The sequence below is a fragment of the Panthera tigris genome, chromosome X, assembly GCF_018350195.1.
Source record: "Panthera tigris isolate Pti1 chromosome X, P.tigris_Pti1_mat1.1, whole genome shotgun sequence".
Taxonomy (NCBI): domain Eukaryota; kingdom Metazoa; phylum Chordata; class Mammalia; order Carnivora; family Felidae; genus Panthera; species Panthera tigris.
In genome coordinates, this window is record NC_056677.1 from 12,322,762 (window position 1) to 12,394,850 (window position 72,089).

General features: G+C 39.0%; 1 pseudogene; it reads left to right on the plus strand.

Moving 5' to 3' along the window:
* The first annotated feature begins 31,374 nt into the window (after positions 1-31,374).
* LOC122235642 lies at positions 31,375-31,511 on the plus strand (annotated as a pseudogene).
* The last annotated feature ends 40,578 nt before the right edge of the window (positions 31,512-72,089 follow it).

A 72,089-nucleotide genomic window follows, 5' to 3' on the forward strand; every position in this document is an offset into this window, starting at 1 on the left:
CAAAGAAGAATCTAGATAGGACACTCAATAAGAAGAAATCACATATATTTGTAGTAACGATAAATATAAGTGGTTCGACACTCCTCTTTAAAGATAGTGCTTCTTAGATTAAATAAACCCCAAATCTAACCATATTCTGTTTATAGGAGATGCACATAAAACCTAAAGACACAGAAAGGTGGAATGCAAAAGGATAGAAAATGAAAAACTAAGGGACTATTTGTTGAACAAATTACTAAAGTTTCTGGATGGCAGAAACTTTTTCTCCTCTTATTAATAGACTTCATTTTTTAGAGCAATTGTAGATTTACAGCAAAAGTGAGTACAAAGAGTTCCCACGTATCCCCTCCCTCCCAGCCTCCCCCACCACAGTGGTACATTTGTGATAATCAGTGAACCAACATTGACACATAATTATCACTCAAAGTCCAAAGTTTTTATTTGTAGTCACTTGGTGTGGTACATTCTATAGGTTTTAACAAATGTATCATGTCAAGTATCCATCATTCCAGTATCATACAGAAGAATAGTTTCACTTCCCTAAAAATCCCCTGTGCTCCACCTATTCATTGAGACTGTGTCTTATATTTATCTTTTTTTATTTGCTATAGGGCCATGCTTAGGTGTTTGAACGTCTGTGCTTGGATTTAACTGTCTTACCAAGTCTGTTCTCCTATTCATCTCTTCTGATTATTCATGATAATCAGAGAAAATGAAAACTTTTTGGCAGTTCCAAATACTAGATCTTTAATGAAAATGCCACCACTACCAAGTACCTGATGCTTTTGCAGACACTTCAGAAAATGGTATTTCTTGCATAAACAGGAAATAAACCTCTTCAATTTTATCTTCTAGAACTAGGGATGCTTAGCTCAGCTCTATGGAAAATGGACATGTTATTTATAGTAATAAAATAATTTGTTCTGTGAAGGATTATCAAATAATCTTAATTTTTCTGAGTTTGTACTTATTATTAAAAGGACAGGGGCGCCTGGGTGGCTCGGTCGGTTAAGCATCCAACTTCGGCTCAGGTCATGATCTCACGGTCCGTGAGTTCAAGCCCCGCGTCGGGCTCTGTGCTGACAGCTCGGAGCCTGGAGCCTGCTTCGGATTCTGTGTCTCCCTCTCTCTCTCTCTCTACCCCTCCCTCACTCACACTTTGTCTGTCTGTCTCTCTCTCTCTCAAAAATAAATAAACATTAAAAAATTAAAAATAAAATAAAATAAAAGGACAGTACCCTATGTGACAATCATAAAAAAATCCTTGGACAGAAAGAACATCATCCATCAAATTAATGATTCATCAATTGATTTTAATAAGAGAGTTCTAAGATATTTATAGACTCAAACTACACTAAAATCCTCTGTATTCTTTTTCTTTTTTTTTTAAATATGAAATTTATTGTCAAATTGGTTTCCATGCAACACCCAGTGCTCATCCAAACAGGTGCCCTCCTCAATACCCATCACCCACCCTCCCATCCCTCCACTCCCCATCAACCCTCAGTTTGTTCTCAGTTTTTAAGAGTCTCTTATGTTTTGGCTCCCTCCCTCTCTAACCTCTTTTTTTTTTTCCTTCCCCTCCTCCATGGTCTTCTGTTAAGTTTCTCAGGATCCACATAAGAGTGAAAACATATGGTATCTGTCTTTCTCTGTATGGCTTATTTCACTTAGCATAACACTCTCCAGTTCTATCCACGTTGCTACAAAAGGCCATATTTCATTCTTTCTCATTGCCACGTAGTATTCCATTGTGTATATAAATCACAATTTCTTTATCCATTCATCAGTTGATGGACATTTAGGCTCTTTCCATAATTTGGCAATTGTTGAAAGCGCCTCTCTAAACATTGGGGTACAATTGCCCCTATGCATCAGCACTCCTGTATCCCTTGGGTAAATTCCTAGCAGTGCTATTGCTGGGTCGTGGGGTAGATCTATTTTTAATTTTTTGAGGAACCTCCACACTGTTTTCCAGAGTGGCTGCACCAGTTTGCATTCCCACCAACAGTGCAAGAGGTTTCCCGTTTCTCCACATCCTCTCCGGCATCTATAGTCTCCTGATTTGTTCATTTTAGCCACTCTGGCATAAGGTGATATCTGAGTGTGGTTTTGATTTGTATTTCCCTGATGAGGAGCGACATTGAGCATCTTTTCATGTGTCTGTTGGCCATCTGGATGTCTTCTTTAGAGAAGTGTCTATTCATGTTTTCTGCCCATTTCTTCACTGGATTATTTGTTTTTCGGGTATGGAGTTTGGTGAGATCTTTATAGATTTTGGATACTAGCCCTTTGTCTGATATGTCATTTGCAAATATCTTTTCCCATTCCATTGGTTGCCTTTTAGTTTTGTTGATTGTTTCCTTTGCAGTGCAGAAGCTTTTTATCTTGATGAGGTCCCAGTAGTTCATTTTTGCTTTTAATTCCCTTGCCTTTGGGGATGTGTTGAGTAAGAAATTGCTGCGGCTGAGGTCAGAGAGGTTTTTTCCTGCTTTGTCCTCTAGGGTTTTGATGGTTTCCTGTCTCACATTCAAGTCCTTTATCCATTTTGAGTTTGTTTTTGTAAATGGTGTAAGAAAGTGGTCTAGTTTCATCCTTCTGCGTATTGCTGTCCAGTTCTCCCAGCACCATTTGTTAAAGAGACTTTTTTTCCATTGGATGTTCTTTCCTGCTTTGTCAAAGATTAGTTGGCCATAGTTTTGTGGGTCGAATTCTGGAGTTTCTATTCTATTCCATTGGTCTATGTGTCTGTTTTTGTGCCAATACCATGCTGTCTTGATGATGACAGCTTTGTAGTAGAGGCTAAAGTCTGGGATTGTGATGCCTCCCGCTTTGGTCTTATTCAAAATTACTTTGGCTATTCGGGGCCTTTTGTGGTTCCATACAAATTTTAGGATTGCTTGTTCTAGTTTCGAGAAGAATGCTGGTGCAATTTTGATTGGGATTGCATTGAATGTGTAGATTTCTTTGGGTAGTGTTGACATTTTAACAATATTTATTCTTCCAATCCATGAGAATGGAATGTTTTTCCATTTCTTTGTATCTTCTTCAATTTCCTTCATAAGCTTTCTATAGTTTTCAGCATACAGATCTTTTACATCTTTGGTTAGGTTTATTCCTAGGTATTTTATGGTACTTGGTGCAGTTATGAATGGGATCAGTTTCTTTATTTGTCTTTCTGTTGCTTCATTATTAGTGTGTAAGAATGCAACTGATTTCTGTGCATTGATTTTGTATCCTGCAACTTTGCTGAATTCATGTACCAGTTCTAGCAGACTTTTGGTGGAGTCTGTCGGGTTTGCCATGTATAATATCATGTCATCTGCAAAAAGTGAAAGCTTGACTTCATCTTTACCAATTTTGATGCCTTTGATTTCCTTTGGTTGTCTGATTGCTGATGCTAGCACTTCCAACACTATGTTAAACAACAGCGGTGAGAGTGGACATCCTTGTCGTGTTCCTGATCTCAGGGAGAAAGCTCTCAGTTTTTCCCCATTGAGGATAATATTAGCTGTGGCTTTGAAGGTGTTTAAGCATGTTCCTTCTATCCCGACTTTCTCGAGGGTTTTTATTAAGAAAGGATGCTGAATTTTGCGAAATGCTTTTTCTGCATCGATTGACAGGATCATATGGTTCTTCTCTTTTCTTTTATTAATGTGATGTATCACATTGATTGATTTACGAATGTTGAACCTGCCCTGAAGCCCAGGAATGAATCTCACTTGATCATGGTGAATAATTCTTTTTGTATGCTGTTGAATTTGATTTGCTAGTATCTTATTGAGAATTTTTGCATCCATATTCATCAGGGATATTGGCCTGTAGTTCTCTTTTTTTACTGGGTCTCTGTTGGCTTAGGAATCAAAGTAGTGCTGGCTTCATAGAATGAGTCTGGAAGTTTTCCTTCCCTTTCTATTTTTTGGAAAAGCTTGAGAAGGATAGGTATTATCTCTGTCTTAAATGTCTGGTAGAGTTCCCCAGAGAAGCCATCTGGTCCAGGACTCTTATTTGTTGGGAGATTTTTGATAACTGATTCAATTTCTTCGCTGGTTATGGGTCTGTTCAAGTTTTCTATTTCTTCCTGTTTGAGATTGCTTAGTTTGTGATTAATTGTTTTATATATTTGGGTGCTTCTGAATTCAGTGCATAGACATTTATAATTGTTAGCTCTTCCTGATGGATAGACCCTGTACTTGTTATATAATGCCCTTCATCATCTCTTGTTACAGCCTTTAATTTAAAGTCTAGTTTTTCTGATATAAGTATGGCTACTCCAGCTTTATTTTCGCTTCCAGTAGCATGATAGATAGTTCTCCATCCCCTCACTTTCAATCTGAAGGTATCCTCAGGTATAAAATGAGTCTTTTGTAGACAGCAAATAGATGGGTCTTGTTTTTTTTTATCCATTCTGATACCCTATGTCTTTTGGTTGGAGCATTTAGTCCATTTACATTCAGTATTATTATAGAAAGATATGGGTTTAGAGTCATTGTGGTGTCTGTAGGTTTCATGCTTGTAGTGATGTCTCTGGTACTTTGTGGTCCTTGCAACATTTCACTCACAGAATCCCCCTTAGGATCTCTGGTAGGGCTGGTTTAGTGGTGATGAATTCCTTCAGTTTTTGTTTGCTTGGGAAGACCTTTATCTCTCCTTCTATTCTGAATGACAGACTTGCTGAATAAAGGATTCTCGGCTGCATACTTTTTTTCTGTTCATCACATTGAAGATTTCTTGCCATTCCTTTCTGGCCTGCCAAGTTTCAGTAGATAGATCTGCCACTAGTCTTATCAGTCTCCCTTTATATGTTAGAGTGTGTTTATCCCTAGCTGCTTTCAGAATTTTCTCTTTATCCTTGTATTTTGCCAGTTTCACTATGATATGTCGTGCAGAAGATCGACACAAGTTACATCTGAAGGGAGTTCTCTGTGCCTCTTGGATTTCAATGCCTTTTTCCTTCCCCAGATCAGGGAAGTTCTCACCTACGATTTGTTCAAGTATACCTTCAGCCCCTTTCTCTCTCTCTTCCTCTTCTGGAATTCCTATTATACGGATATTGTTCCATTTAATTTCATCACTTAGTTCTCTAATTCTCCCCACATACTCCTGGATTTTTTTTATCTTTCTCTCAGCTTCCTCTTTTTCCATAATTTTATCTTCTAATTCACCTATTTTCTCCTCTGCCTCTTCAATCCGAGCTGTGGTCACCTCCATTTTATTTTGCAGCTCATTTATAGCATTTTTTAGCTCCTCCTGATGGTTTCTTAGTCCCTTGATCTCTGTAGCAATAGATTCTCTGCTGTCCTGTATACTTTTTTCAAGCCCAATGATTAATTTTATGACTATTATTTTAACTTCATTTTCTGTTATATTGTTTAAATCGTTTTTGATCAGTTCGTTAGCTGTTGCTACTTCCTGGAGTTTCTTTTGAGGGGAATTCTTCCCTTTCGTCATTTTGGATAGTCCCTGGGGTGGCGTGGAACTGCAGGGCTCTTCCCCTGTGCTGTCTGGAGTAACTTGCATTGGTGGGTGGGGCCGCAGTCAGACCTGATGTCTGTCCCCAGCCCACTGCTGGGGCCACAGTCAGACTTGTGTGTACCTTATCTTCCCCTCTCCCAGAGGCAGGACTCACCATGGAGTGGGGTGCCTCTGTCTGGGCTACTTACATACTGCCAGGCTTGTGGTGCTGCTTCAATGGGATCTGGCATATTAGCCGGGGTGGATCCGCAAGGTGCACAGGGGCGGAAGGGGCAGGCTTAGCTGGCTTTGCCTTCAGTGGTCCACTTCGGGAGGGGCCCTGTGGCACCGGGAGGGAGGCAGACCCGTCGGAGGGATGGATCTGCAGAAGCACAGCGTTGGGTGTTTGTGCGGTGCAAGCAAGTTCGGTGACAGGAACTGGTTCCCTTTGGGATTTTGGCTAGGGGATGGGAGAGAGAGATGGCGCTGGCCAGCACCTTTGTTCCCCTCCAAGCTGAGCTCTGTCTTCCGGGGCTCAACACCTCTCCCTCCCAGTGTCCTCTCGCCCTCCCGGTCTCCGAGAGCAGAGCTGTTGACTTATAACATTCTGGATGTTAAGTCCCACTGGCTGTCAGAACACACTCCTTCCGGCCCCTCCACTTTTGCAAGCCAGACTCCGGGGCTCTGCCTTGCCAGGTGGCCGCCCCTCCACTGCCCCGGCTCCCTCCCACCAGTCTGTAGAGCACAGCGCCTCTCTGCCCTTCCTACCCTCTTCCGTGGGCCTCTCGTCTATGCTTGCCTCTGGAGAGTCTGTTCTGCTAGTCTTCTGGTGGTTTTCTGGGTTATTTAGGCAGATGTGGGTGGAATCTAAGTGATCAGCAGGACAAGGTGAGCCCAGTATCCTCCTACGCCACCATCTTCTCCTGTATTCTTTTTCTGTTATGCAAAATAAGTTACTCCAAAACTTAATGACTTAAGACAACGAACATTAATTATCTCATAGTTTCTGTGGGTTGAAAATTTGAGAGCATCTTAGCTGTGCAGTTCCAGCTGGGGACCTAGCTTAAGATTTCAGTCAAAGTGTCAGCTGGGGCTGCAGTCATCTAAGGGCTTGACCATGACTAGAGGGTTCACTTGCAAGATGGTGCACACACATTGCTTTTGGCAGGAGGCCTCAGTTCCTTGCCACATGGGCCTCTCTAGTTGCTGCTTGAGTGTCATGATGCATGGCAGCTGGCTTCCCTCAGAGTGAGTGATCTAAGAGAGAGCAAGACAGAAGCTACAATGTCTTTATGACCCAGACTTTCAATGTCACACTCTATCATTTTTATAATATCTTATTGATTATATAGGTCAGCCCTATTCAGTGTGAGAGGGAACTATCCAAGGGCATGAACTAAGAGACAGGGATTACTAGGGGATCATTTTGAAGATTGGTGATCATGTTCTCAGATATAGACATCAAACTAGTATTTGGAAAGGATAGAAGCAACATTTTTAGGAAATAATTTAGAATTTCATCCCTACTTTCATTTTTTTCTATGTTACATAATGACATTTTTAATTTAAATCAACATTTTGACTTTTCCTTAATTCCTACCGTTTCTAGTTTTATTAAGCCTGAAATTCTTGAAAGTTAAGGAAGCTGGTGACATTTAGAGGTTTTTCCACTCTTATTGTGTAGCAATATTGAGGATTTAATTGTCACTCTGGTGTGAATATCTCGATGTATGTATATATCATTTGAAGTGAAAACTGTCTTCCACCCCTACAACAATTATCTTCATTTTATGTGTAGCTTTTCCTAAAGTCAGAGGTAATCTCTTTTGTCAACATTTTAGCCGTTTTCATGCAATTGAGGCCACGTTAAATATAAGGAAAATGGTTTTTTTTTTACCTTCTTGTCATCTTCTGATCTGAAAATTTCTGAAAAATGTCCTCTAACTTCCATGAAATTAATGCCTTTAACATTTTTCCATCCATACTAGAACCATAGTAGGAAGTGCTTTTGTAACATTTTTAAGGGAATGGTATATGAAAACCTGCCTATAATTGGCTAAATGGAGACATTAAAGAATGAAATACCTCAGCCCTTTCCAAAGGGCTGCTTCCACGGGACGATATGAGCTTTGAAAAGTGGATGCGACTTTATGAAATTGGGGGCTTACGATGCATTAAAATCTAGAAAGTCTGCACTTCATTTCAAATTGAGGTTTTAAAAGGAGTACTCTTACAGCTGCGTTATTTTCATAAAACTTCAGGGATAATTATTTTGAAACCACCGTCATCCTGGGTTTAAATGAAAATCACAAAAACTTGATTTAAAACTTTAGAACTTGAAGCACGAAAGTTGCTAGAGTCTATTTCATATCATTTTTAAGGAGATTTGAAATAAATGAATAGCTGACACTGCCACCAAACCTCACTGCAGATAATCTTGCATGGGTCTCTTGTCTCTTAACCTTGGAGAATTCCAAGTCCTTAGGGGCCTGCACAGGCCCGTTTTTACTTTGTCTGGAATCTTCGTGGCTACACACTCTTCTGGGTTAGAGAACAAAGGAGAGGGCATTGTTTTCAGAAGGTTTTAGTTGTTTGTACATTTTGTGTCTCACCAGTGTGTGAGTTCATCCCTAGACTCCTGATTTGGAACCCACCAATTGCCAGACTGGCAGGATCTTCTTGTACTTGCCTAAAATCAGGCTGGTGGGATGAAACATAGCCCACAGGAAATCAGAGCTGATGTCTTTGAACTTGCTGTCTTTCTAACTGCAATGTTCTCCTACCTCTGACCCAAAGCTCAGCTGCTCTGCTCAGATCCCATGAGGGAAACCCTTGCCTGCTGATCTCCATTACCTTCCTTGGGATTTTGGCTGGACTATTAGAAATACATCTCTGTCTCTCCCTCTCTCTCTCTGTCTCTCTCTCTGATGATAGGGCTACAGGGTAGGATTTGGTCTCAGAGCTCTTGGTGGTCATCTTTGTCACCACTTGGGGAGAACTGTTAGAAAATAAAACCAACTGGGGCACCTGAGTGGCTCAGTCGGTTAAATGTCTGGCTCTTAATTTCGGTTCAGGTTATGATCTCACAGATGGTTCGTGGGTTCGAGCCCCATGTCAGGCTCCAAGCTGGCAGTACAGAGCCTGCTTGGAATTCTCTCTCCGGCTCTCTCTGCCCCTCCCTCTCTCATGCACACTGTCTCTCAAAATAAGTAAACTTTAAAGTTTAAAACAAAACAAAAAAAGAAAATCAACACAGCAGAAGAAAGGGGCAAGAAATGGAAAGAGACTCTTCTGGGCTCCTGCCAGGTGACTGTTAGATTTGTCAATGAAATAAGCCCCAAGATTCCCTCTTCTTGTGCTTAAGTATATTTGAGCTGAATTTAGATCACTTGAGACCAAAAAGAATCCTTATTACAGCAGCAATTATGAGATGAAAGTATTGCTTATAAAAACAAATGTTATCTCTTGAGGGAAGAATTTGATTATGTTTTTCATTGAACAGTGGCCAAGAAAAAACAAAATAAATCCTTAGTATGGCTTTTTGAGTTGCTATAAAAAGAATACAAATGACATTATACCTAAAAAGTGGAGTAAGCAAAGGCTACTGGTAATATAAAGAGGTTTGGATTGGCTCAATGGCTGAATGAAGATCGAGGGGAAAGCTAGTGGTTTTAGTCCACAAGTGCTTCGAGGCAAAACTAAATAGGAGAGATACTTTCTTCTTGTCAAGAGAATTTTAAGACAGCCATCTGGAGAAATGAGAGCAGTGGATAAGACAAGGACCTGTTGCCTGGTCAGTTTTAGGATGCGAATTGTAGGGTGGGGATTGGTAGGAGTAAAGGGCATTTGTCCTATGACTTTGTCCTAGATGTTTTTGTCTTATAACTTGAGACACCAAATCTCAAGACCCTGTGACCTAGCAAGCCAGATAGAGATATTAAGAATCAGACTGAAATAGGAGGAAATTTTGAGTTCTGAGCCTGATTTTTCCTTTTGTCTCATGGAGCAACATGTCCTTATTTATAGTCTCTCTTCACATGCTAGAGCCAGTGATGTGGTGAAGCCCTCGGGACAAACGTAGAGAAAGCATCCGTGTGTGTGTGTGTGTGTGTGTGTGTGTGTGTGTGTGTGTTGTATTTTATGCAGGGGACAAGAACTGTCTATAGTGTACTTTAATTATTATTCCCTTTGACTGTTGGGGAGCACTTTGGTGAATCGAGGGAGAGAGGGAGAAGCTGGTTTCTGGGATCATATTGTAGACACTGGACAGTGTTTCACAGAAGCAGCAGAGAAAGAAGGACGTGGTGGGTTCACTGCCTAGGAGATAAAAATACTCAAAATCTGAATTTCAAGAATCCACAACTGTTACTTGCCCCACCCATGTTTCACCTCTGCAGCAAACACTGACAAGTATCTCCTCCTAGTTCCACTTCTATCTATAAAATAGCACTTTTTGTGACATTACCCACCCCACCACCCCCACCACTCCCACCATCCCCATCCCCCCCACCCCCCGCTTCAAAGCTACCCTGATACTTAGGGAAGAGAGAAGAGATGGAAGGAAAGATGATGAAGATAAAATTCAAGGCACTCCTCCTCCAGGCCCTTAAATGAAAAGGAAATGTTTTAGCCAGGCTTTCAAATAACAGAGGCTTTGCTGGCTAATTTGGGCAAAACAGGGAGTAGGACCATCCTCGAGGAAAAAGAAGGTGAAAAGAGTCTTGAAGCCTAAGTACATTTCAGAGCACCCAGTGCTGCTTGAGAGTGAATGTCAAGCAAGGGCTTCCGATTCTCTGGTTGGCAAATTCTCACTCCTGTCTCACTCTTTGACCATGTTTCCTAGCATTGGAATGTTCAGAGTCACATTGGCTGCTGTAATATGAAATTAGAGCAATATATGACTGGCGCCATTTCTGATTCCCAGCCTAAACCTGTGCTTTTTGCACCCAAGAGAAACAATGGATCCATAGACCAGAGTGTGTTTTGCTACAAAAACATTCATCAGTGTTTGAGCCCCACCTCAGGATGTAACTTGAATCACACTGGAAAATTATGTATTGGAAAATATGTGTCTAATAAATCCAGTGTCATTCAGAGAAAGAAGACCTGTTATTAGGCTGAGGCACTGGCCCGCTATTCATTTTCCCGGTCAAGACCTCCAGGCATGGCAATTTAAAGTTTAGCTCTGAAACAAACAGCTCTCTCGCCTTGGAAACCTCTTTCTCCCCACTGTTGCTAGGTCCTCCAGCTCTGTGCAAGCACCGTGCGTAATAGCTTCTTGTGAGGAAATGACATTTAGAGCTCTCAATCTGTTAGCATAATACCCACATTTTAAAAATCCTATGTTAGTGAGGCCCTCTCTTCCTTTAAGTCTAAATTTTTCTGCTTCCAAGTTTGAAAATATGTTCAAGGAGCAATTTAAAATTGACACTGGCATTTGTGTGGTGATATTCTATTTAACAGTGTTGATTTTCCACGTTGAAAATAGCTTCTTTAATGAGCAAAATATAATATTAAAAAATAGCTGTGAATGAAGGGTTTTCTTGCCATAGCTCATTTCCCCAAAGCATTCCTTTCCAAGTAGGTTACTGTGGATGAAAGTAGATAATTATTTATTGAGTGGGCTGTTCTGCATTTTGGCTTTCTTTCTAGTGCCTGGCACATAGTAGATGCTCAATAAATAACTGCTTAATGTTTAAATGAATTAATTAGTGCCTGATGAATCAGACCTGCCTCGTTCTTTTATACTGAACTCCAGATCAATATACCAGTGTTGTACTTTTTGGGGAAAAAAAAACTTGATTATCTTGAAGGAATATTAACATTGCCATGTGTGTGCTTTTAATTTTTAAAATTATTTTATTGTGAAATTTTTCAAACATACTGCAAAGTTGAAAGAATTTTATGGTGATTATTTGCATACCATCACCTAGTTCCTCCCACTTATAGTTTACTGTATTTGTTTTACCACCTGTATCAAATCATCTTATCTGTTGATGTGTTAAAATTGAAAACATCTGTATGCTCCCTCCATGTCCTGCAGCATTCATGCTACCAATTAGAGTTAAGTATCTGCCTGAAGTTTTCCTTTTGATGTAAAATTTACATGCAATGAAATGCACAAGTCTTAAGTGTACATCCCTGACGTTTTTTGTTTGTTTGTAGTGTTTATTTACTTATTTATTTTTAATTTTATTTTTAATTTTTTAAAACTTACATCCAAATTAGTTAGCATAAAGTGAAACAATGATTTCAGGAGTAGATTCCTTAGTGCCCCTTACCCATTTAGCCCATTCCCCCTCCCACACTCCCTCCAGCAACCCTCAGTTTGTTCTCCATATTTATGAGTCTCTTGTTTTGTCCCCCTCCCTGTTTGTATATTATTTTTGTTTCCCTTCCCTTATGTTTATCTGTTCTGTGTCTTAAAGTCCTCATATGAGTGAAGTCCTATGATTTTTGTCTTTCTCTGACTGACTCATTTCACTTAGCATAATACCCTCCAGTTCCATCCACGTAGTTGCAAATGGCAATATTTCATTCTTTTTGATTGCCAAGTAATATTCCATTGTATGTATACCACATCTTCTTTATCCATTCATCCGTCGATGGCCATTTGGGCTCTTTCCATACTTTGGCTATTGTGGATAGTGCTGCTATAAACATGGGGGTGCATGTGTCCCTTTGAAACAGCACACCTGTATCCTGTGGATAAATGCCTAGTAGTGCAATTGCTGGGTCATAGAGTAGTTCTAGTTTTAGTTTTTTGAGGAACCTCTATACTGTTTTCCAGAGTGGCTGCACCATCTTGCATTGCCACCAACAATGCAAAAGAGATCCTCTTTCTCCTCATCCTCACCAACATCTGTTGTTGCCTGAGTTGTTAATGTTAGCCATTCTGACAGGTGTAAGGTGGTATCTCATTGTGGTTTTGGTTTGTATTTCCCTGATGATGAGTGATGTGGAGCATTTTTTCATGTGTCGGTTGGCCATCTGAATGTCTTCCTTGGAGAATTGTCTATTCATGTGTTTTGCCCATTTCTTCACTGGATTATTTGTTTTTTGGGTATTGAGTGTGATAAGTTCTTTATAGATTTTGGATACTAACCCTTTATCTGAGATGTCATTTGCAAATATCTTCTCCCATTCTGTTGCTTGCCTTTTAGTTTTGCTGATTGTTTCCTTTGCTGTGCAGAAGCTTTTTATTTTGATGAGGTCCCAAAAGTTCATTTTTGCTTTTGTTTCCCTTGCCTCTGGAGGCGTGTTGAGTAAGAAGTTGCTGCGGCCGAGGTCAAAGAGGTTTTTGCCTGCTTTCTCCTTGAGGATTTTGATGGCTTCCTGTCTTACAATTGAGGTCTTTCATCCATTTTGAGTTTATTTTTGTGTATGGTGTAAGAAAGTGGTCCAGGTTCATTCTTCTGCATGTCGCTGTCCAGCTTTCCCAGCACCACTTGCTGAAGAGACTGTCTTTATCCCACTGGATATTCTTTCTTGCTTTGTCAAAGGTTAGTTGGCCATACGTTTGTGGGTCCATTTCTGGGTTCTCTATTCTGTTCCATTGATCTGAGCGTCTGTTCTTGTGCCACTACCATACTGTCTTGATGATTACAGCTTTGTTGTATAGCTTGAAGTCTGGGATTGTGATGCCTCCTGCTTTGGTTTTCTTTTTCAAGACTGCTTTGGCTATTCGGGGTCTTTTCTGGTTCCATACAAATTTTAGGATTATTTGAGAGAGAGAGGGAGAGAGAGAGTGAAGGAGGGACACAGGGAGAGAGAGGGAGACACAGAATCTGAAGCAGTCTCCAGGTTCTGAGCTGTCAGCACAGAGCCCCACGCGGGGCTTAAACCCAAAACCGTAACCGACTGAGCCACCCAAGTGCCCCCATCCCTGAGTTTTGGATGCATTCAGACCCCCATCAAGGTATAGAACATTGTCATCACTCCAAAAAGTTCCTTCATGCCTCTTCCCAGGCAGACACCGTCCTCACCTAACACCCTATTCCCCACCAGGAAACCACAGTCCTAATTATTTTCCCTATAGATAAGATTTGCCTCTTCTAGAGCTTTGTATAAATGGAATCATACAATATATATTCCTTTCTGTAAGGCTTCTTCTACTCGGCATGTCTTTGAGATGAGTGCATATTATAGAGTGTATTGGTAGCTCAATTCTTCTATTGCTGAGTTGTATTCCATTATATGAACATATCATAGTTTGCTTATACATTCCCTTATTGATGGACACTTGGACTCTTTCTACTTTCAACTATTAAAAATAAAGCCACTGTGAACATATGTGTATAAATCTTTCTGTGGACGTGATTTTCATTTCTCTTTGGTAGTACCTAGGAGGAATTGCTGCATCATAGGGTTGGTATATGTTTAGTTTATAAGAAGCTGCCAGACCTTTTGCCCAATGGATTGAATACTTTTAAAGTCATACCAACAATATATGAGAGCTCTGATTGCCCCAAATCCTTGCCAACATTTGGTGCCTATTCAAATATCTTGCCCGTTTAAAAAAAACTTTGTTTTGTTTTAAATTATTAAGTTTTAGTTCTTTATATATCCTGGATGCCAGTCCTTTGTCAGATAATATGTTTTCTAAAGCTTTAGGGCTTTTACTTTTATGTGTAGGTCTGGGATATATTGCAAATCAGTATGTGTGTGGTGTGAGGTGGAAGGCTGATGTTATTTTTTTCCCCTTTACATATGGATACCCATTTATTCCAGCAGCGTTTGTTGAAAAGACTCTTCTTTTCCATTTGGATTCCTTTAGTGACATTATAAAAAATAAGATGACCATATAATTGGGGGTCAATTTCTGGGCGCTATTCAGTTCTGTTGATCTATTTGTCAGTCATTAGACCAGTACCACACTGTTTTAATGATTTTAGCATTGTAGTAAGTCATGAAATTAGGAGGTGTAAGTTCTTAACTTTGATCTTTATTTTCAAAGTTGTTTTGGCTATTCCACATCCCTTGATTTTTCATGTATTTCTATACTTACCTTGTCAATTTCTATAAAAAACTCTGCTGAGAGTTTGGAATTGCATTGTATCTCTATAGATTCAATTTGGGTGAACTGATATCTTAGTAATATGGAATGTTCTAATCTATGATATGATATATCTCAACATTTATTTAGATCTTCTTTGATTTCTCGCAGTGATCCTTTACATTTTAAAAGGTAGAGACCCTAGAAGGCTTTTGTTAGATTTATTATGTTATGTTTTATGTTATAATTATGTTATATATATTATATATAACATGTTAGAATGACTTTGTAATTGTTTTTTTTTTAATTTTTTTTTTAACGTTTATTTATTTTTGAGACAGAGAGAGACAAAGCATGAATGGGGGAGGGTCAGAGAGAGGGAGACACAGAATCTGAAACAGGCTCCAGGCTCTGAGCTGTCAGCCCAGAGCCTGACGCGGGGCTCGAACTCACGGACCGTGAGATCATGACCTGAGCCGAAGTCGGCCGCCCAACCGACTGAGCCACCCAGGCGCCCCGACTTTGTAATTGTTGATGCTATAGATGGGATCCATTTTTAAATTTCATTTCCCAACTGTTTGTGACATTACTTGATTTTTTAAATTAACATATCTTGTGACTGCTAAATTCATTTATTAGTTCTAGCATTTATTTTGTGATTCTTTAGGCTTTTGTATGTAAATAGTTTTGTCATCAGCCAATATATTCCTTTTTAGTCTTTCTGCCTCTTATTTCTTTTAATTTTGATTTTCTGCCATACTGAATTGCCTGAGACCTCCTGTACAATATTAAATAGAAGTGATGACAGTGGCAACCTTGCCTTTTCTTAGTATTACAGAAGAAACATTCAGACTTTCAGTATTAAATATGAAGTTAGCTGCAGGTTTTTAAAAGATGGTTTAAAAAAAATTTTTTTTAACGTTTATTTATTTTTGAGAGACAGAGAGAGACAGAGCACAAGTGGGGGAGGGGCAGAGAGAGAATGAGGCCCAGAATCCAAAGCAGGCTCCAGGCTCTGAGCTGTCAGCACAGAGTCCAATGAGGGGCTCGAACCCACAAACCGTGAGATCATGACCTGAGCCGAAGTCAGACGCTTAACTGACTGAGCCACCGGGCGCCCCAAAAAGATGTTTTTTATCAAGTTGAATAAATTTCCTTTTATTCCTAGTTTGCTAAGGGTTTGTATGATGAGTGAGTGGATTATTTTTCTGCACCTAGTCAAATTATGGTATAGTTTTTCTCCTTTATTCTGTTAATATAGTAGATTGCTTTGACATTAAATGTTAAACAATCTTGCATTCCTGAGATAAACCCTACTTGGTCATCATGTATTATCATTTTGATATATTGTTGGATTCCATTTGCTAATATTTTGTTAAAGGTTATTTTTGCATCTATGTTCATGAAGGTTATTGGTCTATAAATATCTTTTTTGGGCTGCCTTTTTCATGTTTTAGAATTAAGATGATGCTGACCACACAAAATGAATTGGGCAGTATTATTTCATTCTTTATTTTCTAAGAGAGTTTTGGTAAGATTGGTGTGATCTCTTCTGTAAGTGTGATAGAATTTACAAGTGAAACCATCTGAGTTTAGAGTTTCCTTCTCAGAAAGCTGTTTAACTATGAATTTAATTTTTCTAATAAATACAGGAATATTATCTTTCACACCCTCAATCCAATCCATCAGCAAATCCTATTGGCTTGACCTTCAGAATATATCCAGAAACTCACTTCTTATCACCTCTTCGGCTACCACCTTCCACCAAGCATCTCTGGTCTCTTTCTGGATTATTGCAGTGACTGCTTTGCTGGATTTTTTGCTTCTGCCCTTGCTCCTGATAGTCTGTTCTCAATATAGCAGCTATTGTGCTGCTTAATGTTAAATCAGATTGTGTCACTTCACAAAACCCACAGCCAGAGTAAAAGTCAAAATCCTTGCAGTAGCCTATAAGATTTCACATGGTCTGGCACTACGTTACCCCTATCACCTCTCATTCTTCTACTCTCTCTCTCTCTCAGCTGCTCCTCTCCACACTGTCCTCTTTGCTGTTCCTTCAACATACCTTGAACATACCTTGCCCCATGGCCTTTGCACCTGCCTCCTCCCTCTTCCTCCCCTCCCCCACCTCAGCACATATTCTCCTTAAATATTCATAAGTCTTGTTCCCTCATCTCCTTTAGGTCTTTGTGCAAATGTCATCTTCTAAATGGAGCCATCCCTGACCACCTAATTTAAAATCCCCAGTGACCCCTGGAATTCCCTGTCCTTCTTTCCTTTTTTCTTGTTCTCTATACACTTATGACTTTCTAATGTACTATGACATTTACTTATCTTGTTTATTGTTTGTCCTTTCTATAAGGTCTATGAGAGCATAGATTTTTGCTTATTTAGGTACCACTGTATCTGAGAATCTAAAACAGTGCCTGGTAAATAGAAGCTACTCAATACATATTTGTGTAAGGAATAAACTGTGCTCCTAGATTCACAACCTTGTCTAAATCATATGGTATTTTGGGGGCACATAGGTGGCTCAGTCAGTTAAGCATCCGACTTTGGCTCAGGTCATGATCTCATGGTCCATGAGTTCAAGCCCTGTGTCAGGCTCTGTGCTGACAGCTCAGAGCCTGGAGCCTGCTTCGGATTCTGTGTCTCCCTCTCTCTCTGCCCTCACCTGCTCATGCTCTGTCTCTCAAAAAATGAGTAAAAATGTTAAAATTTTTTTTTAAATTTTAAATCATATAGTATTTTCAAGAAAGGAAAACTAATATGTAAAAGTGTTCCAAAACCAGCTCTAATGACAGTACCTTTTTCCTAATACTCTTAATCTTTATCATTTAAGAAAATAGGATTTTTTTTAAGTCTGGATCTTTTGTAAATAAATGATACTATAAAACAACAATTTTGTATCTTTGTTCAGCAACAGTGTCACAGAACTTATCCTCAGGAGCAGTGAATTATTTTATAACAGTTGATGGAATTGACAGGTGAGGTTGCTAAATGAAAATGCTATCAATCCCACAATCCTTTAACTGTGTTACAATATTTTAAAATATAGAACACCTTAATATGATTCTTACTCAGTAAAAATATGTATAAGAAAGAGAGAAGCCCTGCTGTGAGTTTATGATGATTTGAATAAATGAAGTTTGCAAACATCAGTAGTTAAACTATCCCTTTGTTTGTGTGCCCCTGAAGTTTTCACACTCTGGGGTAAGGCCTAATGGTAAGATTTGAGAATTCATAGAAATATGTCTATGCCTGAAACATGGAAAAGGATGCTTCTGAAAGGAGATGAAGGAAAGAAGACCACCACTTTTAGGAGGGATTGCATATATAGAGAAGTTGAGCTGAAATTGATTTCCTCAAAACTATTTATGCCCTTGTATCCCTTGGAAAGTCTTTGTATAACCCCAGCTTGAAGACTGCTGCTATTGTTTTAACTCCATTCTTCTGCAGTTTTGGCTCTCTTAAATCATTTTGGTAGGCATGGATTTTTTGGAGGGGAAAGGATATTTATGATATAGATTTTTAATAACTGTAGGCTGGCCTAAGATTTTCTTTACATCTGCAATGATGAATATAGAGCCTGAGTTTAAGGATGCTTGTGACGTTATCCCACATGCGTGACTAGTCTCCACTGAGAGAGATGCGTTGTCATTCCTCACAGGGTCTTCTGTGGGCTACAGAGCCTTCATTGTGACTGGTGGAAAATTACAGCTTCTTCTAACTGCATTATAACCCACAGTATGTGGAAGCTTTTAAAGAATGTTATTGTAAGCTTCTAAGTCAAATCTCTCACTTCTTTCTAAATTTCTTTGGAAATTTCCCATGTATACTTAAAAAGAGAATCATATTGTACTTGTCTTTGTAGCTGTGTTTTTCCTGTTAGACTAGAGTATTATCTATCTATTACTATATAACAATTACCCCAAAACTTATTGGCCTATAATGATAAAACTTTGTCACCCCATAGTTTCTGTGAGTCAGAAATTCAGGCATAGTTTAGCTGGATGGGTTTGGTTCAGGTTGTCTCATGAAGTTGCAGTTAAGACATGGGCTACCCTCATCTGAAGGCTTGACTGGGGTAGGAGAATCGATTGCCACGGTCATGCAAGGACTGTAGGAAGAAGGCCTCAGTTCCTTGTCAATTGTTGGCAAAAGGTCCTAGTTTTGCTTCATGTGAGACTCTTCATGGAGCTGCTTGAGTATCTACACAACATGGCTGCTCTCTTCCCCCAGAATGGTTGATCAAAGGAAGAGAGTAAGGAGGAAATCACAATGCCTTTTATATCCTAAGCTCAGATGTCATAGACTGTCACTTCTACCATTCTATTCATTTGAAGCAAGTCACTAAATACAGGTTGCATTTAAGGGAAAAGGAATTAGTTTCTACCTTTTGAAAGAAGGAGTATCAGATAATTTGTGAACATATTTCAATGCCACTATAGCCATATATCTGGATCAAAAGTAGATTGCTCTTTTTCTTTGGCTAAGACATTCCATGTTAGGTAAAGCCAGGATAAAAATACTGTTTCTGTTTTTCAAAGGAGGCTCAGATACAATGAATGATAGACCTACTTACACAGTTAAAAAATGGTGGTCTGAGATTAGCTCAGATCTTCTGACTATGATAACTCCTACTGGTTGATAGCGGTTTTCATCAATTATGTCAATAAACACTTGAGAATAAGTCTTTCTGTTAATAACTCACCAGTACATTATTGAAAACTGCCCATGCAATAATGCATTGCATATTTCTTGTACTTATTTGAGCCTCATTAAAATATTTCATTGGTATGATATCCCCAGTAACTAAAGAAGAAACAGATTCCTATGAAAGATACCATTTCCATGGAAACTATTTTCAGTTGCTCAGATTATCTTTCAAAATACTTGGTGTGTTCATTGAAAATGACACATTGGAAAATAAAAATTTATTTTGTTTACTTTTAATGGCTTGAACTTTTGTGTATCAATCTACAGAGATTTTTCAATTAATAAGCTTGTAGCTGTGAGTTGGCAGAATGACAACATGTATACTCTTTGTGGTCTTTGGAACATCATTATCCTCTCCTCAAAGGTCAGAGATAGAGGTGCTGATAATTTGGGTCCTTGTTAGCAGAAAAGACAGGAAAACAACTGAAGTCATTATTTCTCAGCTGTTTGCAAAATAGTTGAAATTAGATTTCAGAGACTCAATATTATAACAGATTTTTCTGTTTGTTTATAAACAGTAGTTGAACTTGGCTCTTGAAAAGCTCATACAACTTTTGAGTAGATAATACTCCTTGCATATTACTAGCAAATCAGTTCCTTTAAAAATAATGGCCTGCACATCAGTGCTGGATACACACCTGTACTGCATTGTCACACAGCTCACATTGCTTACAAGTTCGCTGAGCTGAAGGAAAGATTGATCATCGTTCTGGAAAAAGGCTGGAAGATGGTCCCAAGTTCTTGAAACCTGGTGATGCTGCCATCGTTGATATGGTTCCTGGCAAGCCTGTGTGTGTTGAGAGCTTCTCTATCTTCCTCTGGGCCGTTTTGCTGTTCGTGACATGAGACAGACAGTTGCCTTGGGTGTCATCAAAGAAGGCAAGAAGGCAGCTGGAGCTGGCAAGGTCACCAAATCTGCCCAGAAATCTCAGAAGACTAAAAGAATATTATCCCCAGTACCTGCCACGCCAGCCTTAATCAGTGGTGGAAGAGCGGTGTCACAACTGTTTGTGTCAATTGTCCATTTAAGTTTAATAGTAAAAGACTGATTAATGATAATAATGCATCATAAAACCTTCAGAAGGAAAGGGAAATGTTTTGTGGACCATTTGTGTGTGTGTGTGTGTGTGTGTGTATGTGTGTGTGTGTGTGTGTGTGTGTGTGTGTGGCAGTTTTAAGTTATTAGTTTTTAAAATCAGTACTTTTTAATGGAAACAACTTGACCAAAAATCTGTCACAGAATTTTGAGACCCATTAAAACAAAAGTTTAATGAGAAAAAGAATAATGGCCTGGTAAGAACGTCCTAAAACCACTCAGTGAATGCTCCCACAGAAAGCTCCCCATAATTGTCACTGGTTTTGTTATAACGGCTCAACAAGAAAGTTATTCTATTTTGTCATGCCACTGGTTCTTCATCCTAGACATATGACTACAAGCAGTATACTTTTGTGGCAAGTCCCCCAAATTATAACATTCTCAGCCAATCTTTTAAAATGAAAAATCCCTTCGGGAATAGGGGAAGCGCTTAGCAGAGGCACTTGTGTGAGGCACTTGATTGAACAAGAAAGTACAAGTATCTTTGTCTTTTGGTTTCTCCCCTAAGTTATCTATACTATGAGTCACCTCATGGTGTATTATAAAACGAGCATACCTGAGCCTCAACTACGTTTCTATTGAAATATTACAACATGTTTGTCTTTAGCAGGGGGAGGATGCAACAATAACACATCATTTGCTGGTACTGACAGCTGTGTGGTTTTTGGGGAAGGCTGAGTTAGGGGAAAAAGAGACGCAGGATCTTATTGTTGAGGTTGATGATTAGAAGCGTGCTCTCTGCTCTCAGTGCAGTATCCGGGCACCCTGTGAGGCGGTAGGCTCACTCTCTCACTGGTCTCACTCCAAATTTGCTTTGTTAGGGGCAGAGCTAGTGGAATGAGGATCGGACATAGAATAAATAACCCAAGAGAGGCAGGAGTGGCAGCATTAGAAGGCAAGGGAGATAGGTTAGCCAGATTCGTTTCTGGGCTCCAGGTTTATACTGTGGCAATAGTCAGACTTGACCTTTTGGGAGGCAGGGAGTGTCTATTTATTGTTATTTTAAAATAACACTAGTTCTTGGGGCGCCTGGGTGGCTCAATCAGTTAAGCATCCAACTTCTGCTCAGGTCATGATCTGACTATTTGCGAGTTCAAGCCCCATGTCGGGCTCTATGCTGACAACTCGGAGCCTGGAGCCTGCTTCCGATTCTGTGTCTCCCTCTCTCTCTGCCCCTCTCCCGCTCGTGCGCGTGCGCTCTCTCTCTCTCTCAAAAATAAAAAAATAAACATTAAAAGAATTAAAAAAGTAACACTGGTTCTTGACAAAATACAGATAAATACAAAGAAGGAAAACAAAAAAGGTCATATTCTCACTGTTCAGAGAATGTACGTTAACACTGAAAACATACCAAACTTCACATATGTACATGTTTAGAAAATGTAGGTAAAAAAGAAAGATACAAATAGCACAGACATCTTTTCTTGCTCACTTTCCCAGCCCATTTTTTTTCCCCAAAGGTGACTGCTGTTAACAGTTTCTTAGTATCCCTTAAGAAAGAGTAAAAACCTATCTGGGATTGAAGGAGTGAAAAATCATCTCAGATTTTGGTGGGGGGAAAGGAAGTCCTTCTACCACTAAAACTAAGGAGATAGACACATAAATTCAGATGCAAAGTTACCAGAAAACATTCTTTCTCCAATGATTGTGCAGCAGCTGTAATATGCCGAAATGGCACCCCTTGTGAGTGGCTCCCGGTTTCCTACTGATGACAGCCCTCCAGCCCCACTTTTGCTACATCCATCTATTATCAAGAGACCCAATCCTGCTAAAGTCCCCTAACCTCAAGACAGCACTCAATCCCTAGTTGAACTCCCCTTCTAACACTACTTCAGAAAAGTAACCAACCCAGAACTGATCACCACTCTCTTAAACCTTCCTTATAATCCTTCAGCGAGAACCCAAATCTTATAAAAGATGTTTCTCGGGGCGCCTGGGTGGCGCAGTCGGTTGAGCGTCCGACTTCAGCCAGGTCACGATCTCGCGGTCCGTGAGTTCGAGCCCCGCGTCGGGCTCTGGGCTGATGGCTCGGAGCCTGGAGCCTGTTTCCGATTCTGTGTCTCCCTCTCTCTCTGCCCCTCCCCCGTTCATGCTCTGTCTCTCTCTGTCCCAAAAATAAATTAAAAACGTTGAAAAAAAAAATTAAAAAAAAAAAAAAAAGATGTTTCTCTCTTCCTTGTTGTTGAGCAGCACTCCGTGGTTCTCCTAGAGGACCCTCCCTCGCTGCATCGAGCGAGACAATAAATCTAACCTTGTCATACTTCAAGTTTATCCTTGGTAGTCTTTGGCTGATTCGGCTTTAAGGTAACAAATTTTGTATTCATCTACCTGCTTTTTAATTTACAAAAGTGATTTGCTTTACACACTGAATTACACATGCCTTTTTTGTTTAATGATACATCTTGGAGGCCCATCTATATTACAACATAAAGGTCCACTCCTGCAAAGGATCCATAATAAGAATTACCATAATTTGTTTAAACTTAAGTCCCCTATTGACATGTACTTTGGATGTTCCTAGATTTTTACTATTGAAAAGAAGGTTGCAGTTAACATCTTTACACACATATTACTATACATTTGTGGTTGAACTACCTAGCATCTACTTCCAGCCTCTCCCTTCTCAATAGTACACAGCTTTTCTATCTGGGGGACACATCCCATCCTTATCTTTGGGGGTTGATGCTGATTGATTTAAATCATGTAGCAAAATCACAGGATGCCTAAGTGGCTCAGTCAGTTAAGCATCTGACTTCAGCTCAGGTCATGGTCTCACAGTTCTTGGGTTCAAGCCCCGTGTTGGGCTCTGTGCTGACGGCTCGGAGCCTGGAGCCTGCTTCTGATTCTATGTCTCCCTCTCTCTCTGCCCCTCCCCGGCTCACACTCTCTCTCGCTCTCTGAAAAATAAATAAACATTAAAAAATGAATAAATGTTAAAATATTAAAAAATAAATAAAATAAATCATGTAGCAAAATCAGAGGCCTTAATTCAGCCCTATTAGGCTAAACATGAGCGTTGTTTCTTGGAACATTGACACAAGTGCTTTCTATATCCTGCAATATCTATATCCCCAAATGGGACTGCTAATCATTTAATGAACACTATGGAAAATATTGGTTGGAGAGAACTAACCCTGGAAATCAGAGGGAGAGAGTATGATGTTGTTCGGCTGCTGGATCGCCCAACCCTGAAGTCTGCCTGTGGCAGATGCTATCAGTGCCCTGCCCGTATCCACTTGTCTTTACCACTTCAGCGCACGCTGGCCTGATTTCTAACTGTCAGTACTAAACTCTTTGCCTCAGGGCTTTCTCTTACTGCTGGAGTCCCCTTTGCCATCCACTCAGCAGAATGGAAGGGATGTCCCTGAAGGGCAGCTCTCAACCAGTGACTCATTACGTACCTCACCCCCCTAGGGTGGATTACCTCGAAGGCACATGTTTTACACCGGCTCTCAAGGGTTCCTCCCTGGAATTAAACTCCAGTTGTCCACAGTGGAAATTAGCTTGATAATATACCCAGCATTGGCTCTCTTCTCACCTGTCTCACTTTTCTACCCTTTCCTTGGTGTTTCCTTCATGTCCCCCAAACCAGCCCAAACTATGAAACATCTTACACTCGAATTTTCCAAGTCTTTGAGCCAACAAACCTCCTTTATTGTTTAAGCCAGATTGCATTGATTTTGTGTTACTTTCTAGAAAAGCGGTCTGACAATACATATCTTTTGTGGGCATATCCAAGGAGTCATTTTTTTTTAAATATATGAAATTTATTGTCAAATTGGTTTCCATACAACACCCAGATGCCCGAGGAGTCATTTTTGTAGACATATCTGAGCAGTGAGTATGTGGGGACTAAAAGGTACACACATTTTTTCATTTGGATAAATATTGTCCTCCAGAATGGTCGTATCAATTTGCAAAAGATTTGTCTCTTTAAAAAGTAACCCATGTTATAGTTACCCAGATGTTACCCTTTTCTTTGCAAAACTGCCCAAAGTTACTGAGCACTAAAGTGAGTTTGAATAACCTGAAGCTTTTAAGGATTGTCATCACCTGTTCCAGAAACTGCCACCTAATCAATTATGCTTCACACATACCTGAGGATTTTCTATAGCAACCCTAAAGAGAAATAACATGTGTGGGGCAACCTGACTGGGTGGAGGCTGGTGGGGTGGGTGGTGAACGAATTCATCCAAGGTAGAACAAAGGAGATAGAAATTTACTGAATACACACAAGGGAGCACGGGTAGGACAGCACAGGAGAGACTGTCTGCCAGGAGACAGTGATGAGGGGCTATAATTATAGGGGGGAGTGAGGGAGTATGGGAATGTACAGAGTTTTTCTGTTTTGGTACCTGTGCTCGGTTGTAAGTAGCCTATTGGTCAGTTAGGGCTTATGGATAGTTTGAAGTGGGTTGCCTGATGAGCCTGTTTGCATTCAGCCTGGTAGTCGGTAGTCGCTGTGGGCCCTCTTTACCTTACCCAGGTTGCCTAAAAGCAGCCTCTACACATCATTTTTCCTTTTTATGGAGTTTCTCATTTATTCACTATCAGTGCAACTTTGTGTGAATTATCTTCCCATTAATAGCTTTGGTTTTACAGCTAGTCATCAATTGAACATTGTAGCAGTGTTGAATTAAACTATTGATTGATTTCACATGGGGAGAGCAAGTAACGTTATATAGCATCATCTTAAATTCTCTTGCAAGCCAAATGATTTCCCCACCCCTGGACATAGTAATGTCACCAGGAAAGATATTGATAGAAATATCTCTCCTTTTGAGATGTTGGGTTTCTTGGAGGGTTTTGTTTACTAATCTAATATTAATCTAGTATTACTGATGATCTAAATGCCATCTTATATGAACAAACTTTTACAATATACATAATGTCTTTGAGCCAAAAGTAACTAGGCTTCAACCTTTTTGGTAACAAAAACTAAATCTGTTATGAGCATAGATTAGTCTAGACCACTTGGGGTTCCATTTTAGAACACACCATGTTGGCACACCTGGGTGGCTCAGTCAGTTGAGCATCCTACTTCAGCCCAGGTCATCATCTCACCGTTCCCAAGTTCAAGCCCCACATCTGGCTTGCTGCTGTCAGTGCAGAGCCTGCTGCAGACTCTCTGTCCCCTTCTCTCTGCCCCTCCTCTGCTTGCTCTCTCTCTCTCTCTCTCTCTCTCTCTCTCTCAAAAATAAAAATAAATGTTAAAAGAAGAAGAAGAACACACCTCTAATTCAGCTGACTCTTAGAACTCTCAGAAAGGTGAACTAGTGTCCCCCCAACCTCCATCTTATCTGCCTCTTTAAAGTCTTCCTTTGCTGGGGCACCTGGGTGGCGCAGTCGGTTAAGCGTCCCACTCTTGATTTCAGCTCAGGTCATGATCTTGCGGTTTGTGAGTTCGAGCCCCGAGCCAGACTCTGCGCTGACAGTGTGGAGCCCCCTTGGGATCCTCTCTCTTTCTTTCTCTCTCTCTCCATCCCTCCCTCACTTGTGCACTCTCTCTCTCTTTCAAAATAAGTAAATAAAACTTAAAAAAAAAATAAAGTCTTCTTTTTCCAAAGTGAGATTTTGGCACAGTTTATAGTAGAGATTTGCCCTGCTCATCATCTTGCCTGTGAAATCGCATTGACAATTTCAGTGATTAAGGTTAAGGGTAGAAATAGAAATTTCAGCACCTATAATTTAATAATACCACAGAGAAAGAGACAAAAGATTTGTTTGATGGGCCAGAATATACTCTATTTTGGTTAAATGTTCTCTATGCACTTGAAGAAAAATGTGTATTTTGCAATATTTTGAAATGTTGCATAAATGTTAACTAGGCATTTTGTTGATAGTGGTGTTCAAGTCTTCTGTATCCTTATTTTTTTGTCCATTTCTTCTTTCAATTATTGAGAAAAGGCAAATCTCTGAGTATAATTATAGATTTGTCTATTTCTCCTTATACTTGCATCAGTATTTTTCCAAATATTTATTTTTGAGGGAGCACAAGCAGGGGAGGGGCAGAGAGAGGGGGACAGAGGATCTGAAGCGGGGTCTGTGCTTTGAACTTGCGAACTGTGAGATCATGACCTAGGCTGAAGTCAGACACTTGATGGACTGAGCCACCCAGGTGCCCCTATTTATATCAGTCTTTAATTCATGTAATAATTCTTTTATTAGGTGCATGCAAATTTAAGATTGTCATGTCCTCTTGCTGAATTGCGCTCTTTATGAAATGACCTTGTACTCTTGTTAATATTTACTCTGAAATCTACTTTGCCTTATAATAATATAGCGGCTCCTGCTTTTTTTTTAGATCAGAATAACATGGTATATATTTTTCCATTTTTTTAAAGTTTGTTTATTTATTTTGAGAGAGAAAAAGTGAGAGGGAATTCCAAGCAAGCTTCATGCTGTCTGTGCAGGGCCTGATGCGGGGCTCAATCCCAGGAACTATGAGATCATGGTTTAAGCTGAAATCAAGAGTCAGATGCTGAATTGACTGAGCCACCCAGGCACCTCTCCATTTTTTTATTTTTAACCTACTTGTGTCTTTATATTTAAAGTACATTTCTTAAACGTAGCATATAGTTGGGTCTTTTTTTTTTTAATTTTTTTTTAACGTTTATTTATTTTTGAGACAGAGAGAGACAGTGCATGAACGGGGGAGGGGCAGAGAGAGAGGGAGACGCAGAATCGGAAGCAGGCTCCAGGTCCCGAGCCATCAGCCCAGAGCCCAACGCGGGGCTCGAACTCACGGACCGTGAGATCGTGACCTGAGCTGAAGTCGGACACTCAACCGACTGAGCCACACAGGTGCCCCTCTTTTTTTTTTCTTAATCCAATTTGATGATCTCCATTTTCATTGGGTGTTTAAATCATGTACATTTAATGTTTTATTAGTTATTGCTGCAGAATAATACTGTCACAAACTTAGCAGCTTGAAACAACACACATTTATTATCTCGCTGTTTCTGTGAGTCAGAAATTCAGGTACAGCCTAGCTGAGTTTTCTACTTCAGGATATCTCACAAGGTTGCAACTGAAGTATTGGGCAGGGTTGAGGTCTTATCTGAGGCTCAAAGAAAAAAGAATCCGTTTCTAAACTAATGTGATGAGAGTATTCAGTTCTTTGCATGCTGTCAGGATGAAGGCCACTTTCAATTACTTGCCACATGGACTTCTTCATATGATGACTTCCTTCATCAAGGCTAGCAAAGGAAACTGTTAATAGAGAGAGTCTGCTTGCAAGATGGAAGTTCCAGTCGTGATGGTAACATCTCATATTCTGTTGGTTAGAAACAAGTCACAGGTTCCATCTACACTCAAGAGGAGGGCATAAATACAAGGAGACAGGGATAATTGGGGGCCATCTTAGAGTCTTTCCTCCACATATGTGATGATAGATATGGCTGTACTTATATCTAGCATCTTTCTATTTTTACCATCTTTTATTTGCTCCTTTTTTCTCCTTTTCTCTCATATTTTGGATTCGTTGAGTAATTTTTATGATTCCATTTTATCTCTTTTGTGGCTTTTTATCTTATTTATATTATAAAGTATTATATAAATAACACAAAAAGTTACCCACACGAGTAATACAAAATATTACCCCAGTCTGCTTTCAAGTGATCTTGTACTACTTCCTATATAGTATAAAGATCTTACCACAACTTACCATTTCTCCCCTTCTGACTCTTGTGCTATCATTTTCATATATTTTACTTCTACATATAATATGAACCTCAAATACATTTTTTATATTCTTGCTTTAAATGGCTGATTATCTTATAAAGAGACTTACATAATGACAAAAATTTCTTTTGATTTACCCATATGGTTACCATTTCCAGTACTCTGTTTTTGTGTAGATCAAGATTTTCATCATTATCATTTTTCTTATTTACTATTTCATATATATAAGGCCTGCTTACAATGAATTATTTAGTCTTTTGTATGCTGAAAAAAATATTTTGCCTCCATTTAAAAAAATTTTTTTAACGTTTATTTATGAGAGTGAGATAGAGTCAAGTGGGGGAAGGGCAGAGAGATGGAGACACAGAATCTGAAGCAGGCTCCAGGCTCTGGACTGTCAGCACAGAGCCCAATGTGGGGCTCAAACCTACAAACCGTGAGATCATGACCTGAGCTGAAGTCGGACGCTTAACTGACTAAGTCACCCAGGTGCCCCCTCCATTTTTTTAAAAGATATTTTTGCTGGGTATAGAATTCTAGGTTGACAGTTTTTTCTTTTGGTACTTCAGCGATATCATTTCACTGTCCTTCAGCTTGTATTGTTTACGAAAAGAAATCCGTTATCATTGTTATCTTTGTTCTCCCATACTTACTATGCATTTTTTCCTCTGGCGGCTTTTAATATTTTCTCCTTATCACTGGTTTTTAAATTTTTGATTGTAAGTGTCATATGTGGTTTTCTTCATGTTTTTGCACTTGAGGATTTGTTTAGCTTCTTGAATCTGTGGGCTTAAAGTCTTCATCAGATTTGAAAATTTTTGTCCATATTTCTTCAAATATATTTTTTGTCTTCTGCATTCCCCTTCTCTTTTTACATATATATATATTTGTCCATTTGAAGTTGTTTCACAGACCATTGATTCTATTTCCTCCCCCCACACACACACTCCCAACTCTGGATGTTTCATTTTGAATTGTTCCTATTAGTAAGTATTTAAGTTTACGAATATTTTCTTCTGCAGTAGCTAACGTGGCTACTTAATTAATTCCGATTAATTCCATCAAGTGTATGTTTCATCTCAGACATAATTTTAATCTTTAGGGATTTGAACTGGGTCTTTTTCAAATCTTCCACGTGTCTATTTAATATGTTCAGTCTTTCCTCTATATTTTGAATATATGGAATCCAGTTATAATTTTTTCCTTGTGTTTGTGTTACTTCTGCATGAGTTTTAATTCATTGAATTTTTTCTAATTTTGGGTCATTTTCCTGCTTCTTTGCTATTGTCTTATAGGGTGCCATATATTTTTGGATTACTGTAAATATTCTTGAGCTTTGTTCTGGGAGGCAGTTAAGTTACTTGGAAACAGTTTTATACTTTTGAGTATTGATTTTTGAGTGTTGTTAGGTGAGATCAGAGCATTAAGTAGTCTAGTGTTATTTCTCCCCTACTACTGAGACAAAACCCTTTTCAGTATTCTACCCACTTCCCTATGAATTTCAAGTTTTCCATCCAGCCTGGTAGGAATGAGCACTATTCCTGGTCCTGTGAGATCTTCAGAGATTTATCCCTTTAAACTTCTCTGGAGTTCCTTTCCTCATGTGCATGTACTGATCTATACTCAGCTGAATAGTCAGAGGGGACCCTCTGCAGATCTCCAGAGTTCTCTTTCTATGTAGCCTTTTCTTCTTTGATAACTTACTGCCTTGGCTTCCCTGGATCCCAGCTCTCTGTTCTAAATTTGGGTGCCTGTCAGGACTGTTCTGGGTTTTTTCCTTCCTGCAGTAAGCTTGAGCAATCATAGGGTGCATCTCATTTGCTTATTTGTTTATCTTTTGGAGATCATTGTCTTTTGTTGCCTGATATTAATGTCATAAAAAACATTTTTTATACCTTATCTCCATTTTTTGGGTGTATCTGTCAAGAAATTAAATCTGGCACCTATTATTCTGTCTTAGCTGGAAATGGACATATCATCTAAGTCCCCTTTCATTTTTAATCCTCTACATGCAATCAGTAGTCAATTAATAGTTGAGCTAACATTTATATATGTCTTATATTCTTTTAAAAAAAGATGTAAGTCTGTTTTAGGTTGGATACTTCAAGTGTAGACCCTGAGATGTAGACTTTTTTTTTTTTTTTTTTTTTTTTTTTTTTTTGCAAATACCTTATTGAGGAAGTTTTCTCAGAAGGGAATTGAGGGGAGCAGTACAGGACAAGAGAAGGAGTCAAGCAGGGTTGTGATATCAGCTGGAGACTATCTCATTCTGATCCTTTGGGGAGTTCTAGAGCACAAATTGTATCACAAAGTTGGTTCCACCTTTAGGCAAATGTGGGAATGGGAGGACTTTTGTACATCCTTGTCTCTAAGTTAATGAGAATAAGCTGCTTCTTGCAGGAAATGACTTCCCCAGTGACACAGCTCCCAATCAAGCAATGACTGTATTTTTTAAGGAAGGAGGCAGCTGCAAGCTATTAGTAACCAACATTCACAGTGTGTAGGGGTTGGATATATGGACTGAGTAAAGGGATCTGGGAAGAACAACAGCAACATTCCCTATATTGTTTTAGGAGTCTTTATCTCCAAAATGCCTTGTACTCAGTAAGCATTCTATATGTTAGTACCTTAATGTATAGAACTACAGCAATAGCACATTTCCAAGGAATAAGTTATTTCATATGGGTCAATTTTTTTAGATATTAAAGATTGTACTTTTAAAAACTTCTTGATGAGAATGTTTCTAAAATATATCATATATTTTCCTTACATCACACAGACAATAGTGAGATCAAAATGGTCTTTCCATGTTGACTCAGGGTGATAATTTAGGAACCTTAAACACTTTGCAGGGGTGCAAGTTATTAGGATCTTCCTTTCTAAATCTTTAGGTGAATTTTAGGAGCTACTGTACAAGGCAGTATGCTGGGCTGTCAGATATCAGCTGTCATTACCCATAATAGTACACTGGGTTCTTGAAGGTTTCTTCAACTTCACATCTCTGAGGACTGAGAAGTCTGATGATCAAAGATGTCAAGTTTGTGAGAAAATAAGGTGTGGATTACATCCTGAGGATTTCTCCTAGAATGGATTACAGGGCTTTAGTTCTTTGGCAATTGACAGATTGTATGATGTATGAGGTGTTAAAGCATGCTCATGCTTGCTTCTCATTCGTAGCCCCGCCCTGTAGACTGGGGTTTTCTAAATTTCAACATCTGTGGGAACCCTGTAATCAGAGTCCATCCATGGTTCAATTGATGATTGACTTTTCAAATGAGAGAGTTGATTTGACAAATTTCATTCATATGGGCATTAAGGAATTGAAAAGACAAAATTTGCTTTTACTAATTTTCTGACTTAGAACTTTTAGAAGTCATTTGTTGCTTTTATAGTCTGATGTTAATGAATGTTTTAAAGTAGGTGAAGAATTGCTTCTTGGCCTTTAGGCTAAGGTCAAGTGTATTATCTGTTCTTATTAGTTTAAAGTAGGTGAAGAATTAAAATGGAGTGTAAGAAAAGGAGATTGAGTTTGCAATTCAGTATTTCATGGTCTCCAGAACCTTTGTTCTTTTTTCCAAAATGGCAGTGAATTTAGTGGTGCATTTCGTGTGGTAACAAGGGTTTATTTATGTATCTGCCCTAAATTGAAGCTGAAAATATAAAGTGTCCTGATCCCTGGAGCTGTTCTTCTTTGTGATGTCCTTACTACTCAGGAACTGAATGAAGGGTGAGCAGTGCAGTCCATTGGATTTGGCACAGTGATGTGCTAGAGAAAGCGCCATGAGAGCCAGTTGTGTATATCTCTTTCCTATTCCACCTGTAGTGATATCTCACTCATAGCTTCAAATTAGCCATGGTGGGAATATTTATAACATGGAAATTGGCTAACACTATAAACAGAGTTTTTTCTTTTTGTTTTTTTCCCAGAGAGCCAACATTTTTAAGGTTTACTGGCATACCACTGCTCTCTAGACCATTGGCCTTAGCATAAGCCACTAATTAATGCTTTATTAAGGCAACTTTAAAAAAATGGACATATAATGACCAATAAATTATATTAGTTTCAAGTGTACAATGTAATGAATTGTTATTTGTACTTATTGCAAAATAATCGACACAATAAGTCTAGTTAACATCTATCACCATACATAGTTACAGTTTTTTTCTTGTGATGAGAATTTTTAAGATTTACTCTTTTAGCAACTTTCAAATATGCAAAACAGCATTATTAATTATAGTCACCATGCTGTACATTACATCCCTATGGGTTATTTATTTTATAACTTGAAGTTTGTACCTTTTGACCACCTTCACTCATTTTGCCCAACCCAACCTCCCTGACTCTGGCAACCACCATCTTCTCTGTTTCTATGAGCTCAACTATTTTTTTTTTTTGATTCCACATAGTATTTATCTTTCTCTGACTTATTTCATTTAGCAAAGCCCCCTCAAGGCCCATCTATGTTGTCACAAATGGCAAGATTTCCTTCTTTCTCATGGAATAATATTTCAGTGTGTGTGTGTGTGTGTGTGTGTGTGTGTGTGTGTACCATAATGTCTTTATCCATTCATGTATCAATGGACACTTAGGTTGTTTCCATGTCTTGCCTATTGCAAAAAGTGCTGCAGTGAACATTGGGGTACATATATCTTTTTAAAATTTTATTTATTTTAGAGAGAGAGCGAGCATGTGCATAAGCAGGGGAGAGGGGCAGAGGAAGAGTGTGAGAGAGAGAATCCCAAGCAGGCTTCATGCTCAGCAAAGACCCTGACACAGGGCTGGATCCCTGGGATCATGACCTGAGCTGAAATCAAGAGTCAGATGCTTAACTGACTGAGCCACCCAGGTACTGTCTTTTTTAATTAATGTTTTTGTTTTCTTCAGTTAAATACCCAGAAGTGGAATTGCTGGATCAAAAGGAAGTTCTATTTTTATTTTTATTTTTATTTTTTGAGGAATATTCATGCTGTTTTCCACAGTGGCTACACCAATTTATGTTCCCACCAACTGCATACAAGGGTTCCCTTTCTTCCACATCCTCACCAACACTTATTTCTTGTATTTTTGTTGATAGCCATTCTAACAAAAGAGGTGTGAGGTGATAACTCATTATGGTTTTAATTTGCATTTCCCTGATGGTTAGTGATGTTGAACATCTTTTCATATACTTGTTGGCCATCTGTATGTCTTCTTTGGATAAATGCCTATTCAGATCCTCTGCCCAATTTTTAATCAGAATGTTTGGGTTTTTTGCTATTGAGTTATATAAATTCTTTATATATTTGGATAAATAAATAAATATATATGGATAAATAAATAAACATATGTATATATATATAATTGTATATTAACCCCTTATCAGATATATGATTTGCAAATATTTTCTCTCATTCAGTAGCTTATTTTTTCATTTTGTTGGTTTCCTTGTTGTGTAGAAGCTTTTTAAGTTTAACATAGTTCCACTTGTTAATTTTTGCTTTTATTGCTCAAGTCAACCTTCTTGGACAAAGAAAACAAATTAGACTCAGATGAACTTAGAGTTATCAAGTTGCTGATATGTTTGTGTCAGAGGGCACCTGGGTGGCTCAGTCAGTAAATGTCTGACTCTCCATCTCGGCTCAGGTCTTGATCTCAGGGTCATGAGTTCAAGCCCTGTGGTGGGCTCCACACTGGACGTGGAGCCTACTTTTAAAAATAAAAAATAAAATGTTTGTGTCAGGAGAGACAATATCATCAAATCCAAACCCCTTATTTGTTTTTAACCAAAAGTAAAGTGGAACTCATAAATGAGTGGAAAACAACTTGGGCAGATTATATGTTGTAGAAAGAACAGGGTTGGGATTAGAACCAGGTCTCTTGACTCTTTGACCAGACAGTTTTAAAAAGTTTACTTTAAATAATACCTTTTATTAATAGTATAAAATAATGTTCCAAAATGGAAAAATAGAATAATAAAATTTAATAAGAAACATTAGCAATTAATTGTATATAATTAAGAATTTAATATCTCGTGTGTTCTAAGTACCAAACTGGCAATTTACAGTATTCTTTTTTTATTAAGTTTTTTATTTTAATTCCAATACAGTTCGCATACAGTGTTCTATTAGTTTCAGGTGTATAGTGATTCAACAATTCTCAGTGCTCATCGTAAGTATACTCTTGATTCTCTTCATCTATGTCACTCATCCCCCCACGACCTCCCCTCTGATATGCTTTATTTTAAACAAATATCCTCAGTAAAAGTTTTTTTTTTTCAACAAGAAAATTTTTTACTTGAAGCATACTTGGGAATACGTGACTCTAAAAGATATATATAAAACATTCCAGGGGCACCTGGGTGGCTCAGTCAGTTGAGCATCCAACTTCGGCTCAGGTCATGATCTCGTGGTTCATGGGTTCAAACCCCGTGTCGGGCTCTGTGCTGACAGCTCAGAGCCTGGAGCCTGCTTCGGATTCTGTGTCTCCCTCTCTCTGCCCCTTCCATGCTTGCACTCTGTCTTTCTCTCTCAAAAATAAATAAACATTAAAAAAAACATTCTATCGCAGAAAAATAGAATACACACTTTCTTCAAGTACACACAGAAGACTCTACTGGCTATAATATTCTCTCATTTAAGCCCTACCACAATCACATGCCTTATAATCCCCATTTTACTGAAAAAGAATCAAAGATCAGAGAGGTTATATAACTTATGTAAGTTTACACAGCAGGTGGGTAGCAGGAGCAGGAAGCAGAGAGCCCTGCTGTTTTGAAAGCCCATTCTTCTCCATGTGCCAGATTGCCTTTCTAAACCTGACATTAGCAGGCTGAGATTGTGCCCCAATGAGGCACACATTTATTTACTTCAAAAACACTTTGGAAAATAAAAAAGAGCTAAACACTAAAATGAGAATTTTCTCATAGACTAGAGTGTTTCTTTCTATAGCTCTCTTCCCCATCTCCTCATAGAGACCCTTAAAGGAGAACAGCCTGCCATTTACAGCAGTTAGCCTCATGCCTCTGCAGTGCTCCCTGGAGCTTGTGAGATTCCCGCTGGGTCACATTGGATTGGTCCTGCTGGGAAAGTTTACTGAGTAAGCCTTGATTCCTCCAGTGATAACCTACCATTTATCAATTGGTTAATGTGTGTCTTATTCATTTATGTAGTCTACTAGAGGGACATTTGGCATAGCTTCTGTTTGCCTTTTAGCAAGGCAAGTTTTTGTTGTTGTTAAGTTTTGTACATTCTTGTATGTGTGTGCCTGTGTGTTTAACAGTTTATAACAGAAATGCTTCTTTGAAGCCAAAATAATTCTTCATGGTTACAATGTAACCTTAAACTCTTATAGCATGTATGAACACTTTCTTGAAACTGAGAAATACACTTCCTTGAGCCAGCAGATTAGTTTTTAATTTGGGATGTTTTCTTAAAAGATAAAATATTCTGCATTTTTTTCTTGGTGAATAGTTTTAGAATGGGTTCCCAAATTGCATTGCCAGTTCAAGTCTGGCGGTAGTTCAAGTGGAATATAATAACAGATAAAGGTGTGGAAGTGTGTGTTCCTGTTAAGGGCAATGGGGCTGGAAGGGCTAGAAGTAAAGAGTGTCTCAGAACAGCAATATGTCCGGGAGGAAAATCTTGGAAGCCAAGGTGAAATGCTGATAAACACAGGCACCCATGCATTTGGGAGGGTGAGTGCAGCTACATTCCTCATTAACCTGACAACAGTCCCTTTCTCTCTGGCAAGGTTGTCTTGGTAGGCTCAACGTGCAGCTAAAAGAGGAATATACACTGAGTGCTGGAGGTGGAAGTTAGGATGTGGCTGCCAAACGGTTCATATCTTTGAGATGACCACAAACACGGTGCAATGACCGTGATGAAGAAGATCCACACAGATGTTCTTATTCAGACTATTCTGGCTATCTATTGCTGGGTATCAAACCACCCCACAACGGGGGCTTAAAAAATAACAATCACTTATTTTGCTTACCCATAGCGGGGGTTGACTGGACACAGCCAGGCAGTTTCTCTTGAGACCTAGCAGATGGTTTCAGTCATAGTGGTTGGAGTTGGGGCCATCTCAGAGACTCCTTCACTCTTAGGTCTGGTGCTTGTGCTGGGGAAATTCAAACAGTTGGGGGCTGGAACAGATGGGGATCCTGGGCGTCTCTGTCTCTATGTCACCTCTCCAACATGGTGGTATAGACAAGCAGGCTTATTACATGATGGATGAAGGCCCTCCAAGAAGGTATTTTAAGAGATAACTTTTAAAAGGTGCCAAACATATAGTAGAGTACCTAACGGTAAATATTACATTCATCCAAAGGAATTTTGAATTCAGAATTTCAAGCAAACAGATTTCAGGTGAAGCACATTATTCTCCTTATAGTAGAGTATATAAGGCTGACCTGTGGGATTGGAGACTGTGGGACATGTAGAGGTATGCTCATGTGTGTGTGTGTGTGTGTGTGTGTGTGTGTGTGTGTGTGTGTTGCGGCATGTAAACAATTTAATGATTCCTAGAATCTCCCAGAGGTTCCTCTCCCTCCTGGCTAGAGAGAAGAGAGAGAAATTCACATGATCCTATCCATCTCCACCTCCAGCTTCTTTGTAATCTGAGATTTTTGTGTGGTCCTGTATCACGCAATCATTCAGTCCTCAATGAGAGAACATGTCTAACGACCAAGTTGTGCAGCAATAATTAAATATACCATAGGTGAGGCTATGTATTTTACTTGGTTCCAGCCATGCTTAAGTGGCTCAGCCTCTAAAGCTTATGAACTTAGTTCAACTCAAACACAGGAAGGTATCTTGTTTATTGCTAATTAGTATAAAATGTAATTACTATGAAAGTAAAAAATATGTTGGGAATCAAGCAAGGATTCCTTGGTTTAAATACATTTCATTTGGAGAATAGGGAAGGCTTTTTTTTCAAGAAATATAAGAAGAGTTAAGCATTTTGCTAAGGAAATTGAACCTTGAGAGACCAGAGTTTAAACATATCATACTTAAATATATCATATTTAATCATTACTTGATTAACACTTTTAACATCCAATTAAAGATTAATTTGTACACCAGCTCTAGAAGCTTATTTCATTTACTGATCTTTAATCTAAGCTGGTTTTTGTTTAGTTTTCAAAGCACCTTGGATGCTGTTCTTTGAGCTTTCTTTGTGGTAATTATTAAGTTAATTGAGGGAAGTCAGGGCCTAAGTATTTCAGAAATGAAATTATATGGCCATTAATTTGTGAAGCTCCTGATTATCTTCTCATTCAGTGTTTAAAGTTCATTTCAGAATCATAAATAAAGGAGAGATGACAAGTCTAGTTTTATGAACTAGGCCCTGGCTTCAAGCACTTAAGGAAATCATCCTGAGTCCAGTTTCTAATTGCCTTGATCCAGTTGTGTGAATTATCCCAATTTGTTTTTGCTTCTTCTTCATAATAATGGGGCACATATTTCTTGTAAAGAATAGCCGACTTATTAAGAGTGTGTTTAGTGCTATTTGACCAAAGGTAATGTTCTGGAGAATTTATTTAGATAAATCCCTTGGTTTATTCCATCCACTTGGCCTGCTTTCTTCTTCCTGTTCCTCTTCATCTCTATGACTCTCATCTATCCTTGATGAGGCTCTGAAAGACATTTCCACTTCTCAGGTTGGATTAGTTGCCTTGCTGCAGCGGGCATAGGCCTTCAATGCACACATTCCTCTACGGTTTCTATCACTTGAAATGAAAGTAAGTATCTGTTTAGATGTCTGTCACCTCACTAGATATTAGCCCTCTGAGGACAGGAACTTTCTTTTTCAACAGTGTACCCTCCATATTCAAATAAAATTATATAAGCTAGGGAGAAATTGTGCCTCAAACTCAGGGCACATGATATTCACCTGATAAATGCTTAGGGGACGAATGTGTACAAGTACCCTGAATTTTTAACTGGTGCTTTTCAGAAGCCCAAATCAATGCAAAGTTGACTTGATAAAGTGAGCTTTGAGGCATTTTGGTGAATGAAAAACACAGTTTTGAATTTTTGAAGAACAATTTGCTGATACATATTGCAAACCAATAATTATGCTTAACAATAAAGCAAACAGCATTTTGCTATTGTTGGGTTTTATCATCTGTGAACCCTAGCTGATTGATAAATAATGTATTAGTTATCTATGGCTGTGTACAAATTACCCAACACTTAGTGACTTACAACAACACACATTTCTGATCCCACAGTTTCTGTAGGTCAGGCATGTGGGCATGGTTAACTGGACACTTTGCCTCAGCATCTCACGGTCTCCAGTTCTCTTGAGGCCCCAACTGTAAAGGACCTACTTTCCAAGCTCACACTCGTGTGCCTGTTGGCAGGATTCAGTTTCTCATGAGTTGTTGAACTGAGCCTTCAGTTTCTCATGAGGCCTCCCTTGGTTCCTTGCCATGTGGGCCTCTCCATAGAACATCTCATTCATGGTGACTGGCCTCATCATGGGGAGCACGCAGGAGGACGGGAGAGGGTGCCAACAAGAGAACACACACAAGTCACGACGTTTTGTAAACTAAACCTGGAAGTGAGATCCCATTGCTTTTACTATATTGTACTGGTTACTAGGTCCACCCTACACTCAAAGTGGGGGAGGGGGTATTACACAAGAGTATGCATGCCAGGAGGTAGGAATCATTGAGAGCTGTATCAGAAGCTTCCTACCATTCCTAAATAAGAATTTAAGAAAATTACAAAATGTATAACACAATATTGGGGGCACAAAAATGAAACACACTAATGTGATTTTAAACAATTTAAGCCCCGATTTTTTAACGCTTTATTCTTTAGTCCAAAACATTAATTTTCTGTCTACTCGGTGCCACACCTCACAATACACTCATGGCACCCCAGAAAGGAATAAGACTTTGTTAATGACTGAAGGAGCTTAGAGATTCGTGAAGGAAATACACACGGAGGAAAAAACCATTAAGGAAAATTTCATAATGCAAGCACTTGAGTGTGGTTTTTGGAGTATAGGAGTAGAGTAGGTGTCAGGAAGGTTTACTGAGAGTTGTGTTGCTGAAAGTTGTTTGGGGAGGTGAGTGATGAGGAAGAATTTCCTAAGCAGACAGCGGTGACATGAGGAAGAGCTTGTGGAAAGGAAGAAATACTGCTTATCTGAGATGAATGAAATCAAGGTTTTGCTGATCGTATAAATACATAAGAAAAAATCATGAAGTGGCTGGAAGAGAACTTATACCAACTGTCCCCCAAGTCTCAATGTCAGTGCCAAGGGGAGCAGAGGTGACTCAACTCCCACAGTTAGGAGAGGTGACTTTGTGAACATGATCTTTGGCAACTGCTCTTGTCTCCTTAAAGGTTAGTTATGCTGGATTTTTCTTCTTTTCTTTTTAATTTTTTTTAACATTCATTTTTGAGAGACAGAGAGAGACCGAGCATGAGTGAGGGAGGAGCAAAGAGAGAGGGAGACACAGAACCCAAAGCAGGCTCCAGGCTCAGAGCTGTCAGCACAGAGCCCGACATGGGGCTAGAACTCACGAACCATGAGATCATGACCTGAGTCAAAGTCAGATGTTCAACCGACTAAGCCACCCAGGTGCCCCTATGCTGGATTTTTCTGAATTCATGACTGGTCCTTGATGACACTTTGAAACATGCACATTTTGTCATTTGGGTCATAGTTGAAGCCCCTCTCCTGCTCTGTGGTATTTCTCTAACCCCAGGAATTTGGTCAGTTCTGGGTGGTTTCTTGTCATCTGAGGTTTCACCAGGCCAATCTTGACAGGCAGTGTGCCTTCCAGGCTCCCTGGGAAGGTCTCCCTCCTCTTACCTATCAAAGCCTGTGTAACATGTTTCCTCTCCAGAGGGAAGTAAAGGAAGAGACTTGGGGCCAGCATCCAAACTGGCAAAGAAACTGATACCTGTGTCACCTGATTTTAAGGCCAGCATCTAAGGTAGCAGCACAAATTACCCATAGTGATGTGGTGAGGGAGGTGTGCTTGACTGTAGATTATACAGTTGACCCTTGAACATGGGTTTGAACTATGCGGATCTACTTACATGTGTGTTGTTTTTTTAATATAAATACATTACTGTAAATTTATTTTCTCTTCCTTGTGATTTTCTTAACAACATTTTCTTTTCTCTAGTTTACTTTATTGTAAGAATATGGTATATAATACATATAACATACAAAATAAGTGTTAATTGATTGTTTATATTATCAGTAAGGCTTCTAGTCAACAGTAGGCTATTAGTAGTTAAGTTTTTGGGCAGCCAAAAGTTATATGCTGATTTTCAACTGCACAGGGAGTCAGTGCCCCTAACCCCTGTGTTGTTCAAGGGTCAACTGTAATTGCATTATTTTGCTCTTAATTATCTTATTTTTTTGCTTTTGCTGTCACCTCAATTACATTTGTACAAATATGCCTCTTTTCTTGTGACAGGAGCCTGTATTTATTTCTGAGTTTAATTGTTTTTGGCATCATTCAATTTTACATTCTTCAAAATAATAACTCCAGGATGCCATTATCTAATGATCGATGAGTTCTCTGCCAAGTCATTGTCTCATGTTTAAGTTTTTGGTTTTTTTTAAATGTTAGGTTATATCTAAAAAAAATTCTGTATACTAGAGAGGAACTGTACTTCAGAGAGGGTGAGAAAGCTAACCTAAAGCCTGTGTTCTTTGCACGAAGCCAAGCAATAGAGCCAGTAGAGCCAGTAGATGAAATTATTGTCTGGAATCTTTGAGAAATACGCGGTATCAGCAGAGCTTCTGAGTGGTGAGAGTTGGGCAAATGATCTTTCCCTTTTCCAATAAGGGGGAGCACTCTTCAAACTATAGGTTGAATAGCTTTCTGTCAATCCTTGGAATGAGGAGATGAATAAAATAAGCTAGGAGAACTTATAAAAGGGAATGACACTGACCTTGTAACCCTCTACACCCTCACAGCTATCAGCACCCCTTTCTGTAGCTTTTTGAATTTGCCTGTTTATGACACCAGTATCCCCTTGCCTACTCAATGGTCACGAAGACTCTCTTCCGTGTCGATCATAGTGCAGTTCTCAGAAGGCATCTTACTGTGTATATAAATATAAAAGAACACCTTAAATTTCTGTGTTTTTAGGAACTCGGATAGGTTATCACCAGCTTCTGATTGGTAAAATATTTCCCTTCTTTTTTTTTCCCACTGAATCTCTAAGGGCCATAGTCTGATTTTTAAATCCTGAGCCACAATAGCTACACGTGTCAAATTACGCTCTAATTATGTGCTTATATATCTGTCTTTCCTGCTAAATTGGAAGCTCTCTGAAAGTTGGAGTCCTGGGCTTTTTATCTATGTATACATTCATTCGTTCATTCAATACATTCATCTGTGTATTGAAATATATATATATGGGGACGCCTGGGTGGCTCAGTTGGTTAAGCGTCCAACTTCAGCTCAGGTCATGATCTCATGGGTCATGATTCTAGCCCCACGTCGGGCTCTGTGCTGACAGCTCAGAGCCTGGAGCCTGCTTCAGATTCTGTGTCTCCCTCTCTCTCTGCCCTTCCCCCACTCACATTCTGTCTCTCTCACTCTCAAAAATGAATAAATGTTAAAAAAAAAAAAAAAACTTGAGGGGCACCTGGGTGGCTCAGTCACTTAAGCATCCGACTTTGGCTCAGGTCACGATCTCGCAGTTCATGAGTTTGAGCCCTGCGTGGGGCTCAGTGCTGACAGCTTGGAGCCTGGAGCCTGCTTCGGATTCTGTGTCTCCCTCTCTCTCTGCCCCTCCCCTGCTCATGCTCTGTCTCCCTCTCTCTCTGCCCCTCCCCTGCTCATGCTCTGTCTCCCTCTCTCTCAAAAATAAATAAACATTAAAAAAAATTTTTTTATTTGAAATGTATACATACATACATATATATATATATATAGTGTTAATACACATATATAAATTGTTATATATATATATATATATATATATATATATATATATATATATATAACAATGCCTGGCACCTAGCAAACTGTAACAAATGCTTGTCCACATAAAGTCATTCATTCATTCATTCAGATTATTCAATCTCTCTGAACTTTACTTTCTTTATTCTTATTAGGATAACAGTACAAAAATCACCTGGCAAGTTGTCAGATACATAGTAGATATTCAGTAAATAATGCGATATTCTTTCCTCCTACTCAAAGATGTAATCCATGAAACCTGAAGAGGTAGGTATTATTTAGAGAAGTCAAGTGTTCTGGGACCATGTTCTTATCTGTTCTAAATTCATCCATGTTAGCTTTAAGTGTATCAGTCTCTACATACCTCTCCTTCGCAGGACAGCAGAAGAAAAAAGGCTTCCCAGGCATTCTGCTTTCTCTGTCTTACATGAACACAATTTGTGTACAGGCATTCTGCTTTCTCTGTCTTACATGAACACAATTTGTGTACAGACTGTCAGTCTTGTTCCTTTTGCTGTGTGAACACAGCTATAAATAACCCCTAACTTTACAGACATGATTTGATCTGGGCCAGGTCCCGTTTTTCTTCATCCTTGATTAAACATCCTGCCTTCTAATTTTTGTATGTGACTTTAAAATCTGAGTTCATCAAATGACTTTATCATTCATTTTCTGCTTTGATCAGGAGAACTCACAAATGTTTAATGCTCACAAAATGGAAACATGATAAAATATCACACATCATAATATAGTCAAATATAGTACATGTGATTTGAAATCTTATCAATGCCTTAAAGAACTTCATTTTGACCCTATTTTTAAAAGAGGCCAAAGTCATTAACAAAAAGTCTGTGAAAGGTTTTTTTTGTTTTTTTGTTTTTGTTTTTGTTTTTGTTTTTGTTTTTTTAATGGTTCTGCTTATCAAGATGCTGAGGGCCTAAATCCTGAACCTGATGAAAGAAGTTCAGGTCCATAGTTTCCTATCTGCAGTCCTGAAAATTCTTAAACTCTGGCAGGCAATAGTTTTTTGTAACATATTTGGTGACAAAGTTTGAGCTAAACTGAAGAAAGATTACAGTCTCTATCCTACTTTGTGTGAACATTCGTGTTTCATGGCAAAAATGCCAGTGTTCAGGGGCACCTGGGTGGCTCAGTTGGTTAAGTGTCCAACTTCGGCTCAGGTCATGAGCTCATGGCCTGTGAGTTTGGCCCCACGTTGGGCTCTGTGCTGACAGCTCAGAGCCTGGACCCTGCTTCGGATTCTGTGTCTCCCTCTCTCTCTGCCCCTCCCCCACTCATGCTCTGTCTCTGTCTCTGAAAAATGAATACACCTTAAAAAAAAATTTTTTTAAATGCCAGTGTTCACTTACTGTGGGCTGCCCCAAGCCCACTGCAAACGTTATTTAGTACAGAGTTTACATTCTCTATGACATTCTAAAAATTTGAGAAGTCTGGATATTGAAATATATTTGGTCCCAAGAATCTCTTTGGGAGAAGAGATCATGGGCCTGTAGTTACCAAACTTGATCCCTGGAGTGTTAGCATATGTATATAAACACTTGTATGGAATTAAGTTCTATCACGTTTGATTTTAATAGTTTCAAAGAATATTCAAAATAGTTTCTACCTACCAAAATATTTATGCATGGAATAATGTAGTGTCTGTGATTTGTTCAAATTAAAATGGGAAAGAGGAAGTGGATGTCAAGAACTTTGAAGAGTCCTAGATCTTACCTGACTTGCAAGCTCACAAGTTAGTTGGCCACAGTTTCATAAATGTTGGCAGAAGAAGCTGGGTCAGAGGTAAAGGACTTTATTTTTCACTGAATAGCAACCAGCATGACTTTCATGTTCACATTAGATCCCTCTTGCTTTCCAAGTCCCAGTGGGCAATGGGAAGTGGCCCAGGTAGATGTTGTGCAAGCAGGCAGTTCACTGAGTTTAGAGAGCCTGAATCTTTTTTCTGAAGTTTATTTATTTCTTTTGGCTTGGGGGAGTGGGACAGAGAGAGAGGGAGAGAGAGAATTCCAAACAGACTCCGTGCAGAAGTGTAGAGCTGGCTGTGGGGCTTGATCTCATGAACTATGAGATCATGACCTGAGCCAAAATCCAGAGCCGACGCTTAACCGACTGAGCCACTCAGGCACCCCCTGAATCTTTTATAATGGGCACTATATAATGGGCACTTGCCTGACCTTGCCTTGTTGGGAGCTATTATCTTTGCCATACTGGTCAGTAAACAAATCTACCCTCTGCTCTGAAGAGAGACACTATCTTAATTCTCCAATACTGTTTACTATACAAGCATCCTTGAAAAGATAGTTCATAACAAGGCAGTCAGCACCTCTGGTCACAAAATATACAGAAACACAAGAGACCTATGGGGAATTGTACCCCAACAGTAGAAGCTGAAACAAAATTAACTGAGTTGATGGATTAAAACTGGATGATGGATACATTGAAGTACGGTTTACTTTTGTATATTTTTGAAATTTTCCATGGATAACAAGTTCAAAAATAGCAGCCACTCAAAGTGCTATGTGACACTCTCCACATAAATCACAATAAAAAAGACCAAAAGTGACTGTGTTAACTCTGCACTATTTCACATCTCTACTTCCCTGAGCAAATGTCTGAGGTCTGTTTAGTAAATGTTCTTGGAGGCTAATTACATTGTTGGTTTGCTAGAGCACTGACAAGTTAAATTTGATGAACTGAAATCTCTATAGGTTAAATAGTTGGGAATATTAGAGAACGGTAGAAAATTGGTTTTCAGTTTTTAATTTTTCAGGAGTACCACATACATGTCATATATATGTGTGTGTTTGTGTGTGTGTATGTGTGTGTATAAATACACATATCACAGTATACATATATACATATATATATCACATATATATCAGTGAGATAGAGGCAAAGGAGACTTCATTTATCTATAAGGTCTTTTATTCATATAAATAGTAGTCAGACTGTCAAAAAAGGGAATCTTGAAAATCATGCTAATGTAGCTCTTAAAAATCATGCTAATGTAGGTGTTTTTGGCAAATAAATGTTTCAAATATATATATATATATATTTTAGTAAAACATAGATACATTCCTGTTCCATAAGCAGAGGTATCTAGACTAAAAAGTGAATGTCTTATTCCCCACAAAGCAAGCACCATGCCCTCTCCAATTTTCCATTTGCCTCTAGAGAGATAATTACTGTTAGCAGTTTGGTGTGTATTCTTTCAGGCAAGTCATTATAAATTTACATACATTAATATGTAAAAGTACAAATATAGTTTTAAAAAGCGTAAATGGGATTATACTGTGCATACTTTTATATATCCTGCTTTTTTCCCATGAAAATTCCTTGGAGATATTTCAATTTCAATATATATAAAATTATTTTGATTTTTAAAAAATGGTTGCATAGCATTTCATAGAACGGATGTATCATACCTGAAATATTCAACCTAAGCTCATATTTCACTGCTGCTAAGAATTTTTCATTGTTATTATGAACCCATATCACTGTTGCATTCTTATCAAGTAAGTTTCACAGTCTAGTTCCTGCCCACCTGAGTATATATAATCTAAGACAACTTCAATACAAACATGTAGCAAGAAGATAATTTCTGTGCATGTCAAGAGTTCTGAGACATTTATTTATTTATTTATCTATTTATTTATATAATGTTTATTTTTGAGAGAGAGCGTGAGTGGGGAGGGGCAGAGAAAGAGGGAGACAGAGAATCCCAAACAGGCTCCATGCTATCAGTGCAGAGCCCACTGTGGGGCTTGAACTCACGAACTGTGAGATCATGACCCGAGCCAAAATCAAGAGTTGGATGTTTAACTGATTGAGCCACCCAGGTGCCCCAAGACTATTAATTAATTTATTTTTTGTTAATATACAGTGTTTATTAGTTTCAGGTGTACAACATAGTGATTCAGCAATTCCATACATCACCTAGTGTGCATCACAAGTGCACTCCTTAATCCTCATTACCTATTTAGCTCATTCCTCCCCGCCCCTCCTCCATGGTAGCCATCAGTTTGTTGTCTGTAGTTAAGAGTCTGTTTCTTGGTTTCTCTTTCTGTCTCTTTTATTTTTTTTCCTTTTTTTGTTTTGTTTCTTGAATTCCACATATGAGTGAAATCATATGGTGTTTGTCTTTCTCTGAGTGACTTATTTTGCTTAGCATAATACTGTCTACCTCCATCCATGTCATTGCAAATGGCAAGATTTCATTCTTTTTTATGGCTGAATAAGGTTCCATGATATATATACATATATATATATATATATATATATATATATATATATATATACACACACACATATATATGTATGTATGTATACACACACACACACACACATACATACCACTTCTGTATCCATTCATCTATGAGTGGACACTTGAGCTGCTTCCATAATTTAGCTATTGTAAGTGATGCTGCTAATACACATAGGGATGCATGTATTCCTTTGAATAGGTGTTTTTGTATTTTTTGAGTATATACCCAGTAGTGTGATTACTGGATCATAGGGTAGTTCTTTTAGCTTTTTGAGGAACCTCCATACGGTTCTCCACAGTGGTACACCAGTTTGCATTCTCACCAACAATGCACATCCTCACCAACACTCGTTGTTTCTTGCATTTTTGATTATAGCCATTCTGACAGGTGTGAGGTGACATCTCATTATAGTTTTGTTTTGTATTTCCCTGATGTTGAGTGATGTTGAGGATCTTTTCATTTGTCTGTTGGCCATCTGGATGTATTCTTTGGAGAAACATCTGTTCATGTTTTCTGCCCATTTTTAATTTGATTACTTGTTTTATGGGTGTTGAGTTGTATAAGTTCTTTAAATATTTTGCATACTAACCCCTTATAGGATGTCAGAGACATTATTGTCTGTGCTCTCTTCTAGGATTTTTATGGTCTCAGGTCTCACATTTAGGTCCTTAATCCATTTTGAGTTTATTTTTGTATATGGTGTGAGAAAGTGCTCTAGTTTTAGTCTTTTGCATGTAGCTGTCCAGTTTTCCCAGAACCATTTGTTGAAGAGACTGTCTTTTTTCCCATTGCATATTCTTTCCTGCTTTGTCAAAGATTAATTGATCATATAATTGTGGGTTTATTTCTGGGTTTTCTATTCTGTTTCATTGATCTAGGTGTCTGTTTTTGAGCCAGTACCATACTGTTTTGATTACTATACCTTTGTAACATCACTTGAAGTCTGGAATTGTGATACCTCCAGTTTTGTTCTTCTTTTTCAAAACTGCTTCAACTATTTGGGGTCCTTTGTGGTTCCATATACATTTTAGGATTTTTTTTATTCTAGTTCTGTGCCAAATGCTATTGGTATTTTATTAGGGGTTACATTAAATTTGTAGATTGCTTTGAGTAGTATAGACATTTCAACAATTTTTGTTCTTTGAATTCATGAGCATGGAAAGTCTTTTCATTTCTTTGTGTCATTGAGACTATTTTATTTTTAATCGTGAGGCTTATTTTAAATTCTCTTGCTAAATTGAGGAGGAAGGAAGCTTAATGAGGAATAGGATGTTTATATACTATCAAAGTATCTCCTCATTAATTCCTTTAAGTTACAAAAGGAAAACCTGTAAACATGAAGGAAGCAGACCAAATGAACAAAACAAAATACCAAAGTCAGTATCACCAATAAGGCATCATGTGCCTCCAGATATGAGACTCTGACAAAGACACAACATCACCTATGTAGTATTCCAACCAGATATGCATTACTTGAATCAGATCATGAGAAATTAGACAGGGGCACCTGAGTGGCTCAGTCAATTAAGCATCTGGCTCTTGATTTCCAGCTCAGGTCATGATCTCATGGTTGGTGGGATCGAGGACCGTGTTGGGTGCTGTACTGACAGCACAGAGCCTGCTTGAGATTCTCTCTCTCCCTCTCTCTGAGCCCCTCCTCCCCTCACACATGAGCATTCTCTCTCTCTCAAAAAAAAAAAAAACATTGAAAGAAATATATATTTAGGGGCACATGGGTGGCTCAGTTGGTTAAATGCCTGACTCTTGATTTCTGCTCACATCATGATCTCGGGGGTTTGTGGGATTGAGCCCTCATTGGGCTCCATGCTGACAGCATGGAGTCTGCTTGAGATTCTCTCTCTGCCTCTCCCTCTCCCTCTGCCCCTTCCCAGCTCACGTGCAAGCATTCTCTCTCTCTCTCTCAAAACAAACAAACAAACAAACAAACATAAAAAAAAGAAATTAGAGGGGCACCTGGGTGGCTCAGTCGGTTGAGAGTCTGACTTGAGCTCAGGTTGTGATCTCGTGGTCCATGGGTTCGAGCCCTGTGTCGGGCTCTGTGCTGACAGCTCAGAGCCTGGAGCCTGCCAAGGAGTCTGTGTCTCCCTCTCTCTCTGCCTCTCCTCTGCTCACACTTTATCTCTCTCTGTCTCTCAAAAATGAATAAACACTAAAAAAAATTTTAATAAAAGAAAAGAAATTAGACAAACTCATATCAAGGGATATTCTGTAAAATAACTGGCCCATACTCTTTATAAGTACTGAATTAATAAAAATATTTATGATCTTGATGAACACTAAGAATATATAGAATTTTTTTTAATGAAATTTATTTTCAAATTGGTTTCCATACAACATCCAGTGCTCATCCCAATAGGTGCCCTCCTCAATGCCCATCACCCACTTTCCCCTCCTCCCCACCTCCCATCAACCCTCAGTTTATTCTCAGTATTTAAGAGTCTCCCATGGTTTTCCTCCTTCTTTCTCTGTAACTTTTTTCCCCTCCACCTTCTCTTCCCCCGTGGTCTTCTGTTGAGTTTCTCAGGATCCACATATGAGTGAAAACATATGATATCTGCCTTTCTCTGCCTGACTTATTTCACTTAGCATAACACTCTCCAGTTCCATCCACATTGCTACAAATGGCTAGATTTCGTTCTTTCTCATTGCCAAGTAGTATTCCATTGTATAGATAAACCATGTCTTCTTTATCCATTCATCAGTGGATGGACATTTAGGCTCTTTCCATAATTTGGCTATTGTTGAAAGTGCTGCTATAAACATTGGGGTCCATGTGCCCCTATGCATCAGTACTCCTGTGTCCCTTGGGTAAATTCCTAGCAGTACTATTGCTGGGTCATAGGGTAGGTCTATTTTTAATTTTTTGAGGAACGTCCATACAGTTTTCCAGAGCGGCTACACCAGTTTGCATTCCCACCAACAGTGCAAGAGGGTTCCTGTTTCTCCACATCTTTGCCAGCATCTATAGTCTCCTGATTTGTTCATTTTAGCCACTCTGACCAGCATAAAATGATATCTCAGTGTGGTTTTGATTTGTATTTCCCTGATGAGGAGTGACGTTGAGCATCTTTTCATGTGCCTGTTGGCCATCTGGATGTCTTCTTTGGAAAAGTGTCTATTCATGTCTTCTGCCCATTTCTTCACTGGATTATTTGTTTTTTGGGTGTGGAGTTTGGTCAGTTCTTTATAGATTTTGGATACTAGCCCTTTATCCGATAGAATTTTGAATCATCATATGGTATACCTTAAACTAATGTAAAACTGTAGGTTAATTATCTTTTAATAAAAAATTAAAATACTAAAAAAATATTGATGAAGGACAAAAGTAAAAATAAAAGGCTTAGAAATTTTTCCAGATTGGAGGAGACTAAATATACATGACAACTAAATGCGATGTGTGATACTAGACTGGATCCTGTACTAGGAAAATAATTGCTATAAAGTATATTGTTGGAACAATCAATAAAATTGGAACATGGACTACAGATTAGATAAAATACTGCATGCATCAATGCTAATTTTTTCCAATTTTCACAACTTTAGTGTGGGTATATAAGATTATATGTTAGGAATATGTTAGGATACATAGGAAATCCACACTGAGGGATTAAGCTGTAAATGTGCATCCTGTCTGCAGAAGGCTCAGGAAAAAAAGGGGGAGGGAGGGAGAGATTATGATACAGCAAATGTGACAAACCTACAATTAGTGAATATGGACATGAATAATGGGTACATGGAAATTCTGTTTACTATTTTTTTGCAACTTTTCTCTAAATTTGAAATTATCTCAAACTGAAAATTGAAGAATATGTCCTAGTTTCCAAAGTGTACAGAGACCCAAAGTAGATAAGTCATGTGTTTAAGTGATGGTCATGATCCCTGTTCAACATCTTGCCTGCTTGGAGTGAGCTCTGGTTATAAGACTTAAAGGAATGGTTCTTTTTCAATAGAATTTCATAAGATATTTCATATATCTCACAACTAGGAACTGTCAAAACATTTTAGTTTTAGAAATACAAATAGATGAATAGCTGTTAATTTTAGAGGCAAGAGAGGAACTTGTATTTTATTATTTTTTTATAATTTTTTAATGTTTATTCTTTTTTTTTTCATTTTTTTAAGTTTATTTATTTATTTTAAGAGAGAAAGAGAAAGCACGTGAGCCAAGGAGGGGCAGAGAGAAAGTGAGGAGGAGAATCCCAAGCAGGTTCTGCGCTGTCAGCATAGAGCCCAGTATGGGGCTTGAACTCATGAACCAATCCCTGAGATCATGATGGGAGCCTAAACCAAGAGTTGGACTCTTTTTTTTTTTTTTTCCATTATTACAGTTTTATTGACCAGCTTCTTATTCCTCATTAAGTTCTTCAGGCTGGTTTTTTTTTTTCCTGTTGGTATTTTTATTTTTATTTTTTATTTTTTTCAATATATGAAATTTATTGTCAAATTGGTTTCCATACAACACCCAGTGCTCATCCCAAAAGGTGCCCTCCTCAATACCCATCACCCACCCTCCCCTCCGTCCCACCTTCCTAATGTTTATTCTTGAGAGAGACAGAGCATGAGTGGGGTAGGGGCAGAGAGAGAGGGAGACACAGAATCCGAAGCAGGCTCCAGGCTCCGAGCTGTCAGCACAGAGCCCGACGCGGGGCTTGAACTCACGAACGGTGAGATAATGACTGAGCCACACAGGTGCCCCTAGAGGAATTTGTATTTTAAAGGGTATGTTGTTATTTTTAGTAAAACATTGTCTTGCACCAACCTGTTATACTAATTCCTCACCTGGAATGTTTCACTAAGCTGTGCCTATGCAGATAAAATCGCTGTCAGTTTTAATGCCTTACTTTTTGTAATGCTAGTGGAGTTAGTGAACAGTGGGCCATAGCTTTCACTTTAGAGATGCATAAAAACATAGAAATTATTTTAGCAGATCAATAATCCTTCTTGTTTATCTGTCTCTGAATTGCTCCAAGGAACTAGCAATAACAATTATTTTAACAGCTTTATTGGGATATAATTCACATGCATACATTTTACCCATTTAAAATGGACAGTTCAATGTTTTTTTTATATATTCACAAAGGTGCAACCGCCACCACAATGTACTTTTAGAGCATCTTCATCATCCCATGAAGAAACCCCATGCTGATTAGCTGTCACTGCCCATTCCCTCCTCCTCCTCAGCTCCTGACAACCACTAATTTATTTTCTGTGTCTATGATTTGCCTATTCTGGACACTTCATAAAAATGGAATCATATAATACATGATCCCTTGTGACTGACTTCTTTCACTTAGCATAATATTTGAAAAGCTCATTCATGTTGTAGCATGTGTTAGTAGTTCATTTCTTTTTATTGCTGAATAATATTTCAGTATATTTTGATATATACCACATTTTGTTTATCTGTTCATCATTTGTCTCTTCATGGACATTAGGGTTGTTTCTATTTTTAGGAACATAGAACAATGCTGCTATGAACATCTGTGTGAATGTATGTTTTAATTTCTCTTGTGTCTATATCTAGGAGTGCAGTTGCTGGGTCATGTAGTAATTCTGTATTTCACATTTTGAGGAACTACCAAATTGTTTTCTAAAGTGGCTGCAACATTTTACATTCCTACCAGCAACATATGAACATTCCAATTTCTCCATTTGTTATTGTCTGTCTTTTTGATTATAATCATCCTAATGGGTGTGAAGCGAAATCTCATTGCAATTTGGATTTGCATTTCCCTAATGACTAATGATTTTGAACATATTTTCATGTGCTTATCAGCCATTTTTATGTCTTCTTGGGAGAAATGTCTATTTAGATCCTTTGCCAATTTTTCATTGGGTTATTTGTCTTTTTTATAAATGAGTTATAAGACTTCTTTGTATATTCCAAATACAAGTTACTCGTTGGATATAAAATCAACAATAGCAATTTACACATGTTGACCATATTTGGCTGCTTTTTTTTTCACTTAAAATCTCTTGTATATATTTCAGTTTCAGTATTAATGAGCAAGTCTCAATTTTTAAAGAAACTGCTGAATAGTCTTCCATATTTGAAACATCCCCAATAGTTGCCACCTGAATGAGGTCTTCTGTCTGTATATTCTTATAGGACATATCCTGAACCACACTCTTTTCCCTTCCCCATTTTGGAGGTATTGGTTAAATCCACCCTACTAGATTTATGTTAAGACGGAGGAACGTGTATTCTGCTTCTTTTTAAATGTGTGTGTGGTTCCTCACCACAGTGCGTAGCATATACCACTCTGTTGGTTGGTGAATTTAGAGTAGATGGTTTCCACTGGCTCATTATAAACTCTCAACAGAGAAGTCTTTTCCCCTTTGGGTCTTGCTTACAGTGCTACAGAATACACAATCTTAGAATTGGAAGGGACCCCATGGGTCCTCTAATCCAATGGAACTCAAAGTGTCATCCACAGACTGGTGCCAGTCCACATCTCTTACTGGCCCATAACGATTGAGTAAAGGAAAATGGAGAGTAAGTGTTTAGAAACTTTTATTGTATTTGATATTGCTGTGGAAACCAAGTATGTGGTATTGTATTAGGCAAAAATATGAGACCACAATTGATAGGAACTTTTTTAAAGTTCTATGCAAAGACAACTGAGAAATACTTCTGTAGTCCAAATTACCACCCACAGACACAATCCCTTTTGCATTCAATCAGCTATAATTTACTTAATCCATTTAGTTTATTGATTCAAGAAATATTTAGCCGTTACAACACATAGTGAACTGCTTGAGCTTGCAGGTCCATAACCTGGTTTTTCACTTGCTAGGTGTGTGAACATGGGGAGGGTTCTTAATTTCTCTGGGCCTTAGTTTCCCAATTTCCAAAAATGGGAGAAATAAGAGTGTATATTGTCATAGGGTTGCTTTGAGGAATACATGAATGAAGATAGATAGATAGATAGATAGATAGATAGACAGACCAGTTATTCGATAAATGTTAGTGAAGTTAAATGATGCTAATGATGTAATCCAAGGAGAAGTTGATAGTTTAAACTGAGGTAGTATTAGTGGGAATGGAAAAAATTAGATGGATCTAGAGAGTGTCCTCAGGACTTGTAGACTGACAGGCTAGGGAGAACTGGTAAGGATCAGAGTGAGGACCAGGATGACATCTTGCCAACCGTTCTCTGAAATGGAGAACCTGAAGGAGGAGGGTTTGGGTCGGGACGGGGTGGGGGGGGGGCAGCAAGGTGAAGAATTATGATTTCAAATTTGGCCACATTGAGTTTCGGGTGACTCTGGAGTTTTCCAATGAAGCCCTCCAGTTGGTCTTTGGAGATAGAGACATAGATTTCAGAAAAGAGAGTTACACTGGAAGTAAGGTCTCATAATGTATAAATGGCAATTAGAACAATAGGAGTCACTGAAACAGCAAATGATGCCATGTAGAAAGAGAATAGAATAGACCCAGGACAGAGCCTGGTGGAACATCAGTGAACATCAGTGTGTGTTAGATGTGAGGGAGTCCACGAAGGAGGCTTAGAAGAGTGGCCAGAGGAGTCTGAGAAGTGGCAAGAAAGTATAATATTGGAGAAACCAAGGAAAGATTATTTTAAAAAGGAGGATGTAGTCAATAGTGTCATGCAAGAGAAATTGCAAAGAGCATTTATCCACAGTGACAAAACAAAGATTAGTTTGGGTGGCTCGGTGGGACAAAAGCCAGACTGGGTGGACTGACAGAGGAGTGAAGGCCATGCAGGGCAGATCACAAGTGCATACCACTCTCAGAAGGCCAGGCTTTAAAGAGGATGAGAGAAAGAGGCAGTAGTTTGGTGGGACGTGAGGCCTAGGAAGTTTGCTTTATGTTTGTGATAGGAAAACCCTATGCATGATCACCAATGAGAAGACAGGTTGGGTAAAAGTAAAAGTGAGAGAGGGCATAATTAATGGGGGTAGGAAAGGAATCAAGAGCATCTGTGGATGGGATTAGCTTTAAGTATGAGTTCTCTTTCCCACAAGTTATTTCCTTTGTGTACAACTCTAAATATTAGAATTATATTTCTTATACTGAAGGGAAATATGTTTTCTTGTACTCTCATCTATGAGTCCTATTTCTGCTTCCTCAACTCATACACAGTTGCAATTCTGTTTCCTTTTCAGTTTCTTTTATAAACATCCATGATTCCTTCAAGCATTTTTCATATGATTTCATTTCAAGGTTTCCTTTGAGTAATGTTCAGCTTAAAATGTCAAACCCAGAACTGCCAAAAAATTTTCCAGATGCAGTTTGGCACATGCGATACCAAGCCCACTGTTTATGTTTTCTTTCTTGATCTGGGCTCTATACATTTATTATTGCTCTGTAAATTACATTTTGAGCTTTTAAAAAATCACATTATACAAACATTACTTATTGTGCTTATAAACAGTTAAAACCCAAGTCTTTTTCCAGGAACTGCTTTTAAGCCAGCTCTCCTGTGTTAAAAGCTAAGTATGGGTCTCAAGTTTCTTTTTGCTACTTTTGACCTATTATTTCAAGCTGTCATCCTATTGTATAGGATATGAACTCTGACATCCAACATATATACTCTTTCTCAGTCAGTGCTGTCAGCTTCAACATTCACAAGTTTGTATTGGGAGACAGTGTTCTAAGGCGATTCCCATGATTCCCACTCCATGCAATCCTCACCTTGGTGTAATCCTCTCTCTTGAGCATGGGTAAAACCTGTGAGTTGCTTTGAACTAATATAACGTGGCAAAGGTGAAGGGATTTTGCAGATGTAATGAAGGTCCCTAACCAGTTGTCTCTGAGTTAATCAAAAGGGAGAAAATCCAGGATGGGCTTGATCTAACCAGGGGAGCCCTACAAAAGAGAGTCCAGACCTTTCCTGAGAGACGAGACTTGAAGCAGGAGGGATGCTCTCCTGCTAGCCTTGAAGAAGCAAACAGCCATAGGGGTGCCTGGGTGGTTTAGTCGGTTAAGCGTTTGACTCTTGGTTTCAGCTCAGGTCACGATCTCATGGTTTGTGAGCCAGAGCCCCACACTGGGCTCTGCACCGATGGAGCAGAGTCTGCATGGGATTTTCTCTCTCCCTCTATGCCCCTCCCCAGCCCTCTCTGTCTCTCTCTGTTTCTCACTCGCTCACCCTCTGAAAATAAATAAATAAACATTTAAAAAAAGAAGCAAGCGATCATATTGTGAACAATCTATGGAAAGGGATGCCTTCTAGGAGTTGAGAGCCTCAGTCCTTCAACTGTAAGAACCTGAATTCTGCCAACAACCTGAATGACCTTGGAAGAAGTCCGTGGGTCTCAGGTGAGACCCCTCTTCCCACCAACACTTTGACTGCAGGGGACCCAGCCAAGGACCCATGAAAAGTGTGGGATAATAAATGTATGTTGTTCTAAGCTGCTAAGTTTAGTAATTTGTTCTGCCTCGTAGAAAATAAAGGCACTCATCTTTAGCATTTTACCCTCAGTGTCTGGGGTGAGAAAGTTGGACCGCACAAGGAGAGAGCACCATTTATGGGGACTCTCTCCTCCATTCCTCACCTGTGGCTTCCATAGCATCCTTAAGGCTCCTTGTCCACCAGTTTAATGCACTTTACTCAGTGAGAGGTAGAAAACCTCATCACAGTGGACCACACATCAGCTTCTGAGCCAGAAGAAAACTGCTTCCATGAAAACAGGGAACACATTGAAAACCAGTACTGTTCATGCTGTGTGCTGTACTGTTGCAGTACTTATTAACAGCTCTGCTGATTCATTCTGTGACAGAGCATCTGAATCAGACATTAGTGGATCACCTCTGTTGTTGTGAGAGAGCCATTTGCCTCAGAATAAAAAAACGTCTGTTAATATTCTGCGCACGCTTGAAACTCTTGATTAAGAGGCCAATCCTGCCCTCTCATTAGTACTTGGTGGGTGTCAGGGCCCTCATTAAGATTGCACTTCCTTTAATGTGGTCATCTTGGCATGGTTTATGAATGACCTTAGTGGCTTAGGGGAGGACTGGTTTTTCCAAACAGTAGGAAAGAATGCGGAAAGAAATTGGATTTGGCATACTTTGTAGCATCTTATTGGATCGCTTGTAGAAGAGCTCTTAAAGAAGGGCCTTATTTTGGGGCGCCTGGGTGGCTCCATCGGTTGGGCATCCGACTTCAGCTCAGATCATGATCTCGCGGTTCATGAGTTCAAGCCCCGCGTCGGGCTCTGTGCTGACAGCTCAGAGCCTGGAGCCTGCTTCAGATTCTGTGTCTGCCTCTCTCTCTGCCCCTCTCCCGCTCACACTCTGTCTCTGTCTCTCTCAAAAATAAACAAAAATGTTAAAAAAAAAACAATTAAAAAAAAAGAAGGGCTTTATTTAAATCAGAACAAAGAAGAAGATTTGGCTGAAGACACTGATGAGCTTCTGTGAGATTCAGTGACTAAAGCTGCATATCAACACCGGGCTCCATATAGAGGATATTATGACATCAGTGTGTATAGACTGAAAGCTGAGAGAGAGAGGGGAAGACAAAGCCACCTCACTCCATTCCAGAAAGTTAGTAAGAATGTAGTGGGAATCTAGGAGGCTGAAAGGATTCTATATTGGTTGATGGACAAATGAGCAGAAAACTTCAGTTTCTGGGGTGAATTTGGATCTCAGAGATGCTCTCAGGCAACGGCTCTGAACCTGACCTAAAGCAGGCTTTCTTAATCTTGGCACTGTTGACATTTGGAACAGAATAATTCTTTGTTGCGTACGTGTATGTAGCACGGAACACTGTCCCGTGCGTTGCAAGATGTTCAGCAGCATCACTGGCCTCTACTCACTAGATGCTAGCAGCATCCTGCCTGCCCCCCACGCTCTAAAAGTTATGACAACCAAACATGACTCCAGACTTGAGCAAATGTCCCTTGAGGGAAAAATCACTTCCAATTGAGAATCACTGGTATAAAATAACCACTTAGTTTTTTGTTCAATGTCTATTTTTTGTGATGTTTTAATTTTCTAAAGTCAGTTTAACCAAAACAGATTAAGCACTTGCCACGAACAAATGCACAGAAGTGCACTGCATGTGCTGCAAGAGGTTCTGCCCTCACTTCCTTCTCATCTACAACTGGCTGGCTGCAGTCCAGACATGTTTTAGTTTCTTTTTTCTCTTCTTCCAGAATGTTTAATGAGATAGTCAAGACTAACATACAAATGCTCACCTACAGAGGACAGGACCCCAAATTTAGAAATCGTCACATTGTGGCCTCTTCCAATCCTGTTATTAAAGCCATATTATATTTAATAACTCCATGCATGTCTAAGCCTGTAAAAGAAAGGGGCACCCAATAAGTGCTTAATTCCTATCACTTCTAAGAACTTGATGAATTAATCAGAAAGCCACAGGCTACCTCTTGTTTAGGGGTATGAGTGGTGTTTCAAAGTTTGATGACAGTATCCCACAAGGAATTACTTAATCACAGAATAATTTGCTTTTAATCCGCGTCAGTTTGCTTTCAAAGAAAACCCTTTCCTTCTCAGTCATAAACAAATGCATGTTCACTAAAGACGATAAGAAAGATATAGAAAAGTATAAAAAAGAAACTAAAAAATACTTTTGGGCTCATGTTACCCTGTGTACCAGTCATTGCTTCTCCTCTCCTTCCAGATACATGAATGGATAGTATTTCCCACCCCCTTCAAGTTAGGCACAGTTATGTGACTTTCATTGGCCGATGAAATGTGAGTGGAAGTTCATGTGTCACTGATGAGTAAGAACATTTAATTGCCAGTGTCTGAATCCGCGCCTCTCTCTACCCCTGCCTCAGTGACGTGGAAACCCATGCTGATATGGCCACGTAACACTGAGCCTTCAGATAGAGGACAGCTGTCTAAGAGAGTCAACTAGAACCATCAGCAGAACCTGAATGATGAAGAATAAACCTTTGCTGTTTAAAGCCCCTGAAATAGTAAAGTTATTTATTGCAGCAGCAAGACCTTGCCTATCCTACCTGAAATGATATCTGTCATCCCACAACTCAGAGATAATTTTTATTAATATTAAAAAATTCTCAACAGTGTGGAGGTTCCTCAAAAAATTAAAAATAGACCTACCCTATGATCCAGCAATAGCACTGCTAGGAATTTACCCAAAGGATACAGGAGTACTGATGCATAGGGGCATTTGTACCCCAATGTTTATAGCAGCACTCTCAACAATAGCCAAATTATGGAAAGAGCCTAAATGTCCATCAAGTGATGAATGGATAAAAAAATTGTGGTTTATATATACAATGGAGTACTACGTGGCAATGAGAAAGAATGAAATATGGCCCTTTGTAGCAACATGGATGGAACTGGAGAGTGTGATGCTAAGTGAAATAAGCCATACAGAGAAAGATAGATACCATATGTTTTCACTCTTATGTGGATCCTGAGAAACTTAACAGAAACCCATGGGAGAGGGGAAGGAAAAAAGAAAAAGAGGTTAGAGTGGAAGAGAGCCAAAGCATAAGAGACTCTTAAAAACTGAGAACAAACTGAGGGTTGATGGGGGGTGGGAGGGAGGGGAGGGCGGGTGATGGGTATTGAGGAGGGCACCTTTTGGGATGAGCACTGGGTGTTATATGGAAACCAATTTGACAATAAACTTCATATATTGAAAAAAAAATTCTCGGGGCACGTGGGTGGCTCAGTCAGTTGAGCATCTGACTCTTGACTTCAGCTCAGGTCATTATCCCAAGGTTGTGGGATCGAGCCCCACGTCGGACTCCGCACTGAATGTGGAGCCTGCTTAAGATTCTCTCTCTCCTCCCTCTGCCCCTCTCCCCCACTCACACACTCTTCCTCTCTAAACAAAACAAAACAAAACATTTTCTTCAAGGATATTTTAAATGTATGATTTTATATAGTTGGCATCTTATGTTTTGTATTCTAACTTTTACCAGTAAGCATATTATGAAAAGACATTTCTTTGTTTTCTAATGCCTCTAGCACATCACATTCTTTTCCTTCTTAGCACTTTGTGAAATTATCTTTATTCACTTACCTATTTACTTGGCTTTTGCTATTTTTCTCCTTTGGAGTGTAAGTTCCAAGAAGGCAGAGGTCAGGGACCCTTTTGCCCATGTTCACTTTTGTTTTCCCCAGTATCTGAAAAGTGCTTGGCACATAACAGGTACCTAATAAACATTTGCTAAAAGAATAATGAATGAATATTCCATATGAATTTGCTATAAGTTATCTAACAATTTTCCTATTGCTGGACATTTTCATAGTTTTCAGTTTTTCCCTTTGAAGACCAAACTTTTAGAGAAATCTTTTTGTTCAACCTTCTTATAGGAACAATGTGATTAAGAGCATGGTTGCTCAAGAGTTACTACTGCACAAAAAACCAGGAGATTGAATTGTCATTGAACCAATTAGTTTCTGCCAATAATTGGCAAGAGCCTCAGATATCATCAAATCAAATACATAGAGAGAAGACTGGAAAGCAAGATCTGAAATTTCATCAATTTGCCCATGAATGTTCAGTTAATTATTTGCTATGAGAGGTAATTTTAAATTCTTCAAAACACTCTATGTGTTCAAAAGGATATTCCTCTAGAGGAGGTGAAGCACCACGTTCTAACTGAGGAAACCAGCCTGGCTAAGCTAGCAGATGGAAGTAAGAAGCCAAATCCATTTACAGAACTTAGTTTCCTGCTGTTCATTCCATGTTGCCCAAGCTTCCTCATAGTAATGAGATTATCTTCAAGTGAAAGACCAAGGCTTAGAAGAGAAATTGAGCACGGAAAATCAATACTAAGTTTTAGTGGTTCCTGACCAGAACATTAAGTTTCCTTTTATAGCACAGACAGAGACAGATCCAAGTGACTCAGTCCTGTCTCCCTGGTTGGTGGGACACATCACAAACAATATTAGATTTGGGTTTCTTTAAAAACTATAAAAATCATTCCAGTCTGAGAGGTTAGCCTTTTTTTTCAATGGTGTCGCTACTAACTTGAGATTTTCATCTTTAATTGAGTTGGCATTTTAATTAGGTATTAACTTTCTCTGTGAAAATGAAGATGAAAGGAATTATTTGGGCTGCAGCCTTTTGAGAAGAGAACACTTGTCAATAACATCAGAGAATGCTGGCAGTGAGGGAGGTCAGAAATGATCCCCTGGTCTTTTCTTGGGGTGTGCTTTCAATCTGATGTTGTTAAATATAAAAGAGAAACGAATGTATTATAGTTTAGAAAAAAAGGTTTTATTTCAGTCAATCTTGCAAGGGTATGATTTTGATCTTTTTGTTCCTCAAAATTGCTGAAAATGAATTTTATTATTTGTACATTCTATGTATTATTTACATGTATCTATTCATATGTATACATCTATTTGTATTTATATGACTTTATAGCAGAGGTTGGCAAACTACAGCCTGAGGGTCAAATACAGTCTGCTTCCTATTTTTGTAATAAAGTTTTATTGAAACATGACTGTATTTTTACGTGTTTATGTGTTGTCTGTGTATGTTTTTGTGCTACGATGACAGAGTTGAGTAGTTTGGACAGAGACTGTATGGCCCTTTATAGAAAAATGTTTACTGAGGGGTGCCTGGGTGGCTCAGTCGGTTAAGCGTCTGACTTCAGCTCAGGTCACGATCTCGCAGTCCGTGAGTTCGAGCCCCGTGTCGGGCTCTGGGCTGACGGCTCAGAGCCTGGAGCCTGCTTCCAATTCTGTGTCTCCCTCTCTCTCTGACCCTCCCCCGTTCATGCTCTGTCTCTCTCTGTCTCAAAAATAAATAAACTTAATAAATAAATAAATAAATAAATAAACATTTAAAAAATTTAAAAAAAAAAAAAGAAAAATGTTTACTGAGTCCTGTTCTAAAGCTGGATCTTTGTACTTGGCACACGTTTGAATCAGAAGGGAATAAATATTCCTATAAGAATACCTATTTATGGAGGATATGCTATGCAAGGACAGTGCTTGTTGACCTGGAGGTAAAACTGTATAGAAGAATGCATATAAACTCAAGAAGAAGATCTCAGAATGTTATTAGAGACCGCTAAGGAGAAGGAAAGAAAAACAATACTCAGTTGTCAACCTGGAATTAATTAAAACTTTACCAAAATGTCTATGAAAATGCATATATCAGAAGATTCAGTGTAATTCAATTGAAGAAATTAAGCAGGTGTTGTGTGGCAGGCATTGTACCAAGTTACAGAGATTACAAAATGGGTAACTAATGGGCCCATCACATGAAGAACTAAGAATTATTTTTGTTGGCTTTCGTTTTCCAGAGCTGTTGCTGGCTAGAGCACTGATCAGTTATACCACTGAAGTGGTATATTGTGCATAGGCAGGAAAAATGATCAAACTTGACTCCCCGTCTTTCCCTTCAAACCTGTTTCCCTTCATGTACTCAGTTCAGAGAGAGACATCACCACCCAGCAGACCAACTTGCTCGTCAAATGGTCTCCTTTCTCTATTCAGTGCTAGAATTTGCTTCCCACGTTGCTTCATCTGGTTTGCTGAGGTGCCACCCCAGCAAAGATTCCCTGACCCCACCTCTTCTTTCCACAGCAGTGCCAGTCTGGGTTCTGTACCTGCGATGTGTATTCCCACAGATGCCAGTACTTCTCATGCCTCTGTCTTTTAATGGTTTCTTTACTTAGGAAGAGTTCATTTCCCACATCATGGAAAACTAGGAAATGCTCACATCTGTGTGCAACATGGGTAAATGGATGTGGCCAAGAGGTAGTGAACCCAGGTTTTCTAGCTGCCCCAGGGTCAGTGCATATGTGTGTACATGTTCACGTATTAATTAATTAATTAATTAATTAATTTTGTTAATGCTTATTAAGCATTATCTTAATGCTGAACACTGTTACATGTACTGGGGATATAGAACTGAACAAGACTGACAAAGTTTGTGTCCTCATAGAACTTGCATTCTGGTGAGGACAGATAGACAATGAAGATTTTCAAACTAACCTCATCACCAGCACTGCCATTTTGAAGATAAAAGAAAACTGAGACCTATTATTTTTCTCCACAATTTCTTTTTTTTTTTCCAAAAATTTTAAGTAGTCTCTACACCCAATGTGGGGCTCACACTCACAACCCCAAGATCAAGAGTTCTGTGCTCTACTGACTGAGCCAGTCAGGTACCCCAAACTGAGACCTATTACTTACTTTTTTTTTTTAATTTTTTTTTTAACATTTATTTATTTTTGAGACAGAGAGAGACAGAGCATGAACAGGGGAGGGTCAGAGAGAGAGGGAGACACAGAATCCGAAACGGGCTCCAGGCTCTGAGCTGTCAGCACAGAGCCCGACGCGGGGCTCGAACTCCCGGACCGTGAGATCGTGACCTGAGATGAAGTCGGACGCTTAACGGACTGAGCCATCCAGGCGCCCCTCTATTACTTACTTTAAGCTCTTATTGGAACCATTAAGTTTTGTTTATGTTTTAGAAAACATTATAAATAGATAGACTTTTCTAAGCTGTCACACAATTAATAAACTTTACAATCAAGAATAAAATATTATTACAGATTCATGAGAAGAAAACTCACCATAAGTATATAAGGCAAATGATAAGTGTTATGGGAAAAAAAAGGCAGGAGGAGATGAACGCTGAGTGAGCAGCTGGTAGTTGTTTTTGGTAAGGTGGTCAGGGATAGCATCTCTGAAAGCATAGTATTTGGCACTTACAGAGACCAGGATGAAGATGGGTTGAGTGTGGGGTTGCCAGAGCACAATGAGAGAGAGAGAGAGAAAAGCATGGACCAAATTATATAATATTGTTCAGCCTTGGGAAGGAGTTTGGATTTTTTCTGTGTATGACAGGCAGAGCCATTGGAGGATTAGGAGCAGAAGACTGACATGGTTTGATTTGGTTTTACAAAGTTCTTTAAGGTTACCCTGTGGAGAACAGACCAGGGAGCTATAGGAAGAGAAAGTAGAAAAACCAGTTAGGAGGCTCTGGCAGTTGGGGGACCTGGACAGTGATGTTGGCAGTGGCAGTGGCAGTGGCGAGAAGTGGTCAAATATGGGATCTGCTGTGAAGGTAGAGTTGCCATGATTCAGTGAAGAATTGATTTTGGAGATGAGGGAAATGGAGGAGCCAATGACGGATTACTCCAAGGGTTTTGTCTGAACAACTGGGTGTATAAAGTAGTTATTTACACATACACACACACACACACACACCACACGTGTCATTGAGTTAACTGACTTAAAACTATTAAAGAATTTAAATCATATAATACACAAATTTTTCTTTTTTTTTTTCTTTTTTTTTTTTTTATTTTTGGGACAGAGAGAGACAGAGCATGAACGGGGGAGAGGCAGAGAGAGAGGGAGACACAGAATCGGAAACAGGCTCCAGGCTCCGAGCCATCAGCCCAGAGCCTGACGCGGGGCTCGAACTCACGGACCGCGAGATCGTGACCTGGCTGAAGTCGGACGCTTAACCGACTGCGCCACCCAGGCGCCCCAATACACAAATTTTTCAATAAAGGTAAAAATTTCCTCAACTACTTGGCTTTTATTTTATGAAATAAAAGTATCTAAAGAAAAGGTTGGTCCTTAGACCTTTCTTTTAATTTAATTTAACCTCTTCCTATCATACATGAAGGAACTTCATCTGATCATAGAGACCCAGAGGGAGGTTCAGAGGTTCATCCTAGGTTGCACTGTCAATGTTTTCGGGGAAAAAGCAGTAGAGCCCCCTGCTTGTATTTCCTTTACAAATTTGAGCATAAATTACCCTGCCTTTTATAAAAACACAATTTTTTTTGTATCTATTTAGAATAATATTTGCAGCTCATCATGAGAAATCAACTTGGGGGCTTGTTTTATTTATTTTATTTATCTTTTAAATGTTAATGTTTATTTTTGAGAGAGAGAGACAGAGTGTGAGCCAGGGAGGGGCAGAGAGAGAGGGAGACACAGAATCTAAAGCAGGCTCCAGGCTCTGAGCTGTCAGCACAGAGCCCGATGCGGGGCTCCAACCCACGAACCTTGAGATCATGGCCTGAGCTGAAGTTGGATGCTCAACCCACTGAGCCACCCAGGTGCCCCTGGGGGTTGTTTTAAACTAGTGACTTAATAGTTTAAAATTTCTCTCAATCCATATACACATGTTTTTTAAGCCTTTCCATAGCTCCATGCCTGCTGAGGTTACACATTCAATTTTACTTCTCCTCCAAAAAAGAAAAAAAAAAAAAGATAAAATCTGTTCAGTCCTACTTTGTTTAAATTTCCTTTACAATACTGGTTTATTTTATTTGTTTTTTAAGAAGTTTTTACATATTTATTTATTTTTAGTTCTTATTTAAATTCCAGTTAACATGCAGTGTAATATTAGTTTCAGATGTACAATCTAGTGATTCAACACTTACATACCACACCCAGTGCTCATCACAAGTGTCCTCCTTAATCCCATCACCTATTTCACCCAACCCCCACCTCCTCTCTGGTAACCATTTGCAACCATGTGGATGGAGCTAGAGAGTATTACGCTAAGTGAATTACTTTTAAATTATATATAACTGTATAAAGTTTTTCCTCTATAGAATACATTTAGCCTTAAGTTTATAATCCTCAGCACACAGATGGAACAAAATGTACCTGAATATATTAAATTTTCTTTCTGCAAAGATGAAGGGAAGAAGAAGTTTAACCTAGGAGGGTTTTGGTGATTTTTCTGCTAAAGTAAACATAATGTGGTCTTAATAATTCTCTTCCTTGTCACTCAGCACATCTTGTGATACTAAACAGTCTTTTATAGTATTTTTTGTTTCATGAGTCTCTAATATTTTTTACTGTATTCCTTAATGTGAGGTTTATTAATTGTGTAATGACTTAGAAAAGTCTAACTCTTTGGTAATGTTTCCTATCATGAATAAAGGTTGAGTGATCCAAGTAAGTAATACATTGTAAAATGGCAGTGGTGTTGATTAAGTTAATTTAAAAAATCTTCGAAGTTCTTCACTTGAATTAAAATTCATATTAAAATAGTATGATTCTCATTTCTATGACATTTGAGTTATTCTTCTAGACTAGACTGAATATTATTTGGCACTAAAATTTAAATGTTATGTGCTTACATAAGGCCCTATATCTTTATTTTTTTATTAAAAAATTTTTTAATGTGTATTTATTTTTGAGAGAGAAAGAGACAGAGACGGAGACAGAGTGCAATCAGGGGAGGGGCAGAGAGAGAGGGAGACCTAGAATCCAAAGCAGGCTGCAGGCTCTGAACTGTCAGCACAAAGCACAATGTGCGGCGTGAACTCACAGACTGCAAGATCATGACCTGAGCCGAAGTCAGACGCTTAAGCGACTGAGCCACTCAGGTGCCCGGCCCTATATCTTTAATACTGACCTTTAGGAAGATGTCCCCCTCCAAAATTAATACAATTCATATTGCACTAAATTAAGGTATAACATATAAACATTTGTGTAAGTAAATTCTCTTCAGTTCTAACAGAGTGAGATAAATGTACCATGTACCATCTTTTCTTCTGAGTTGTCTTCTCTTATAAATTAGCCTCTAGTCACTATCCAAAACTCAGCTCCCATTGTTCTTAATCAAGGATAATCACTCTTGTTGCCCAAGTCAGCAACAAGTATATTTCTGAGATGAAGCTATTTAACAATAGGAAGTCTCTGTGTTTCGTTATTTTGAATTTTTTCAGATTGCTTAGTTCATGAGCCCTGATACCTACTTGTATTTTACTTGTTTCTACTTTAATCATCTCATTCTTATTTGGTTTTAATTCTGGAATTCTTAGCCCACAACACCATCAAACTCCCCCTGCCACATACATACACCCTAAGGCACAGTTTTAGTTGACATCTCCTCCCCCTTACATAGGCAAGGCTGCTATCTAGACTGTAAACGACAGGACTACAAGCATTTGCATCTGTTTTGGGGATAGGCTCAGAGGAGGCAATTTACCACAATCCTATCTTTATATTAAAATCTACTGTCATAGTCTCTGATTGCTGGTAAACAAACTGGGATATTTTTTATGCCCAACCCTTTTCTCTCTGCCCTTTCCCCTCATAGACTCAGTTGAATCACGTGTTTTGCAGCTCACTCCATGGTCTATCTCTCTTTACCTGGGCCTTACTCTTTTCTATATATACCAAACAAGTCATTATTTTTAAAATGATTATTTAAAATAATATGAATTTTGGGATGCCTGGGTGACTCAGTCAGTTGAGCATCCCACTCTTGGTTTTGGCCCAGGTCATGATCCCAGGGTCATGGGATTGACCCTGTATTGCGCTCTGCGTGGAGTGTGGAGCCTGCTTAAGATTCTCTTTCTCTTTTTCTCTGCCCCTCTCTCCCACAATACTTTCACTCTCTGTCTCTAAAATAAAAAAATAAAATAAGTTTTGTGAGAATATTGCATTATCAATTTCTATCTGGCTTGGAAAAAACATGGGGAACATTTTAGTTTCTTTTTAAGTTTATTTTTATTTATTTTTAGAGATGAAGAACAAGCAGGGAAGGGGTAGAGAGAGAGGAAGACAGACAGAATCTCAAACAAGCTCTGCACTCTCAGCATGGAGCCTGATGCAGGGCTTGAATCCACGAACCCTGAGGTGATAACCTGAGCCAAGATCAAGAGTCAGACACTTAACCAACTGAGCCACCCTGGTGCCCCACATTTTAGTTTAAAAAAAAACAAAAAACAAAAAACCCTTTCTAAGTAACTCACTAAAGGTTATTTGATTCTAATGACTAGTAAAGATTATTTATAGTGTTGATTAGCTAAAAGTTTATTTAATGGTATTACAAATCAGCCCTAAATAAATATACCTAAAGCAAGTGATCTGAGGGTCCCCATGTGGTCTGTCCACCTAGAATTTAGAAATATCCAGGAGAATGCTTGGCTTCCCCAAAGCACTTCTGGAGGACTGGTAAATGGAACATGAGAACCAGCAGCCAAATGGGAGGTGACAGCTCATTTCCAATCTTAGGGACAAAAGGAAAACCACAAGTAGAAGAAAGTCAAAGGACTCATTCTGAGCTCTGGGCAAGAAGATGGGACAGGTGACACCTAGGGTTGGTGGAGTCTTTGGCCATGACCGATACATTTTGATCAGTCTTAGGTCAGAGTTCTTCGAGGTTTCCCTATTTCATAAACTAAGGCTCATGGAATTTGGGAGTTGGAGGGAACTTTGAGAGCATGTGTTAGGGAAAGCCATACCTTTGTGCTGTCATCCATCACTAGAAGTGGGGAGAGACAGCTCAAAAAACTTAAGGTTACACATTATGTTTAAAGGAGTTCAAAATTTGTTACTTGATTTTTACTTCACTATCCTCAGAATCTTGATTTCAGATCTCTGAATCATGCCCTCCAATGCTTTAAACTCAGTGAAAACAAGCTTATTACTCCCTGGCTCTCTACTCCCTGATTTTTGAACACACACACACACACACACACACACACCCCTGTTGCTTCATGGAGAGTACAAAATTTGAAGTAGGGCAGACTGTGAAGGATAGAAAAGATTTTGATAGTTTGGGAGGGAAAAGAAGGTAGTATAGCAGAGATGGCTACTTGTCAGTCAGTATTCAGTCTTTCCTTTCTTTTTTTTAAATTTTTTTTAATGTTTATCTTTATTTTTAAGACAGAGCATAAACGGGGGAGAGGCAGAGAGAGAGGGAGGCACAGAATCCGAAGCAGGCTCCAGGCTCTGAGCTGTCAGCACAGAGCCCGATGCGGGGCTCGAGCCCGTCAACTGCAAGATCATGACCCGAGCTGAAGTAGAACACTCAACCGACTGAGCCACCCAGACGTCCCTGGTCTTTCCTTTCAAATGAATAGAATCCTCCCCTTGTATTTTGCCCATCACATGGCCTCCCATAATGAAGACTACATTTGTCCCAGCCTCCCTAATTGCTAGTTATGGTCATGTGATTATGTTCTGGCCAATGAGATGGCCAGGAAGACAGAAATTTAGTCAACTCATCCAGAAAAGGAAGGAGGCATGCCTTTATCTGTTCCCCTACCCACCTTTCTTCATCTTACTGATTAGAATGTGATTATGATATCAAACCATCTTAGACCACGATGATAAGGGCAGCATAGAGTGTCAGAGCTGATAACCAGAAGAGGCCTGGTTGTTGGGTGCCCTCATGGAGTAGATCTGCTACACTATCCTTGGATCTCCTACTTACCTCTGGGCTATTTCATGAGGAAGGAAAAAACTCCTACTGTGTAAGCCACTACATGCATCCCAACCTATCTACTAAATAATACAAACATTTTAGGTATAGGGGATAATATGAATAAAAGCTCAGAACTATGAAAACAGAAACCAGGTGAAAAGAAGAGAATTCTGGTTCTAAGTTCTTCCTTGATACTTCATGTGTTACCCACAATGATTTCTTAAAGATCAAAATCTGATCAGGCCATTCTCCCATTTAAAACCTTTTAATGACTTCTTACTATATAGCATGGATTCTGAAAAAGGGGGAAATGGGCTTTTTTCCAAAGAAGAGCACAAAGGTACACAAAGGCCAAATCACCCTGGACAACAGGAATGACAATTCTAATAGTTGATGAAAATATTAGTTTTGAGAATTGTAAAACTCCTGCTCTAGATATTTGAGTTTGAGCAGCTCAAGACAGTTTGTGCATTCCAACCTTCTCCTTCTAAGCAGTACTGTTTGTTTTTCATTTGATGGTATGCCTGGCCATTTTCTGTCCTTCTTTATATCAGGATGTAAAGACTCTTCACTGACTCTTTCATCAAGTTTATTGCATGTCTGCTGTATGCTGGGCACTGCCCTAGATCCTAGAAATACTGTGGTGAGCTAAACGGGCATCATCCTGCCATCATAGAACTTTCAGTCAGAGGGGCATGAGAAATATTAAACAAATAATTATGTAATCACTTGATTATATTTGGAATATGTGCTTTCAAAGGCAAAGTTGTGAGAGCATGCCTAACTCTCATTTTTACTTTTTCATTCTCAAATGACCTGTTGTATAGTGTTGTCTTATACCTTCTTAGAAAACCTATTTGGAAACTGGTTGCTGTAATGAGGGGTTCCTTTGGTTTCTCTCTTTCTACAAACCTCATCACCACATAGGACTTGGTACCACCTCACTCCACAGAAGCCCTGGATTGCTTTTGGAAGGCAAGATGCAAAGGCCCTAGTGCATGGAATAGGACACACACAGACACACACACACAGACACACACACACAGACACACACACACACACACACACACACACACACACACACACACAAAGTAAATATTGGCTTCATAGGAGGTCTCCAATGCCAAAGGACAGACTTCTGTCCTACTCATCTTTAGAAATAGCCAAACCACTTAGGTCAGACTATTGACAAGAGAAACTTTTTCATGAGTCTGAGTATACATTTATTAATTTCTAACTTGATGTTAATCTCATCAGTAGCTTTAAATATATGTATATATATTTAAATACATATATACATACATATATACATTTAAGTAATATATATATATTATATATATATATATAGTACCTCACCTAGCATTCTCAAAATCTTTAGCAAACCAAAAAGTCAATCAGAGACAACCAGAAAACACAGTATTTTTTAAATAATTAAAAAAAACTAAATCAAATATAAAAACCAACCAGTGAGGGTCTCCTGGGTGGTTCAGTTGGTTGAACATCTGGCTCTTGATTTCAGCTCAGTTTGTAATCTCACGGTTCATGAGATCGAGTCCTGTGTTGGGATCTGAGCTATCAGCTTGGAATTCTGACTCTCCCCCTCTCTCTGTCCCTCCCCTGCTTGTGCTCTCTCTCAATCTCTCAAAATAAATAAACATTAAAAAAAATCAACCAGTGAAAATATACCAGACATTACATTTAAGCAGCTCTCACACACAGATTTGGATGGACAGTTTTTATAAGACCATCTTCCTAATAATTATATTTCATGAATCACTAAGAATTAGATCTTAAAATTGTATTAAATCCCAAACTGAAAGTCTATTCTTAATGAAATGAGAATTCATAGTGCAGTTGCAATCAGGGTGCCAGTGCAGTCCACTGGACACAGCAGACTGCAATTTCACCTTCATATATTCCAGAAATCATCCCATACTAGTGTAAATAATTCCCAGCCATCCTTGGTTATAATAATTCTCATGCATTCCTGGAAAATATCCAAAATCTTTTCAAGGCAAAGCAAACCTGGAAAATCACTGAGTTCTGATCCACTAACATGCATACTCAATTCCATTTTCATCTAGGTACGAGGTGTGCAAATTATCTGCATGAAATAGATGTCCCATGTCAACCCCTAAGTGACATTCATGTTGATGGACACTTTCATTTCAAGGAGCAAGTAGATTTTTTTCAGTTCCAGAGCTTAGAATCTCCTTTCTTCCCCTAATGCTGCTATCTCCCTTTCCCTCCCCTCACTCTCAGCTTATGACATCTCATATTTAATTGAGAAAACTGAAGTCACTAGACAGAAAGCCATCTTTTCCATATTTGCCATTTTCCACCCTCCTATGATGGAAAGTACATGCCTTCTTCTATCAAAGGTGCTCTGCCTCCATCCCCAAGGACTGCTTCTTCCATTATCCTTTCTCTTTTGTACATCACTTTTTTCTTCTCTGCTGGATTTCTACCATAAACATACAAACCCACTCTATCCCCAACTTCCCCAAATTAAAACCATCTCGACCCTATATCCCCCTTTACCCCTCCAACATTTTTGTTCTAAGACCTGTCTCTGTGCTGTCCTCACTTTCTCACCTCCCGTTCTCTTCCCAACCTACTCCAAACTGACTGCCAAATGCACCACCCCAATGAAATCGCTGTTGTCACTGTTGCCTTTGGTCATGATTTATGAAATCCTGTCATTATTGTTTGGTCATCATTTGGCCATATATCTCAGTAGCATTTAAAATTGTTGAACACTGCTCTATCCTAGAAATACTTTGTCTTTTGGCTTCTATGAACCCCAGTGAATTCTCAAAGTATAGGCTCTGGATTGGCAGCAATAGCATTGTTTGAGAACATGTTAGAAATGAAACTTCTTAAACCTTAACCCAGATCGACTGAATCAGAAGCTCTGGGGGTAAGCCCAGCAATCCGTGTTTTAATAAGCCCTCTGGGTGATTCTGATCCAAGGTAAGGTTTGAGAAGCACTTCTCTATTGATTTTCTACATACCTCAATATAGTTTCTTCTTGGTACTTTTTATGTTTTGGATTGTATCAATTAGCTTTTGCTGCATAACAATAGCACTCTAAAATTTAGTGGCTTAAAACCACTGCCATTTACTTACCTTATGAATAGATCTCCCAGTTGCTTTGTGTATTTTCTTAGGTTGGGCTCCTCAGAAGTAGATTATGAGGCGAGGATTTCACTACAAGCGATCTATTTGGGAGAATACCAGGAAGCACTGGTAGGGGCGTAGGAAAATAAGATAGGAAAGGAAAGGAGCGAATAGGAAATGTATTAATGAGCAGGTTATTCCCATGGACTACTGGGCTCTATCCCTCAGGGGGCTTCCAAGGCATTATTACCCCATCCAAGGGTGAAGAATTTGGGCTATTTATCCATCCTCCACTGGTTGAAGGCTGCTTGTCACAGCTGTAACTCCCTTGTTCTCCCCCACCTATCTGGTATGAGGGACAAACTTGCTGTTGTCCATAGAGAGGGCCCTGAAGCAGAAAGTCCAGGTACTTGCACAAAGAGGCCAGCTGCATAGGATGATGACCATTGGATGTGGGATGGGTACCGTGACAGCAACTTCAGGAATCCCTGTTTAGAACCCAGCTGGTCTCGGGGCGCCTGGGTGGCTCAGTTGGTTAAGCGTCCGACTTCAGCTCAGGTCACGATCTCATGGTCCGTGAGTTCGAGCCCCGCGTCGGGCTCTGGGCTGATGGCTCAGAGTCTGGAGCCTGCTTCCAATTCTGTGTCTCCCTCTCTCTCT